The following is a 61,999-nucleotide window of genomic DNA, read 5'->3' as shown; positions in this document are numbered from 1 at the left end:
AGCCTCGGTGCTGTCGAGGGGACCCGCTCTCCTCGGGAGGTCTGGTCCGCCAGCGTAGAAAATACTCGCGGTATTTTGAAACAGACGTCTCAAAACAAGTATTCATCGTACCGGCATGTAAAAAGGGCTAGTATATTAAAATATAAATATGCATGTGTACTCGGCGATGCTGTTGCGTGTTTCCTGTTTACCATGTTAATTAGAAGTTGTAAGGCAAAACTTCACCACGAGTAATCCAGGGCAGTATTTGACCCAGTAATGCTCGTTGGATGATGCAGTGGCTTTTATAGTTCTGGGTTTTCTAGCCCAAAACACAACCAAGTATTTATTGAACTTCATTAATGAGAAATATATGAATTGTAATACAGTTTATGCCTTTGAAACTATTCTTTGCTAGCACAAATGTCAAAACTGACTCAGCCGGTATGGAGAGGAAAGTTAAACTTCCTGCTCTTGTTTTTTTAAGGAAAATTTTGACCAAGCGGAATTGACCAAAAAGATACTGGTCTTGCAGACACCAGGATACTTTTCTGTATTATTTTGGGTGACTTTAAGTAATTGTGAAAAAGTTTGAGATTCGAGGCATATTAGTGCTGCTGTCATAAGGCAAGATGAGTTTATTTGTAAACAAACCCAGGCAAAAAGATGCAGAAAGATCTTGAAATTTTAATTGTTTTTCAAGCATTTTGTTTTTCTTGTTCTTTTTTTGAGAGCTGGTATTGTTCAGCAAGCTGTTTTGTTTCCACTACTGTGTCCTTTTAATTTATAGGTGGTGCTAATACAAACAAATATATTATAGAAACAGTTTTGACATTAACCAAATGTTTGTTTGTTTGTTTGTTTTTATAGTCCACCTCACACCTTCCAGATTCTTCCAGAGAAGAGAATAAAAAGAAACCAGTTTTGGAAAGACTTGGAAATTTGTTTGGTACAGGGAAAAGGAAAAACGTCAAAAGTTCATTAGAACACACTTCACATCATAGGGGGGAGAGGTCAGGTTCTCCTCACAGAGCGCAGCCAATATACTGTAGGCACCTAAAGGAAGGTCATGAAGCTCCTCAAGTACACAGCCAAGTGAGAAACGTAAGTGCTGTTTCTGAGGCACAGGAATATAATTTCAGTGGGGAAGTAAGACCGCTGTATCACGATACCATTTCAGAATGGAGTAGTAGGGGAGTCTCTTCTGACAGTGAGTGGTCAGCAGATTGGAGCGGTAGCAGTGAAACTATTAAAAACTCCTTCTGTGAAAGTAACCTGAACGTGGAAACCCTGGGATTGGAGAAAGAATCTGTCACAGATATAAATAATTCCACAACTCCAGATTTCATAAAGAGCTTGAGAAATTTGTCTAGTGAAGACTTGGAAAAGAGTATCTTAAGCCACAAGCAGCTTGTGAACACGTGGGTGTCTGAGGAGCCTGGGCATGCAAAACCAAAGGATTTGCCATACGAGTTGGAATCTGCAGCCAGTGAACACCCATATTCTGCTAGAGTGTTAACAGTTGATATCTATCTAAGAAAAACAGACGAGCTCCTTAATGAACCTGTGACTCTTCAATCAGAAGAAAATTGTAGTGATTTGGACACAATGGATAAAAAATCTGCTAGTAAAAGATCTGGAAAAAGGAGAAAGTCTCAGTCATCTAATGACATTCCAAATGGAGAGAGAAACCAGACTGAGACTACTGCAAAAGAAGAATCTGGTTTTGAGGATGATATCTCTTCTGAGGTGTTTTCAGACAAGATAATAAACTCTGAAAGAAAAGTGAGGTCTCCTCAACAGACTCCTGAAAGGAGTTCCTCTTCATCAGGTAATAATCAGGACCTGAAAGTTGGATCTGCTCACAAAGGGGCATCTAAAGGTGAAGCTGACAAAGGCAAGCAGCAGGTCTCAAACACAACCTCTGCAAGGAGAAGATCATATAAAAAGAATCAGTCAGATGCTGTACCCATTTCCCCTACTGGTTTGAAGGGTCAGGTAAAAGATTACTCTTCAAAAAGGCAACCTTTAGCATTGCCAGAGAATAACTCAGTGACAAAAAGAACTTCGGTGGAAAAAGGAGCTGTTCCTGTGGCTTTTGGGGAAGACAGCTTGGAGTGTCCCAAAGTTACTCTGGCTGCTAAGACAGAAGACAATGCCTTGGTGTTCGCTGAAGGCAGAAATGAGACCAAGGCTGTAAAGCATGGTAATGGTTCGGATGGAAGAACTTTCTTGCATACTGATGGGATTAAAAATGGAGACCTGTGTCTGTCAGCTGAGAGACAGACAAATTTGGATTTAGACAACTCGAAGCTGAAGAGTTTGGATGCTGCCAGAACAGTCATGACAAAGATTAGCCTGTAAGTAGCAAACTAGCTTACCTTGTCCCTGTTGCTGTAATTTTGGTTGCATCTGTGCTTAGAATTCTATAGAAACACTAGCTATATATCTGTTGCCTATCTGGATTCTTTTCAGTTAAGAACTGCCTTTAAAAAACACCCTTAATTAGAGCTACCACTTAACAAGCACTGTAATTTACATGAATTAGAAAAATAATTAGTTTTTCCATTTTTTAGATGGCTAGGGAATGTCTCTGTCAATTCCATTATATGGAATAATTTAATGTACATAAAAGCTACTTCCTCATCATTGTTGCTCAGATTAGCTTGTCTGTCATTGACCTTAATGTCATTTTGCTGTCTATAACCAGCTCAGTATGTGATTTGAAGATTTCGTATGTGAAAATCTTTGAATAAGGAATGCGTTCAAATTGTTCTTCAAAACAGCCTAAATTCTGCTATTATCTTATGAAGAAATGTAGGATGCAATGTAGAATTTAATTGTTCAAATGATATCATAAATCATACTCCAGAAATTTGAATACATATGGTTGCTTTCTGGAGTATGTGCAGGATGAATCATATAAATCTTTATGCATGTGAATAACATCAGGTATTTGCAGAATTATGCATATATTAATTTGCAGGTTTTGGTTTTACACTTGAAGAAATTGTCATCTGTTGAACAGAGGTGATCAGTGTTTTCCTTAGGATTATAAAGAAGTGGATGTGTTTATAAATTTCACTGTAATCACTAGAATAAGCCCAGTGACTGGTTTTCTGGATTCTGTTACATTCTCATCCACAGGGATTGATTTTATTACATTATTCGTTTCCATTGTTTGGTTGTCATGACTATATACTGTGTGTGGTTGCACTCCTCATTCTGGTACATTCATTTATAGATGTCTGAGTACATTGAATCCTGTAGGCCCACCAGAGGCACCCTGAGTGTTCATAACTGTCAAAGGGATGTGAAGGTTCAACATAATGGTTAAAGACACACATCTGTTTCCAATTATGCTTCCCACATCTGAGAAGCATTAGGAGCTTCACAGTTTGTAATACTCCGTATCTGACTTGATAATTTGTAACTAAATGTAAAACTCCCTGTACTGAAAGTTGAGCTGTGCCATTTTTGTGCATGGTGATGCTTTGCTCTCTGGCAATATAGGTAACAAATCTTAAACTCTGAAGTTGTACCTTCACAGCTTCAGAGGAAAGGTAGCTTTCATGTTGTTCTCTTTGTGTCATTGTCATTAGTGATGACAGTGTGTGTGTGACACTGTGTCTTGGCCTTATCTGCAGCTATAGGAACTTTAGCCCTGGGTGGGGACTGCTGTGTTGCCTGTAAGGTTCCTGATGCGTCTCGTGGCCATCACTGCATGGTACCACACCGTTTCTTCAGCCAAGCAGAATTATGTGCTCATATTACCTGGTATAATTTGTAGTCACTCCTCAGAACATGTGAACTATAAACTTGGATGTGGATTAAGATGCTGTAAAATGGGAAAGGAAAAGATGGTGCCATTACTAGAAGAAGGTGTGGTTTTATTCTCTAGTTATTGCTTTGAATGAGAGAACGGAAAACTTGTCCATTTTCAAAAGTTAAAAATTTATTGTTAGGTAGTTCACATGAATCCCTTTCAGGTTGAAAAATACTCATTTACACACAGACTCATTTGGTTCCTATAAGATAGATTTATTTTTTTTAATAATCCAAGTAGTTTTCCCTTAAAAGTGCACAAAGTCTCTTACTAATGACATTGTGCCAATTCTAGGAATTAAGTTTCTTTAGAAACAATTTTAAAACAGGTCAGTTCCTTCAGTCACCTCCAGAAGTGCGCATTCCCTGTAATGACAGCATTTTCTGTCTTTTTTCCTTTTATGTATGCGTACTGGATAACTTGAAAGTCACAGGATACTTCGCTTCTAGCTGTTAAAAGGGAAACAAATCGGATTTGAAACTAAACTGAGGTTGATGGTACATCTTAATCAGCAAATAAAACCTTAGGCAGTAGTTACTTTGATATACTTAGTGGAAAATTTGGTTTCATTTGTCATATTTTATGTTCAAACATGGTTTTGCAGTTGCCTTTACATTTATGCCCACTTGTTGAATTATTCTGCTCTTTTCACATGCCATTTTTCTTTGCTCACTTCAGTCTGATGTTTTGGCTTCAGTGTTTTTTGGCACCGGTTACATGCTTGACGTGTGACTCACCTTCCATTTATGACTGTATTGGGAGAGGTCTAACTGCTTGCTTCCACAGTTTAGCTGCAAGGTCTAGCCAAAGAGAAGGACATTGGTATTTCTCTTGTGCCTGCTTGTTCCTGGCATTGCAGATCAGGAATGGGGAGTAGGAATCAGCCACAGGCCTGTTTCTAAGAAAGTATTTGCAGTGTTAAGTGAATCCGTCTTCCATCTTTCAGTGCTTTTACCCCATATTAGATGGGAGGCTTAAAGGGTACTCAAACATCATTTCCTTTTAAACAAGCTTAGAAACTCAGTTCTTGCAACAAGATGCATCTTTTGACTATACTTAAAATCAGTATTTCTTAGTGTGGAAAAAGGTTGAAAAGATTAGTAAGAGGAAGCCAGTTGTACTGGATGGAGCTCTAGGGTTGAGCTTTCTATTGCTTTTTGGTTGTACTAGTTTGGCTGCTGCTGTGCAAAAATACTGCAGAATATCAAAATGTTGAAGTGGTTGTTTCTGCATAAATTTGCAAAGCTTGAAACTATACCTTTGAGGGGTTAGCTGTTCATTTAAAATAGGTTTTAGGTGTGGCTGATAAGTATCACTGTTAACCATTAAACTTGCTTGTGTCAGGGCATACAGGGAGACACGGATTTTATGGAGAAGATATGTGTTGTTAAGTTGAAATAAATACATGTAGTAGTGCAAGTGACAGGCTGACAAAAGGGTGGTATGGGAATGAGTTTATTAAGGTAATTAGGCTGTTAGTGATTCCTCTTAAAAATACAGGTAGAAGAAGAAGACAGAGGAGGGATGGATCGCTTGAGGAAGAGAAAGGAGTGATCACAGTTTTTGGGTTGTTCATGTTAACTCACTTGAATCTCATTTTTCTTTCTTTGCTAAAAAACTACCTGAGAGCTCAGTGAACAGAGTTTGTGTAGGTAAAAAAAAAAAGGAAGAAAGCACTTCAGTACCAGAATCATCTATTGATTGGTAGACCATTTGAGGCCCTAGAGATCATTGCTGCAAGCTACTTTCTTTTATCTCCCACCTTTGTCAGTTTTCATGTAGGGCAGTTTCTGCCGTTTCTCCCACCGCTGTGTCCCCAGATTCTTTTTTGGAGAACAGGTCTCCCTTTGAGGTGATGAGGGGGTCCTTGACACTCCTTATATCTGACTGACAAATTTTGAAGATATCTGCCCTGCATCTTCACAGCTCTTCATACTGTTTCTGCAGTAGGAAATGATACGAACAAACGATTTTTCCTGGTTGTAGGTATTCAGAAGAAGGAGGCTTGAAACCCTCAGCTGTGTATCATCAGCCTTCTGCCATACTGTGTGCTGTGTACTTGTACGTGCTTCTTTAGCCACTCTGATGGAGAAGTTTTCTAAGGGTTTCAGAATTCAATTCTTGTAAAATAAAGTTGAAACTATTAGCTAACTTTACCTGAAGGAAGTGAAAGAGTTCCTCACATGTGGTGTTTCGTTAGCCACACCACGTGTGATGCAGTGACTGGGGACAGTTAACCTTTTCCCACAGCACTGATGAGGCCAGAAGATGTCTTTCACTCCATTTAAGGTTGCAGAGTAGGTGTAAAGGCTGCAAAGAATCTAGGCAGATGTCTTCAAAATTCATTGGAGAGGTATATGCAAATATTAACCAACTCATTATCACCTTAATGAATTGGGATTTGTTTTCTAAACTCTGTAGGGAATTGCATGCATATAATTTATTCTGCCTATTCACTGTTAAATTTTAATGTCTGTCAGTCATAAGTAGTTAAGTTCTCTGCCTCAATTGCAGATGCTGTAGGCTGCTGTATTTTCTGTTTTACTGAACATTAAAGAACTAAGTACATGTTTGAAACGTATTCTCCCTATTTAGTGTCTATTTGTTTTCATTTGTATAGTTACTCCTTTTTTAGTTGATTCCTTTTGAGATACCAAAATTTAAACTATAATTGTATTATAATGCTACATTTTATTGTTCTGAAAAATGGTACAAGTCTGTTCAAGATTAACTAAACATGTCACTCTGTATCACTTTTCTTCCTGTAGTCCAGCCAAACCGAAGAATATAGAACTGAATTTTAAAACACCTACAAATCAAGACAGTTTAGAAAATGAGCAGGATACTCTTGAAAAACCAGTTAATAAAACTAACAGCAACATTGCCAACAAAATTTCCCTATTTGAAAATAAATGTGCTAACCAGAGCCAGAGGCCTACTGACATCCCTGCTTCCAAAAATAGTACTGTACCAAGCACATTTGTTGGCAGAGCAAAGCTGAAATTTGGAAAACAAGCTAAAGAAAATGAACAACCTGATAAAATGTTAAATAAGCAAAGCAGTCGCCAGAAGTTATTTGAGAATGGCACACTAGAGAAAGAAAGCACTGCGGAGTTAAAAGGCAAAAACGAAGAAGGCTTGGCCTCTTATGAGGATATTGGGAAACCAGCAGAACTTAAAGTAAAAGCTGCAATATCCCTTTTTAACCAAGGCAGCAAAAGTGATGCTAGTAGTGTCTCTCTGAAGCAAACAGAATCAGAATTAACCACAGGAAAAAAAGAAAGCTCACCTTTTAAACTGTCCTTGCACTCACCCATTAAAAGTGAAAATGCTCAAGATACTTTCTACCAAAGAAATTACACAAGCTCAGAATTCCACAGAAATGAAGAAAAGATACTGCCAAAGACAGAGGTTTTATCACCTTGCAATAATGATAAATATCCTCTGCCATCTCATCAGGTTTCTAGATCAGAATTTAAGAAGATGGAAAATGGAGATAAAAAGGCAAAGCCAGCAGATTTGAATTTTGCAGCACTGCGGTATGATGACAGCAATCAAGAAAGTATATTGGTATCAGAGCACAATGTCAATGCAGAAAAGAGCCCAGACAAAGCCTGTAATGGGTCTGCTGAAGACGATAGCATTTTTGATTCTCCATCTGACATGAAGAAGTTTGCCGAAACAATAAAAAACTTGGAAAGCTCAGTTTGTTTACCCCAGAAAAAGAAGAGGTCAAAACTTCCAAAGTCCCCAGCACCCCACTTTGCAATGCCTCCTATTCATGAAGACAACTTAGAGAAAGTATTTGATCCTAGTGTATTTACTTTTGGTTTGGGATTGAGAAGAGAAAAAACACAGGATCTGTTACCGGCCCAGCAAATTAAAATGCAAAGCCTGGAAACAATAGCCAGAGTCAGGCCCAAGCGTGCATCAACAGAGCAAAGTATCATATTCAAAGCTCTGCAGTCATGTAGAGAGGAACCTGTCTTTACTCATGAAATAAATGGAAAAGAGAACATTGATGGCACAGATGGTGAAATTAAGAGATCACGGCTTGAGAAAAGCTCCCTCTTCTCAAGCTTGCTGTCTTCTACACCTAAAGACAAGTTTTTTAATCCCTCTGTCACCTCAGTAAATAACACTACAACAGCTTTTGCAACTGACTCATCAGGGATGCCTCCTTTACAAGTGGATGCTTCCGGGCCATTTGGCATGGCTCAAATATCTGAGGTAATAAAGAACATTCCAGAAATGAAACAGTGTTTGTCTACCTGCTGAATGACTGTTAATTTTGATTTTGCAATTCAGTCTCTTTCAGATATGAAGTTTCCAAATTTTGTGGAGAAATACATGCAAGCAGATAGTACAAAAAAAGAACTAAGCTTACCAATGCCCAGCTATGTCAACCCTGAGAAAAGTTTTTCCAGCTGGCTAGGGACAAGCAGATATGAATCAAATGTCCCCCCTGGTTTATTAGATGTGGATGTAAGTATTGTGCTGTTTAAAATCTGCCTGCAAAGTTATCCAGCTTTTATATTTTCTGTAGGCAATATGCATACGTTGTTTTGTTTCCCCTCTTAGGGATATACATAGATTACAAATACATGGAGGTGCACTTAGGTGTGGTACCAGTTTCATCTGATGGGCTAAGGCATGAAAATGAGATGGCATCTGTTAACATGATTAAGGTTCTTCATGGTGCCCTTACTTTGAGACTTTGCAAAAATGAATTGAAAGCGTATGTCTGAATGTCTTCATCCTTGATTTTGTATTACAGTGAAACAAATCTCGTGCTAGCTTTATTTTTTTATTGTAAATTAGTAGAATGCTTTCTGTGAACTTCGGGAAATGCCTGTTGACAGTAATCTCTCTCCTCTTCCAGCAAGACATTGAGCCGTTGAACTGTTAAATAAGCAACAGAGCAGAGTTTTTTATTTTTGCTCTCTGTTGTTTTTCCCAATATTCTCATGCATTTGATAGAAACATATATATTCTTTAAGAATACTTTAAGAACTGGATAGTAGTGATTATTGAAAGTGCTGCTATGGTGGAGGGCTGTCCCTTGGTCTCATTACAAGCATCTGATCCTCATGAGTGAAGACAGACCTACATTTTCCCTTGGAAGCAACTTTAATATGGAATATCTTTGTATTTTCTGTTTTAAAAATTATGAATTAATGTCCTGTAGTATCTTCTGTTCCTGTTAACCTGAGCCCTTATGGTCACCCAAGAGGAAAACTATAATCAAATCTAAGAACTGTGGGAAGAAATATGTTCTCTGAAGTTTAATAGCCACATGAATGTGACCTGTGGAATAGAAGCAGTGTGTAAAAGTTCAAGAGACACTTTGCAAAGCTAATGGTTATGTGCTGTAATGGTTCTACTAAAAGGAGTGAGGTAGTAGAAATAGCTCCCCTCTTCTTCTTCGCTTTGCAGGAGGAAATCATCCATGGTACCTTGCAGTTTTGAGAATGTAGATTTTTCTCTCATGGGAAGTTTTTTAATTAATGCGGGGATGAAAATTAGGGGGTGAAAATTGCAGTGGTGTAGATTTATGCTGGCAGTTAGACAAGCTTTCTTACTCTGATGCTCCTGCTTGGATTTAAAAACTTGAATTTAAAGCTAAATGACTAGTTTTGTTTTGGTTTTTTGCTGCTTAAAATGTTGTTCTTGGGTGAGTTTCAATTTTGCAGCGGAGTGTGGAGGCCTGGTATGGCAATGGAGTGTGTATGCACCTAAGACTGCACTTGAGAGAATCCCTTTAGGCTCTGAAGGGTTTCTGGAGTTCTGTGGCACTGTTGCTGACTCTGAATTGTCTTCGTCAAGTTATACAGGAACCAAAAGCGTTTATATGATGTGTACCTACTGTGCATCTTCCACTGACTAAGAAAATGATGATGCCAGTGGCTAGTGGGTAATGTGAAGGAAAGAGTAAGGGCAGCCCAAAACAATGGCTTTGGTGTTCCTTAAAACACAGGGCAAGTTTTAACTGGAATTGAAGCACGGGCTAAAAAACCAGTCATGCTTCAATGTGTCTTCAGTGTGTCTACAGAAATCTGGTGGTGGTTAAGAACTCTGTCCTGAGACCACTGCCTGCTCTGTGTGTTAACTAATATGATCTCATTAATTCCTTGCATGTGTTGCTGGTTATCTTAGGCTGCCACTGATTTAGGGGCATAATCTGTTTCTGTCCTTTTGTTTGTATGAATAGTTCCTAGAAGAGTGAGACTCTGTCCTGGAAAGAGCACTCCTGTCCTTGCTAGGAAGCCAAATGCGTCATTGCAGTGCTTGCTGTATTTGTTTTAAGATGACGTGATGCAACCACAGCTTTCCCATATATTTTATATCATATAACTTACTGCTGACTTCAGCATTATTTTAAATTTTGTATAACTCAATGTGTTTTATTTGTTCTGAATCTTTTTAAGTTTATCACTTGTTGTACAGCCTCATGCTTTTTGAGGAAACTTACCTTGGTACGAGCTGTTAGTCACAAAACTGATTATGCTAGTTAGCTCATACATATATATGCCATCATGCCCCCTCAGTCTTTTCATATATTCCTTCAAAATTATTTCATGCTTTATTGCTTGACTTTTTTAAACATTTAAGATTTCATTTATATCTTTATCATTGTAGAACATGTACTTTTATCAATGCCAGTTTTTAAAGTAGTTTCATGGTATGAAAGTTCTGGAATATATAGGAAGGTGATCCAGAAGGATTTGACGTTAGTTAACTTCAGTGAGATGATAATTCAAAGTTAAAAAAGTGTGTAAATTTATATATTTATATAGCAGAGATACTGCTATATAAATATTTATATTTATATATTTATATAGCAGAGAAGAGATGGAAGCAATATGTAGGTATATTTGAAATGTTAGTAGCTTTTTACTATTCAGACTAGTTTTTCTTTTGGTCTACTAGCCTTATTTTTTATAACTGAGCATCTTTATTGAATATCTTTCTGGTTTTGTTTGTTTTTTTGGTGATTTTTCTCTCCCCACTGCCTATTAGACACTTTCAAGAAATGGACAAAGTAAAATCAATCCCAGACCTGGCAAGGTAAGATCAATTTTAATATTTATACTGTTCCTTTCTATACTTAAAGCATAGGAAGATAGAACTATATGTTGTTGCTGTGTGTTTTTCTGTTTGTTTGTTTTTTTAAACACAGCTGGTGATATACTGTGACTCAGACTGTCAAAAAACTAGTATTGAAGTTTTCCATGATGTTCTGGATTGCAGTTCTTGGGTTCTGTCACCAACAATTTTTATTAAAGTCATCAGAGGATGGTAAGAGATGAATTTTTGCTCTTTATCATTGGTCTATCTAAAAAAGTTTTGATACAGAGGTGGCATGTAATTCACATTAAGTCTGCCTTGTAAATGGCAATGTAACATCAACACCTGTGAGCAAGAAATATGGCATTTTACCTCTGCAAGAGGAAGTTCTGGGCTGGGAAACCTATTTCGCTGACTAATTGAATGAGTGTTACCGTCTGGAGGGGTGCAAGATTTCACCAGGCATAGGTGTGGGATGAAATAACAGCTTCTGTCCGGCTGTGCTGGTCTTTGACTCCTCTGCCCATTAGGGGTTCTTGCATAGTATTTGGGTTGGGCTAAAAGGCTAGCAGATAAGTTTAACGCCAGGTCTAACGTGATTAATTTCATGTCCAAAGGAATAAGATGGTGCTGTAGAAATAACTGACCATTTTTCTGAGAAATCCAGAGGGATTTTGCTCTAAAAGTTACATTGCCTAAGAGTAATTCAAAACAAGTTCATCTTCGACTTTCTTCATAGCATCAGCAGAATGGCCTTTAGTAGTGTGGCTAGCATGGCAAGTTATGTTGTGGCCAGGCTATAATGCAGTCAAATAGCAGGTTCTCAAAAGTAATGATCTGATAGTAAGCTGCAGAAATGCTAGCTGCAGTAGGAGGTACTGGGAGGCATACTGATTGCTGTTTAACTTTAGAAGACTGGAATGAAAGTCTTTTGATCTGTGTAGACCAGGTTGTATTTTCCAGCATGGACTAGAGGGACTGGGCTTGTTCCCCCCCACTTCAGTTGAGAACATAAGGGAGGGGTTTGTATTTGCAGATGGATTAAGTTTTTGTCTAGTTATATCTTCCAACCTCGTGTTAAAAATGGAGTTTGTACTTTGGTGCACTTGTGTACTTGAAACTGTACTTGAGCAGTCTTTGGCACACCTACACCAGCCACTCTGGAACTCCAGGCTGTTGTTCACAGGATCCAAGTAGTTTGTCTGTTTATACATGATGCAGCATCTTGCAGTGTCAGTGTTTTCTGACTGACCTACAAATTGGTTCTGATTAGTATCTCATACAGAAGTCTGGTATTCATAGAGTGGTCTTTGGTGCCCAAAATCACCAGTTTAAAAAGGTGGAGGAGTTTTTGATGAAATTACAATTCAGCAGTAGACATCTTTGTTTTTATCATTGCTTTTAAAAGTATCAGAGACTGGGAATGACTTGCATCAGCAGTGTTGGACAAATAAGCTGTACTGGGGAAATGGTAAGGGACTGGAAATAGTACTTCTTATTAAAGGATTTGTTAAATAGGAGCATGATTTTTGCAAATCACACTTGATAAACCACCATTAAAAATCAGAATTTTTTATTTTAAGCTGGATACTCTACGAGAAACCAAATTTTGAAGGCCCTTCTATTCCATTGGAAGAAGGAGAGTTGGAACTCCCTGATATTTGGGGTGCAGGTACTTCTGAAGAACAAAATGACTGCAAATCTGTAAAACCTGCAGTGATTGGTTCAATAAGACATGTTGTTAAGGCAAGTAATATAGATAAAGAAAATTTTGTATGGATCTTAAGTGATGTCTTATACTGATACAAAGTGTGATTGGTGTCTTAGGTCACAAGTGTAATGTGAGTTACAAATGCATGAAACAATTTTCCATTTTGAATTTCTTGTTTAATCACAAAATGCATGTGGGGGCTTTTGCACAACGGGAATTATGGTAACATCCACTGGAAAGATAGGGCAGGAAACTGTATTTTATTGGAATAGCTACACACAGCATACACTTTGTACCCTGATCAGGCACAAGAAAAGCATCACAGAAAACCATCAATAATTCTGTACCTGTATGTGGCTTCCCCCCCCAATATAAACCAAGCTTATACTCAGTACAAACTTCAGGGTCAAACACCAAACCTTGCTTGATACTCAAGAAATAGCCCTGTATGTGCAGACTTACCAGTGAGTTTCACACGTGGTGGAACACCTTTCTGCATGCACTTTTAACCTACCATTAAGCAGTTACTTATGCAGGTTGCCAAAACAAGCATGAGCTATAAAGTTATTTAACTAGGAAAGGAAAAAGGAGGACTATATATTGCTCGTAACTACAATTCTTGTTTAAATTGAAGTTCTCTTCAAGGATGGCTTGCTTAGTGTTATCTTAGGATTTAATTTGCTGGGGGAGATGTTAACTGATGAAAGAAGATGCATTCCTGCCTAGATGGCAGAAAGTAAACAATGTAAATGGTGATTAGAGATTGACTGACTGTCTTGGTCCAAACAGAGACAGGCAAACTGGCTTAGCTATACTTTTATTATAGGCATCTAATAGCAGTAGTAATTGACGAGGGGGAAAACAATTTAAAATAAGCAGGTGTTTCAAAACTGATTAAGTTATCCACAATAATTACAGAACTCACAGCACAGATTAAGTGATTATGGCAATCTTCATTTTTCAGGATTACAGGGTTTGCCGAATTGATTTGTATACAGAGCCTGAAGGGTTAGGAATCGTGACTTCCTTTTTTGATGACACTGAAGAAACAGGGGTGTTTGGCACCACTCAGAAGACTTGTTCTATTAAAGTACATTGGGGCATGTAAGTACGTAGTTCTCTATGAATGTGTAATGCTACGAAAGGAATTTGTTTTAAACCATTGGTTGCACCTGTCAGACATACAAGCAGGCTATATTTATTCTAGTCCTATATTTTGGTAGTATTTTGTTGACAGTAGCATTAGTGCATCAGTGTAATGCTTCACTCTTGGAGAGGCTGACCTCTTAAAATGTTTTGTTAGTTTTTATTCTGTTTGCATGTAGTAAATACCAAATAACCCCTGTGTATTTGCAGCAAAGGAATGAGTTTGCCTCTCTTGCTCTTTCTCATTCAGGCACACTTACCATAACTGTTATGATAAGACCACATTTCCTACTTTCTTTCTTCTGAACTTGAAATCATCATACTAAAAGAAGAAAAATATTTAAGTCCTTCTGTTCAGAAATAAGGCTTAATGCTTTACAGAGTCGACATATGACATTCCTGTATTTCACAGGGCATTTTCATCCGTGTTTTTATGGTGATGTTTAGGACATGTATTATGTCACCTGAAAATATCTCACCATATGAGTTAGGAGGGTCATGAACCAAGAAAGCTTTTACAAGAAAGGAGACCTCTAAGGAACAATGCAGGTGCTGTACTAATGTTAGTTGTGATGACTTATTAAACAAACTTGTAAATCATTATGGAAGATATGCCTCAAAGTGGTACTGGTGGTACGCAGAAGAGAGAGGCTGTTTTCAGAAAAAGTGAGACTGGAACCACTTTCCATGATGCTGGGTCCTGCTGAACAGGGTCTGTAGACCTTGGTTGTTACCTGATAGCCATGTTCTGTTTGGGCACTGATAGCACTTGCTGCAGATGGTCTAACTATCAAAAACTGCCCAAAAACTGGTCTAACTATCAAAAACTAAAGACAGGTGTTACGTACCATTGCAAAGATGTATTCAAATATGCCACATGATATATAGGACATTTTAGTTGTTAACAAAGGGTATTTTATTTAATTAAATAGTTACGCCTTGATTTCTGGAAAAAAAAATGAAACATTTTGGTATATAGGCAAATTTTAAGATGTCCAAGTAGTTGGTTCTCTGACAGGAAGTTATTTGTGGTGAACTGTAAGCTTAATCCAAATTACGTGTCTCCCAAGAATAATGAAATCAGATGTGTTATTTGGAGGTTGATTATTAATTCACTTCATCAACCTCTCAACTTTATTCCTGTCTCTCACTTAAAAGCTATCTGTGAGTGGTAAAATTAAAAAAAATTTTGAAAGGACGCAGAGCCTATGCGCATCTCTGACTTGTCTGTCTTTTGCATCAGTGTGACAGCATTTTTTGTACTAAATCAGTGTAAACCTTTGTAGTCTTAATCTCTCTTTGTTGCATTTGGATCGCTCGAGGGAAAGCACCAGAAAGCAAAGTAGATTATTTTTCAACTATCTTTCTCAGATGTCTGTTCATTAGTCCAGTTTAGAAAGAAGTCACTTGCATGAGGAAGTCTGTAAATTGCTGCTGCTTTTTTGCATGTTGCAGGGTTTTGGTTTGGAGTTTTTTTGCCTTTAGTTTATAGGTATGGCAAGTTCACTGTATTGGCCGTGAGGGAGGCTCTGATTCTGAGTCACCTTGCCATGTGGGTGTGGTTGTATCTTTTTAAAGTTTCCCAGTGTTCATGCTTAATTGCTGTTTGTTAAAAGCTGCCAACAAAAATGAGTCAATGCACCTTTATCTTCTGACTGTACTCTTCCTTGGTCTTTCATGTGTTTCAGTTCTTGGAGTGAAGTTAGAATCATAGAATCATTTAGGCTGGAAAAGACCTTTTAAGATGATCCAGTCCAACCATTAACCCAGCATTGCCAAGTCCAGCATTAAACCATGTCCCTAAAGGCCATATCTACACATCTTTTAAATATCTCCAGGGATGTTGATTCCACCACTCCCCTGGGCAGCCCGTTCCAATGCTTGACAGCCCTTTCAGTGAATAATTTTTTCCTAATATCCAGTCTAAACCTCCCCTGGTGCAACTTGTGGTCATTTCCTCTTGTCCAATCCCTTGTTACTTGTGAGAAGAGGCCAACCCCCACCTGGTTACAATCTCCTTTCAGGTGGTTGTAGAGAGAGGTGAGATCTCCCCAGAGTCTCCTTTTCTCCACACTAGACAACCCCAGTTCCCTCAGCCACTCCTCAAAAGACTTGTGACCAGCCACAAGTTGAGGGCTCGCTGAGCAGTGTGAATACAGGGCACACAATATACCAAACATTCAGCTACAGACAGTAGTAAAACTGAAGCGCCTTGTTTGTTTCTTGGAACTGTGTATCTGCAACGAAACTATACCAACCTGTGCAAGTTTACATCAGGTTGGAATTTGTCTTTTAAGCATGATAAAGTGATGGGTTATTTTAATATCTTTTTGGTATCACCAGATTTATGCATTATGATCCTTACATGAATTAAAGGGTTGGCTGCATAAAGTGTTCCTGTTTATGTGTGTTTTACACTGTTCCATGCTGTACCTCTCAGAGATCAGTAAATTTAAATTGAAAAAATACTTTGACATCCTTATGCAGAGATCAGCACTATGATTCTTCGTTTCCAGCAAGTGATTACTGGCTAAGATTTTCTTGAAAAAGCTTTGAAACGCTACTCTTGCTGTCCCTGTCAGGAATTCTGGAAGTTATGTCATTCAAAGCAGATTTGTTAGCAGATACAAACTGTAAGGAAGTAGATTTCTAAGGAGTTGTCAGGTTTTTCTGTGTATTAGTAAATAACATAAGTTTAGAATTTTTTCCTGAATAGATTTGTTATCAAATCCAAAGTCTAGGTTAGTAAAGTTCTTTGAGTTCTTGCAAATTGCTTCTGTATTTTAAAAGTGTTCTAAAAATAATAGAATAACCCTAAATCTTGATATTTCAGCCTAAAACACAGGTTACCTTCAGATAAAACAGAGTCAAATTTTTAACTTTTCATTGTGCTGGTTTGTTTTGGGGTTTTTTGCCTGTTCAAACAAAACGTGTTGGTTCCTGCACAGGCAGAGAAGTTTGTCAGTATGCCAGCTTGTAATTGGCAATTTTGATGGTAAAGAAACAAAGTTTTGTTACGGATACAATGATGTCTTTCCTAAAGTAAGCATATTGTCTTGTTCTTTACTGTTCAGAAATGCTTTGGGGTTTTTACATTTTCCTTTTCTCCCTCTACCCCCTCTACTTTAGATGGCTTCTTTATGAAGAACCTGGTTTCCAGGGAGTCCCTCTAATGTTGGAGCCTGGTGAATATCCTAATTTAGCATTTTGGGAGAAGAAGGAAGCCTACATTAGGTCAATGAGGCCCTTGAAAATGGTAAAATACTGTTCTTACTTGCAAGTTAAATGACCTATGTTTACGTGTTAGAAATAATGTATTAATGTGGCTAAATTTTTCAAGATTTACATAAATGTAACTCTTTAAAAACCCCCAAAATTTTAGTCTATAAAATTCTTGAATGTTCAACATTTGATTGCATCCATTTCTGCCATTAATTTGCTTCTTATTTTTACTTCTGCTCTTCAAGGAAGATTTATCTTAATCCTGCCTTCTTGTAAAGAATCGACGACTCTTAGAGATACCTGTAAATTGTCTAAGTATAGACAGCTTATTTTTTTTCTTCTTTTCTTTTTTTCTTTTGCAGGGTGGTCGCAAAGTTGAATTCAGTGGAGAGCCAAAGGTAAAAGTCATTGTTTGAGTGTCCAAAGCTATTTTACAACACATGAACTGCAAAAACCATGTACGGGTAGATAAGTATGTCTTGATTGTGTACCAGCTACCGATGGCTTAGTGGCTAGTCCCTTTGTGTGTGACCACACCATGAAATTGCAATTTCTGTCAGGTTTATGCATCCATTGCATACATATACGACAGTATTAACAGCAGTCTGGATAATGCAGATTGGTAATGAATATTCAAGCCCCCAAGTTGCATCTCTAAAGGAAAGACCTCTTATGGAGAATAGAGAGATCCCACTAGGTGGTTTCATCATCTTGCTTTTTCCCTATGTGCCCATGCAAAAAATTGTCAGAATTTATCGTGCTCTCTGCAACTTTTCTTTTACTTTATTTCCACTACAGATAATTGTTTATGAGAAGCCTTTCTTTGAAGGGAGACATGTGGAAGTAGAATCTGAGATCTTTATGCTTGATGACAAGGAATCAGAAGAAAAGACGAGAATTCCACTTACATCAGTGGGATCCATGAAAGTACTGGGAGGAGTGTAAGTCTGGAAAAAACGGTATTTCCCCTTCAGCTGAAATAGTAACTCCGTAGGCTGGAAATTGCAGTGGATAAATTCAATACTTGTTTATTTTATCTGTTTTCCTAGTTTTTGGGTTGAGGTATATTCCTGGGTTAAATTTGAAAATACTCACAGTGAAAGAACAAATATCACACATCTGTATCTGCTTCATAAAAACATGGAGTGGCTCTTGTCCATTTTCACATGAGGACTCTGTTGTTGTTGTTTAGTTGGGTCGCTTATGAGAAGCCTGGATTTGAAGGCCATCAGTACTTGCTGGAAGAAGGAGCGTATCGGGATTGGACAGATTGGGGTGGCTATGATGAGGAGGTGCAGTCACTGCGACCAATTGTTGGTGTAAGTTCCAAGAACACGTTGTAGGCATCTCCTGAGTGCTCTGAGATGTTGTGGCATTTTCCTTATGGTACTTCTCTTTGTTTTAACAGGACTTCACAAGCTCCCATATGATAATGTACAGTGAAAAAGACTTTGGATCAAAGGGTTCCAATATTAATGTGTTAGGAATTATTTCCAATTTGAAAGACACTGGATATGGGCTGAGGACACAGTCTATAAATGTGTTAAGTGGCATGTAAGTGATATTTTTAATCACTGTTTAATTTTGGATGTGCTATTCTTTTTAGAATTTGATAGTATTTGCAGATATTTTTCAACACTCTGACTTCTAATGTCTATGTCTCCAGGTAAAATTTTCTGCCCTGGACTGCAGAATATGAAAAGTAAAGTTTTTGTGAATGTGTACAGTAAATCATCTTTCTTCTCACGATAAGATGGTCCCAGGAAACGCTGACTTATTGATACCCAAAGTATGAAAGTATGAGATGACATTTCATCAGAGAGGGAGAAATAGCTTGTTCTCGTGGCTGTATTTCATTTTAAGCATTTTAACAGCAAAATTGCTATGAAAATAATTGCTAGTTTTGGAACTAATTTCCAGGCTTCTTGCATTTAACCACAGGCAGATTCCTTGCTCTTTCTCTCACTTGTGTGTAAAATGGAGGTAACTCTTACCATGCTCACTTATACATTCTGATATTAAGGAGAGTAACTGCTCTGAAAATTAACATTGCTTTTGAATTGAATGCTCTAGGTTAGGGGTGGTTTAGTGCTGTGGTGTTGTTTTTGTTGTTTGTTTGGGTTTTTTTTAACACAGTTGTTCCCAAAATGTTGCATTGGCCATGGCCATTAACAAATCCAACTCTTCAACTCTTTGTGCCATGAGCGCTATCACATGCCGTTGATAAGCTGATAGACTTTGTTGTTTGATTTGTCTAGTACACCAGTTGCAAATTGAGTTGCACGGCCTTGCAGACTGTATCAAATTATTTCAGAAATACAGACAAGTATTAGCAATCATGGCTGCAAATACACAAAATTAAGTAAAGCAGTAGAACCAAAAGAGTGTGAGACGTGTAGTCTGTCTCCTTGCCTAGTGTGCATGCAGGTTACTTGCTGAAAGTTCTACTTACCGAGCCGCTCCCTAAATCTTTCTGTGTGTTATCTGTGCAATATCTCTGCAAGTTTTGTCTGGATAAAGGTTGCAGAATCAAGCTCAGTGCATTCCAGAGGAATGCTTTTAATTTGTATATGAATATGGTGCAACAGCAGGGTTTTTTTCTGCCTGGTGACCTTTGAAGCCGCTGTGGTCTTTTGTCTTCTGTAATATGCAAGGGAGATTAATGGGAAAGAGTCACCTCAGAAGGTTGGGAAACAAATTGTGGGTTACCTATCATGCCCTTTGTGTAGTTGTTCTAGTAAATGTGTCTGTTGCTGCTGAGGTAGAAATCATACTTGAGTTTGAGTATTGTAGTAATTAAGAGTGACTCTAATACTCTGATGGCAAAGGTGGATAGAAGTCATTATGAACAAAACTTGTCCCACAGACTCTGCCACTGCTCCTGTAGTCTTCACCTTGTAGTCTCTGAAAGATGTAATTTGTAGCAATAAGCTTTTTTAAAATTTAGATGTATTGTTCATAACAGGTGGTTATGAACCTTTTCTTTCTTTCCAGAGAGGTTATGAGTATTTGGGGGTTTTGTGGTGGTGTTCTTACTAAATGTTAATGTGTCAGAAAGCTTGAATGATTCGTGTTAAGTCATGTTTGGTAATACAGTGCTTTATTTTAAGTGTTAACCATCTGTTCAGGTAGAAGATTTTTTTATATCCTTCTTTCCAAGAAATCTGTCATAGAGCAGTGAATAATCCACTGAGCAATTTACTGAGCTGTTTAGACTGTAATGCAGACAATGACATAGTGAATTGTGACAGATTCAGTAAAAGCTTGTCATAATATTTCGAAGTAACCTTCCTGGTATCATATTGAAAATACTTCATTAAAATAAAAAGTCAAAAATATAAGAAGCCCTGAACCTTTCATTGCAGTTTTTTAACTACAGGTGTCTGGGGTAAGCAGTTAGAGCAGTAACAGATGTAATAGATGATCTGTATTTCCCACATAATTAAAATTAAACAAATGATTGCTCTGTAATTTAAAGGGTATATCAAAGAAAAGAAAGCCTGACACTGCAGTGCACAGATACTGCTGAACAAGTTCTGAGCTCAACTGCAGCTCTAAACAGTATGCTGAAGACAGCCCAGCTCTGCATCTGGGGAGTGAATATTCTGTTTTGGCGTAATTGAGCACTAGCTGTATTAAAATTTTCAGCTATTTTGTTTCTAAACTATGTTTCTAAGCAATATTTTAATGTCTTTGCTAAATCCATTGTAAAGGCAGCCTGAAAAATTTATCCTAAGGTTATGAGTATTGACTTCTTTAAAAATGAAAATGTTTTGCTTTTGAGCATTCTTCAGAGACTGGACAAACATAAAATCCAAAAATTATTTTTCTGCCATTAGGGTGAGAATAAGTAATCCAAACTGCCTGAAAAGAGGAGAGGCTTTTCTTCTTTTAAGTAGGGTTTGATCTTTACTTCTAAATTGGCAGAATGTGAAGTGGCGGAAAATGGAAGTATTTACTAGCAACAGGTAACACCCTTTACAAGTTCAAGCAAGTACTAAAACCAACTGTTGTACAATTTTGATTTCCTCTCTGCTTAAAAGCTCTTCAAACTTATACTTAATAGTGATCAAAATCACAGGAATTGTACACTTGCAACGTACCTTTTCTTTATCCATAAACACAACAAACTTTTTCCAGAACTCCTGAAGAAGCCTCTGTGTTTTAGTTAATTGTTTTAGAACTTGCTGGAAGAACTTTTCCGGATTTTTTTTTTTTTAATGTGGGCATTTGTTTACTGTAGTTGTGTAATCAGCCTGGTTTTCCCCTAGTTATCAAGTAATTAGTCCACAGTGTAAATTTGGCTGCTTCTAGTGTACCTATGGATAGTGATATTAAGGAAATAATTAGGTGTTGAGTAGTTCATACAGTAGAAGAAACCAGAAGGTAGTAAATTTAATTGAGATGCAGTCAGGGAGGTAACATGAGTGAAACTAAAGAGACACAAGGTACAAGAACAAACCTCCACTGGGTGTAGAAAAGGGCAAGAGCCCTTCAAACAAAGCATCCATTTCTCCCTATCTCTGGCCTGATGTTTGGCAAAAACCTTAAAAGGAGTCACAAAATGAAAGTTCGCAGGTCCCTTGGATACTAGGAGTCACAGTCACAAAGGGGTATGATGAACCTCTTTTCTCTCGTTCCTATAAACAAAATTTTATTCCCTCATCCTCTCTGTTAATCATGCTACAAATCTGCAAGTGCCAGTTAACTTTTTGGTGCCCCCTCCCTGCTTCCTCCCAAAGTTAGAGAAGGTGAATACTGGGGCTAACCATGGGCAAAGCTGATTTTTAGTGAGTTACCTATGTCTGGATTGTTTTATTGGCTGTTCTTCCTGACCCTGTTAGGAGCTGCGTTTCCTTGACATCATACATAGAGGGATTTGGAGAAAGATTCTCTGTGTGTAATAGTATTAACAGTTGGTTTCAGGGGCATGGATGGTGCAGAGGAGTCTCCAGCACCATCCTGCCAGCCACCTGGGATGAAGCTGTTGCTCAGCCTCGCCAAGGCAATTTGTACAGCTAGGGGTTACAAAATCTGTTGTGCTAGGAGAACTCGCTCCCTGTGGGGCAGGGTGGTTGTTGCCATGCTGCAGAGCAGTACTTCAGTTTTTGTCGTGCCTGGCAGCTGGAATGTTGCTCTCCTGCTCAGATATGGAAGCAGTGTCTTGCTCTCCAGGCCTTTCAGTTAAGTCAGAAGTTGGATTAAGGCAGTGCTCCATCCTAGGGTTAGTCTTGAAGTCTGACAGGTTTGGCTGGTACTGAATTCAGCTGCCTGTCCTTCATGTTGTTATTACTAATTTCAACAGCTTGTACGGACTTCTGAATGAAGTGGAGAAGCTCAGGTATTTCACCATTAAGGCCTGATTCTAGAAACTCCCTAAGTAACTTCATGGAAGGAGGGTACTTATTTAAATTCCATTTATCTTAAAGTAAACATGTGCAGCTCAGATTTGTTGATTACTTCTGCATTCAAGCTTCTTTTTAGATGGGGGAAACTAAACTGCTATCAAGAGATTTTTAGGAGGCGTCTGATGTGTTTTATAATTCACTTAATATCAGAAACACTTGCTTTCATAGATGTCAATCAAGTTAAACTGTCATGCACCGTAGTTGTACCCTGACATTTGTGCACTGGAAAATCTAATGAATGTCTGCTGAAGGAATTATTTAAGGAACCCTCATTTTCACTGCTTTTGGTATATGTGGTATACAGGTATAGACACACCTGAGACATTTGAACTGTCTGCTCAATTTATTGTACATACCAATGTCTCTTTGATGAATTACTCTGAGGTGATTTTGAAATGGGCCTTGAAATATGCTGTAAGTAATTAGTGCGTAACAAGTTAGAATAATTGATTATATCTGAGGCAAACCAAGAGATGTGAATAGTGATGTATGTGAATCATTATTTGAGTGTTTGCCATGGACAAGTAATACAAAGTTCATACTCTCAGCACATACATGTTGATGCAGCTTTATTTCAGTTTGAGGTTATCCCCCATCGTATATCTGCAGATACTCTGGCATTTGTACTTGGAATAAACTTGCAGCTTAGTAGAATCCAATTGCTTGACACACATAGATCATTTTATGGTGAATTTAGGTGGTGAGAGCTATCTTCCACTGCAAATTATGAGTTCCATACCATTTTACTGCTTTATGAGATGAAATTTTTTGTTAGTGTTGAAACTCAGTAAGTTTCTGAAACCACAGAAAGTGGGTTTTGGCATAACCTAGTGTATGCTCATTATGCACCGCATTGGCTAAAATTGAAAGTTGGTTGACTATTAGTGGAAGATTTTCTTGTAGAACCAGGAACCAGCAAGAGGTCCTGATCCCTGCATAAATATAATGAATGAAATTCAGCTGCTACTGTGGCCTGTTCTCATATGGGCACAAAAAACAACCAGTCAGAAAAAAGACTGTAAATGTAATTATGAGAAAGGGAAAGTCTAGCAGTGAAAGGTAAGAGAAGTTATGCAGGTTATCACAAAATCAAAGGTAGTACTGACCTAGGGAGTGCTCTTTCTGGGCTTTCAGTATGGAACCAGGGTTAGAAGAACACCAAAGCAGAAGGTTCATTGAATGATTGAATGTAGTAGACTATGCATAGCAAGGCTATAACTGATAGCAGATACTTCAGACTGGACGTAAAGCACTGCAGGGGTAATTGAACATCGGAGAGAGATATGTAGTGATTTGGTTGTTTTTTAAGTGTGTCATCTCAAAAGCTGAATGTCTTTCAAAAAGGCATATTCTGACTGATGCAGAACTCTTGAGTTTGTGGCCTCTGTCAGGCATGAGATCTGACTAAGTAGTTATAATAATGGCTTTGAATTTAAATACAGAAATCTGGTCAAATTTGTGATGGTTTTGATGCTTAACTTTCAAGGGTGTTCTTTCTGCTGATGTCTCTGATTCCTAGCAGGGAACAGCCTGCTCTCGTTGGTATTTATGCCTGTTGTTGCAGCTCAGCTTTCTATTTGGGTGTGTATTTGCTTACACACAACTGAACTGTTGCTACAGGCAACATTAAAAGCCACTATTCCCATCTTTACTGCCCAGATGACTCTGAAAGTTAGTTTTATCCAAAAACCTGTATTCTGTTATGTCTAGTTTTGTGTTTTAGAGAAGAACTTGTTCTAGGTGAAATTGTAAAACATCTCAGAATACTCTTACTGTAGACAGCTTTTAGGATATCTAGCAGATGTCTGAACTTATGGTCTGCTTTAGCTAATTCACTTTGATTTGTATTGACACAGTAGCACTAATGGAAGTTAAATTTACATGGAGTGTGCAGTATTAGATGCACTGGTTTGTTTAGGGTTTTAATAGCATCAGTTTGGCACTTAAGAAATTTTTTATTTGTTCTTACATTAAGACAATAATGAATATACACATTTGTGTTTTGGAAATGTAGTGTGACTTCTGATCACCCTCCTCTTCTTTCTCTTTTAGATGGGTGGCTTATGAGAATCCTGAGTTTACGGGGGAGCAGTATATACTGGCTAAAGGGCTATATCCCAGCATTGAGGCATGGGGGGGAAAGAATTGCAAAATATCTTCAGTTCAACCCATTGTCATGGTAAGGACCTAATTTTATACTTCTCTTGCAAGTTTCTCTTAAGTGTTTGAAACTATACTTTTTCTACCAAATTCAGTTTATTTACATTCTTTAAACAATACTTGATAGTAAACTGTGGTATGTTATTTTATCACTATTGAAAATGTTTTTCCCTTTTTTTCCCTCAAAACTTTTGCAGGATTTTGTTGGAAGTGAAAGGCACAAAGTCAAGGTAAGATGCTTGTCTAAGTGCATGAAACATACTGTATAGTGACATGTAGGTAAAGAAAGGGATTTTTGTCCAGTGTAACACCCAGGTATTTGCATAGATAGCTACTAGTCAGACAAAGAGTGAGAACTGCAGGTGAAGGAAGGCTGCTTTCTAAACCTCTTGAGTAAGGCATTAAGAGCCAAGGAAAGTGGGATTTAATAAACAATCGCCACCAGAACTTCCTTAGGGCACTGGCAATGTCTTGGTTCAGCAAGTGAGCTCTTTCAGGGCATCAGTGATTGTTTTGAAGAGCTGCAGCCCTCTATGCAGAGGTGCAGGTACCTGAAGTCTGTTGCTGAGGCGAGTGTCTACAAGATAGATGTTGTTTTTTGTGGTACAGTTGTGGCTTAATTACTTTTGGACCTCTTATTTAGTTAACAGTTCTGCTAATTCAAGGGAGTCTTGTTCACTCACAACTGCTGAGTTGGGCTTAAAAGTGCCATCTTTGCCAATAACTTAAGAGAAGGAAATGGCAGGCAAACTTGTCTCTTCAGCGACTTAACATATTTCTACATTGGACTGTCTCCTGTGGGAAAGTACTAATATGTAGTTTTGACTACATGAGGCTAGTGGTGTCTTTTTTTCATCCTCTCTTAATTCTGAACCTTTTCAGGTTTTTCCCTGTACAAAGTTATTTTTTATTTTCATTTCAGTCAAAATGGTGAGTGTATCATAGAACTAAAAAGTAGGGAGAAATACATTAGCTGACTTCTTTTGCACTCCTGATTAGTAGCATGCCTCACTGGAATCTCTCACGTAGGGATAATATATAAACTATGGGGAATAAAAATCTCAGCTATGTGCATGAAAAATTATTTGCATCTCTATATTAAGTGCCTACTAAGACCCTATCCTAGGGAAGACCTTTTCCTAAGGAAGCAAAGAAGTAATGCCTTTCAGTCAATATTTTGCATCCATCGTCAGTATGTTGTTCTTTGAAGAATGCTGTACATGCCCACACTCGTATCTCTATTAAGAGTGAATAAAGCTGGTAGGCATGTGATAATGTGAATGACTTCTGGGTGATCATGGTTAATTATCCTCTAACCAAATTAGCAAGTTTGCTGCTTAGAATTTTTTTTTTTTTTAAACAAGGACAAAAGACTCTGGGTGACATACCCTCTCTTATCCTCTGAGCAGAGAAAGAATCAACATGACTGTATCTATAGCAGCTAACAGGCACATAAAGCCCATCTACCCTGGGAATATATACCATGCCTGTTGGCATGCTGAGTACTTTGCCAAGATTGTGCACCATTTGAGTTCTGAGAGGCAGAGAGTTTTCATTTACTGGGAAGAGTATGTATTTTGGAGATTAAGTGGATTGATAATAGAAAACTTTTTATGGCCATTTACTAAATGTATGCCTACCCTGGCCATTCTGTGGGAATTAAAAAATTTTTCCAGCAGGTACAATGAGGAGCTATTTTCACTAGTGTTGTTTTAATTATTTTGTTTGTTACTGAGTGATGTACAGCCAGAAGTAATTTTTAGAATTGTTACCTTGCTGTCTAGAACAAGGATTGCAAGACTGAAGAGGTAACAAAAATTATATGTAACTGAGAAAATCTGTGTGTTTTAAGTATGTTTTAGTCTAATTATAGAAGTAGTGGTAGAAACGTTACTGAAGGTAGAAGAATGAATTGTTTTTAAATATGTTTATAACTTTTTAAAGGTCCAGTTATTTTCAGAGCCTGAATTCAAGGGTAACTGCCAAATATTTGAAAAAAACACGAGATGTATTGATTCATTTGCTGTGAAGTCTTCAAAAATTTTAGATGGCAGGTAAGTTATACTGAATGGATACTACAAAATTGCTAAGGTAGTATAAGTTTTAGAAAAGCAACCAGCTTTCTAACACTTGAAGTGGTTTCACATATGGGGACTTACAGAGGACAGTACTTTGCAGTTTGCACATCAGTCTTTCAGGACAAAACATTGTAAATAATGTTTCTGCATTTTACTTGCACAGATGTCTTAAGAGGCAATTTCTTCTCCTTCCTCCTGCAGCTGCATAGTGTACGACCAGGAAGAATTCTCTGGTAACCAGTATGTGTTAGAAGAAGGAACCTATCCTGATCTAGCAGCGATGGGTTGTTCACCCCAAGCAATTCTAAAATCTTTACGGATTATAAATATTGTAAGTAAAGCTATTAGAAATATTGTAAAGTAAAGGTTAATACAGTGATGATTCTGACCTCTGTATTTTTTGCAACAATAAAAATTCTAGGGTACACAGACAACAGAGTAGGCATGGGGGTTTTTTGGTGTTGGGTTTTTGTGTGTGTGTGTTTTTGGTTTTTTTTTCTTCTATGCAGTAGCAGTTACATGTCCTAGCTGCAGTCAGTCACATTGGTTTTGACCTCTGTGCAGTTTTTGCAAGGAAGACATCACAGAAGCAGCTGCCAGGGATCCCTCTTCTTAATAGCAGCTTATAAAAGAACTTGTAAAGAGTCAAGAATATGTCAGACTACTTCCCAGTAGGAGAGACCACTTAGAGTGGGTTGAGAAAGTGGTAGAACAGCATGCAGAAATATCTGTACTGTGGACCTTGTTTTTGATGCATATTAAAAAAGCAGACATAACTAAGCAACTTTGCATGAAATACATGTAATTACAAAACACTGTTGGTATCATCAGGGAAATGCACACTTCTAGATGAAGAAAAGCAACACCCAATGCCATTTGGCAAAATTAGGCAGTGTTGTGTGTGGTGGATACAAATTAAACTACATTTACATGTTTTGTAACTCACCAGTGGTGAGGAACACGTTTGCTCAAGCCTATAACCAATCATTATGATGGATCACTTATGGAATCTGCAAATATCTTTTAAGATCAAAGTAATTACTAGAAAAATGTTGTCAAGATTCCAGGAACTTAACAGCAATATGAAGAGGTGGTACTCATTTTTAAAAAGGAGGAGTTCACTACTGACTCTCTTTGAATTTGGCAACCTTATTGCACTCCACTGTAATTTTTGTAACCTGTCAGTGGCATAGCAGTTGACAGAGAACTAAAATGTGTCATCCTCTTTCATGTCTTGAGCATTTTGATGTACCCTGTAAACAAACACGTGCAGCAAGTATGTCTGCCTTCTGAACTCTTTGGCTGTCTAGTAGACAGATCCTATTAAAAACAATAGAATTGTTTCTAGCCAAGCTTGGTGGGTGATCACCATGAATTAAAATAGGCTCTTCTGTAAATGTCAGGAATTCTTGGGTTCAAAATGCTTACTTTGGAAAGATTTATTATTTGTGACAGAGACTGTTGTCTTAAAACAGCCAAATGCCAGTTCTGTGCCTCTTTTAAGTTCTTTTCACTTGTGAAACTTGTACTAGTCCTACAGTTTATCACACTTCAGACAGTAGCACAGAGCTGCGTCTGTCTGCAAATCATGTGCTGCTGCTTCCTTTTCCAGAGGCTTCCTAGTTGCAGAGAAAAGGAAAATAGCTTGCTTTGCTCAGTGGTTTATTAGCAAACCAAACCAGAAAGAATAAGCAGTTAGACAGAAATGATCATATTGTTCATCTTTGATGATTTTCCAAAAGCTCGAACCTTATTATTCTAGCTACCTGTCAGACTAATTTTGGAACTGTTTTTTTGGCAGTGCCAATCTTAATTCCTCCCCACCATCTGCCCTTTCTATAACTTTCCTCATGATTTTTCTGTGACATTTCTATACAAGAAGCACCTTTGGTGTTTTAATATGTCACATTACTGTACTTATCTAATTAAACTCCCTTTTGCTGGGATCCATTTATGGGGACCATAAAAAAAAGGAAATTAAAGGGATATTTGATAAACTTGTAAGTGAAAGTTAAAAGGGCTTTTGTTTATAAGCTTGAGGTTTTTGGGTTTTTTATGCCACTATATCTTTGCTTGGTTGTGCTTGCTTTGTGTGCTCCACATGGTTGTGCTGCAGATGGAAAACAGCATTTTTCCTTCTTGAATTTGATACATGTTCTTTTTCCTGAATGCATTATAAAAAAACCTGTGAATGTGGTTTATGCTTGAACAGTCATGCTGAAAACACCTCTTTTTAACAAGCAACTCTGTGGAATAACTAAATGTAGGAACACCAGCTTCATACAGAGCAGTACATGGGAAGTACTGAAAGAAAAATTCATGAGCTGATCTTGCACTTCTCTCTTCAGGGAATGCTTTATTTAACAGTGTTGCTGCTGAATCCAGAGAATGCCCAGAGTGTAAGGTGTGGCAGAAGATTGGAGGATTTCCTTTTCTGTCTCTTGTTTTCTTTGGAAGTAGATTATTTCTAAAGCACTGTATGTGGCTGAAGGGCTACTGCCTGAGCAGTTGCATGTCTCAGAGTACAGGTGCTGTTCTGTAAAAGGGCTGAGTGGTCAGAGGTACTGGGACATCAGTGTGGTGTGACTGTTCCTGTTAGGCTCTTTACCTGTGGTGATGTGTGACAGTCTAACTGGTGTTAGCCTTTCACACTCAGTGGTGGGGATGAGCATGCTCTAATTTTGGAGTAAGCTAAAAGGCCTCTCCTGGCATTTTCCACAGCTTAGCAGCATGTGTACCATCAGAAAGCAGAGCTCAGCTGCTGTGCAGTATCCTGGACTGCTGCGCAGATAATGGTGATGCTCATGCATCATCTGAGCCCTTAAACATCTAGAGGAAAACTAAAGAGGAATTTAAGCACTGTCTAGAAATTGGTAGATGTGAGGTCTTGCTTAACAAAGTCACATGGAAGCATGCATATATGAGCTGCCACGCATGTATGGAGCCAGGTCTGCCTTGGAGGGCCTGTTTCCATGCCTGAGGCCAGATGGGAGTCTGTCGAGACTTTGTGTCATGTCAGGCGTTCCCGATCCAGTTGATGTGTTTGAGTATGCTGAACACATGCCAGAAGGAAGGAACTCTTCTGGCTAAGGCATTGCTTTTATGCAGTCATTGCTGGAAGACTTGTGAGAAAGGGAGTGGCAGTGTCATTTCTGTCTATGAGTGTACACTGTAACACCAAGACACTCAGGCTTAAATGACTTTACCCTGGGGGATTTCAAACCCTACTTCCCAGCTTCCACAGGAAGGCCTAAATTGTGAGAGGTTATTTCCAGTCCACTACAGATACCTTTCCCCACAGAAAAGAGTCTGAGGTTTGTTATCCAGAAGACATTTAAATTGGATACAGTGATGCAGGGAGTTTCATGTAGGCAGAATTCCTTTGACAGCAGAAGCATTTTGACAGAGGGGGAGAAGAGTCATTTCCCCATTTTGGAGGATTCAGATTTTACAGTTTTCACTTGTCGTGAATTTCACCTCAGAAGTATGAATTTTGCAGCTTTTGTCTAGTCAGAGATTGATGTTGCCATAACCTACTGTAAAAGTTATAAATGAAAGCAGTAAGTGATAAGCAGTACTGACAGGGCTGTCATCATGTGAAGCTGTAGAAAATCAATATTATCTTACCATGTGTTTGGGTCTGAAGATGAAAATTCCTACAATGAATGGGGTTTGGCGCAATGGAAAAGGGATTTGGCATTGATTAAAATGTATTTTAAAACATACTTAAAGATATGATGCAAGAATCAACCACAGAGATGTTTGTGTGTGCCTTAAGATAAGGAAGTTTTATGTTCCATGGAATAAGATCTCTTGTGTGTTTTGAATAACAGGTTTTTATGACTTTTTAAATTTCTTTTAAATAACTGGTTGTAGAGCAAAAACATTGTCTTTGGTCTTAAACAATCAAGAAACCTCTGAAATAAAAGGGTTGTGTGGAGTAATGATGTTCACAGTCACCGTCTGGAGTTCTAACATCCTATAAAAAGTGCTCATCTTCCCTTTGCAGGAGCTGTCTGAACCCTGCATAGCTCTTTTTGAAAAGACGGGTTTCCAAGGAAAGAAAATTGAATTCAGTACAGAAATCTTAAATCTCCAGTTCCTGGGATACAGTCCTCGAATAGCTTCAGTTCAAGTCCTTGGTGGCATGTAAGTTTAAAATTACTTTTTGATTCTGTAGAATGATGTACTTATTCAGCAGAAACATTACAGGTGCTAAGAACCAAGGAATGTAAAATTAGAATATCATAATGTGCGTAGTGCATTTTCTTCTTGCAGAGCAGGTTCTTCTTATGGAGCATCTTCACTTCATTTCATTTTCCTGTTTCAACACTTGACTGGTGTCCTGTGCTAGAAGTTGAAATGAATTTGAATAAAGCTCACAAGGAAACTAGTGTCATCTCTCATGCCATACTATAAAAGTCAGCTCGTATACCATCCAACTTCTGTGCTCTTGGTTTAGATCTCAGTCATAAAAAAATCATTCACTTTGTGATCTATGTCATAAGTTCAAAATTTTCGTCCTTTAACCTTGTTATGGACACAGTGTTACAATCAGATCATTATCTGGCCTCCTCTGGCATTAGTAATCATCCCTTTTTTCTTCAGGAATTGGATGAGACCCTGGGTTGTAAATCTAGCAGTTAAATTTGTTAGCTGTTTTTAAGAAGTTTTGTTCTCTAAATGTACTCTTGAAAAGAATGTAAAAAAATAGTCTGTGATGAAGTTTAAAAGCTGTTCGGAAGAATTTTTAAAATTACTGTGCTATCTTCTAGGGTTCCAGTAGATCTGTTACATTTCTCTTTTTGTTTTTTTTCTCTGTTTTTAACCTCTAAGATATTTGTCTCAAGTATATATTCTTTTTTTTCTTTCTAAGTTAAAGAATGCGACTTTTTTAAAACAATAGATCCACGTTACTATTGCTTTGCATTTAAGTGTGTTCTTTTGAAGAGGTAAATTTCCAAGGAGTGTGTTAGAGAGATGCTGTTGGAAAGCTTAAGGCTGCCCTCAAGTGGATAGCTAATACCAGATCTGTAGAGCAAACCATTTCCTCCATCTGGATAAGCTGGTCAAAGGGTTTCCTTAGCTCATTGAACTGAACTTTTGAAACAAAGGTTATAAGAAAAGGTACATGTTCTGTATTCTGAAGCCTCCTGAGATTTCAGTATCTTTCATCCTAACCACAATATAGCTGATTTTTACTTTCCATAACATAAAGTCAAACATCAAGTTACTTCTTTGCCAATAACATGGTTACCATGATTCCAGGTAATAGAGTGTGTGTTTCCTGTCCAATGCATATATGTGGGTTTTTTTCTGGTGAATCGCTGGAAACATGTAGAATACGATTTGAAAATTCTGATTTCATTATAGCAGTGTCAGCTGCTGAAATGTGTCAAAATACAAGGTTTAGTTTCCTTGCCCCTACTGCCTCCGTTATTGAAGGGGGGTTTCATCTTCTCATCCTTTGCTAAGAGACCTCCATTTATAATTCTCCTAATTTCATACCCAGGATAGATATGTATTAGGCTGTGAAAAACACCAAAATTAAGATGAGTGTGCTTCTAGTTATAGATGTTTGCTGACAAACCAGTCAGAGGAAGGAGGTAACAGGAAAATGTGCATATTGAGTGTTCATGTACTCAAAAACCCATGGCTGTTTGACAGTTCCAGCAAATCAGTGTGAGAAAACTCTACAAATTGCACCATATTGTAGCCTACTTTGAAGCCTCGTTGTAATTCACTGTCTGTGCCAATAGTAGAGAATCAGAAGTTGGGTTCTGACAGATGACACTCAGTGTGTGATTGTAAATGTAGTTGGATGTGTGCTAGGGAACGCTAAACAAAATTTTTTTGTATGCACTCTTGCTCTCTCTTTGTCTCTTCCCTGCCCCCCTTTCAGGTATTTGGAAAGAAGAAAGGTGTTCTGAAACAAACATCTATCAAAACACCCAAGAGCTTCACCCTGTTGCAGTTTTCAGTATTTCCCTGTTGCAGTCTGAATCCAGAGCAATTCTTTCCCACATGCCTCAGGCCAAATTTAGATACACGAAACTTTAGGTTCTGCACCTGCAGCCATCTAGCATATATGGCATATGCAGCATATAGATCTGTGCTCCCTGAGGAGTCAGTGCCTCCTGAAAATAGATGATATTTACAAGTTTGGTTCTCCCAAGAAAATGCTTTGTTTTCTTCAGCTTCTAATTTTTAAATAACAGGACTTTAAAATTTGAACTCCAGTGTATTCATCTTAATGAGCCGGTCTAAATCAGGACACGATTTTATTATTTTTCAAAGCCTCTTACAAAGAAGGTCATTGACTTTGCAAAGCTAAACACTACTACTTTGTGGGACAGATTCTGTTAAACCCATTTTTTGATTCCAAAGAAGAATTTGGCAGTAAAAATATTCTTTTTTTTTTTTTTTCACTTGTAGATGGATAATTTATGAACATAGTAATTACAGGGGCCGTCAGATGTTGTTAACACCGAATGAAATTCCAGACTGGTATAAAGCAAGTGGCTATTGTCAGATAGGTTCTCTGAGACCTTTACTGCAGGTGAGTAGGCTTTGACGTGAGCTTATGTCAAAGTACTAATTTATATTTTGTAGTGAGGTTGGGAAGATACACAGTTGAAAGCAGCATTACAGCCTTGATGCATGTCACAAGCTTCAGTAATGGCAATTGTATAAAGAAATCACTCTAGAGTTTCACTTGTAATAAAATCTGTTTGATTATGCTACATGGCTTTGCAGTTATAATGCTTAAACTGTTCATTAATCAAACTTTAAACCAAAGTATAGAAGACAGCATATAAGGATTAACTAAGGATTAACAAATAATGACTATAACTACTATATATGAATTATTTGAAATTGTTTCATAATTAGCACCCAAACTGGTTACTGGCATATTGTCTGTACTATCTGCATTATTTTTCTAACAACAAGAAAATTGGTCAAAAAAAAAAAAAGATACTTCAATTAGTAGTGATTTTTGTGTTGATTTAGGAGGGAAGGTCCCTCCCTGCTTATTACTTGGCAGAATAATTTGCAGATCTAATGCAAAATTTATTCTTGTGGTGCCCTTTCCATTTTGTTCTCTAAGTAAGGACCAGGTGACTTTGTCCAATGGTGTGGCAGTCCTGGGAGCTTTAACATTTGAGATTCTTCTTGAGCTATCTTTTATTGAAGAAACAGCTTTTTCTAATTCACAGTTTACTTGTACCTGCAACCAAATATATTTGCTTGCTGTCATAGTGTTGTCTTTGTATAGTCTTAAGCAGAGTTAGGAATAATACATTTTGACTGCCCTGCTGAGAGCTTGTCTAAACAGAAATGTAAATTAACAGGCCGCAGCATGAATGTGCAGTGAAATACTTGCTGCCAGTGAAATAAGCAGCACTGCAGAAGTGCACCCTTAATGGAAGCTAAGAGGATCTGTACAAGGAGGTAGCAGAGAGAAGTTAGTGTTGCTCTGAACTAAAAATTCTTAGCTTTCCTCTGTGTGCTAATTTCAGTGCATAGGTGAGCCTAAAACTCTCCATGCAGAATAGCGACTTCTCAAAGCTTGTCCAAAATGTTCATGGGCTTTCAAATTTAAATTCTCAAATAAAAAAGCGAAGCTTTCTGAAAGAAAGAGGGAGGCATGGGGTTCAGCACTGACAGTAATTGTTCTGAAGTTAACCAAGAGCAAGATGTGTTCTCTGTGGTTAAAGAATTCTTTTGTTTTCTGCAGAAACGTGTGTACTTCAGGCTTCGAAACAAGGAAACAGGAAAATTCATGTCAGCTGATGGAAACTTAGATAATCTGAATCTTCTCAGAATACAGGTTGCAGAAGATACAGACTCAGATGATCAAATCTGGGTTTATCAGGATGGATTCATAAGGTGCCGGGTAAGGTTCAAGTTCAATGTGCATCTTCTCTTTTCCTCTCTAGTAGTAGGGCTTTCTGAATTTAATTCCTACTACATCATCTTAATTTATTTTATAGGCATATTCTGTTTCATCTGTAATATAATCTTGCTGTAGGGGGGTGTTTTTAGTGAGTTTTTATTTTAATTGAACTCTGGCTTTTTCTGGTGACCCTAACTAGTAGTGTGATTTTTTTTTTTTAAATATATATAATTGAAATTTTGAGAAATTATAGTTATGATTTATTGTCTTCTAAAGAATAGTAGCCTCAGAAGTACAATCAACACCAGAAGACCATTGTCTTCACTTCATGAGCTCTTTTCATGTACATGCCCTCTTTCTCCACAGTGAAAATATCACAAAAGTGTCAAAGCAGGAGAGACCTTTTAAAATAGACCTTTCCTGGTAATGTTTGAAATATGCATACCTTGTGGTAGGTCAGTTAGTGTAATGTAGGTTGTATACTCTTCTGCATTCAGGCAAGCTTAAAGATAAAATCCCATTCTTTTGTGGGGTGGGTTTTTTTGTTGGGTTTTGGTTTGTTTTGTGGTTTTTTGTTTGTTTTCTGTTCATCCCTGTATTTGTCAAATTCATCCTTTTCCTTTCCTCTGTACAAGTTTCCAAATCACACCCTACTTTTCTCACAGTCCATAAAACTAATCACGTGCAAATTGTCATTGAGGTGAGCAGAGGTATGTGCAGTTCATATAATGTTTAAGCTTGAAAAGTCTTAGCTAGGGATGCCAGCCAAAAGAAAATTAAGTTACTTTAATACTGTTAAATAGCTGGACTGCAAAGAATCATGTGAACTTTTTCTGTAGGATTGTATAACTTCAAAGGAGCCATTTAGAACTATGTCATCTATGCTGGAGGGAAGAATCTTACTGTTAATAAGCTAAGGTATTGTTCGGACATGTTTACAGGACACGTGCAGTTGTAAAAGGGATTTACACAGACAGCAAAATGATGCAAAGTAAGCTAAAAGCTTTAATATTGCATACAGAAGGCTTATCTTTTGATGGTGCCTCTCAAACGTCACTGAAAGTATTCATATTGAGACAGCGTGGTATTATGTGGCTTTAGATAAATGCTCCTGGTTTTTGTCCCTGTTTCTGTATCTCATAAAGCAATTTTCCTGTGCACAAAAAATACACAGCTCGTGCTGTTTAGCAGTCAGGTAGTTTATGTGGAGTGCAAGCTGGCAACACTGATCTTAAGTGACTGAAATCTTACAGAGCTCTGCCATCTTTCTGTTGAATGGTAGTAAATCTACTTCGCACAAAACAAAAATTGGTTTTTACCACATAGTAAGAAGAAAATTGAAAAATTGAGCTCCTGGGTGGGTAGGCATGTAGGCAGACATAGGTCATTGGAAGAACTTGTGCCTTTCTTCTCGTAAGCTTGGGTCATCTCACTGAGTCACAGTACCTTGAGGTATGCCTGAGGTTTTCAAGGAAGGCCTGTTTAAGTATGTGGGATAACCAGTAAGCAGGATATGAAAGTCATTCTGCTCATTTCGTCAGAAACAGATATGAATAGCAGATAAAAATTCAGGTCTCCTCACTCTTCATGTGTTTCTTGGAGATAGATGCAGTACTGGCTTAGTGGACGTAACGTGTAAGACTGGAGCCTTCGTAGTCCCACTCGAGAATGTTTTAGATACAGATTTCAGAACTGCAGAACTAAATCGACTTACCTGAATTCTGGGTTATGATAGTCAGAAGTACTAGTTTTTCAAAAAGTAGTGCTTTGAAAAATACTGGCAAAAAATAGTTTAAGGGCATATCAACAATGACAGATGGGCATTTAATCTGCCACAGAAGTGCATTCAGTAGTTAAAAGGTGCAGCTTATGGTGATCTATTGAAAATCACTGTTCATTTAGAATAATTAACTGCTATTTACTACAGCCTTAATAATGTTTTGAAGTAAGCTTGATTTTTGCCAGTTCTTTTTTTAACCAAGAAGACACTTGCAGAGTTTTAAAATCAAGTAATAAGAATTACTAGGAAAAGAGTAGAACAAAGAAGCAAATATTATTGTGATACATTGTGAAATTCTTACACTTGATACTGTGTAGCTACATCCTTTATCTCAAAAGGTTACTGCAGAACTAGAAACGACTGAACAAAAAAAATTGTGCAGAGGAGATGGAGGGCTTCTATATAAGGAAGAAACAAAAGAGCTAGGACTTTCTAGCCTGTAAAGGGGACACTTTGAGGGATGGTACATTTGAAGTGTCTGCAAACAGCTTGGACAAGACATCCCTTTAAAAAAGGGAGGGGTGAGGAAAGCATCAAATAAAACTAGTAGTTGCCTATCATTTTTTTTTTTTTTAAATACTAGGCAAGATTTAGAACTTCTTGCCACAGAAGGGTTATGATACAGAAGAGTGTTCATGTAAAAGGGTTACACTGATCTGAGTGGGTAGTGACAGAGAACAAGCATTAGAGGTATTGGGTCTGCATGGAAAAGCCCAGGCTGGCAATTGTTGTAGACTTGGTGAGATAACCAGGAACATACTGCATACAAGAGTAGGGTGCATGTAGTCTTCCTCAGCATCTGTTATTAGCTACTGCTAGAGAGAGGTGTTAACTGTACCTTTTGATCTGATACAGCATGGTTATTTTAATCTTCCTGTGTAGTGGAGAGTCTCAGCAGAAACAGGTACAAAAGAAAAATAAGTAGTCTTGTGTTCAGGTCAAAAATATGTTCCTTGAGGGAAAGTAATTCCTGAATTCACTTCTTATCTGATGACATTTCTCCTATCCAATAAAAAAAACCAGTGGATACTAGAAGTAAGGCCATTTTGAATAATTGCTGTTGCCTTTCTGATGATACAGATGGCAGAGGATTGCTGCTTGACAATTGTTGGAAATCTTATAACTCCTGGCTCTAAACTTGGTCTGTCATTTGAGCGGAACGAAGACAAACAATATTGGCATATTAGTCCCGATGGCAGGATTTATAGCAAGATGAAACCCAAGCTGGTTTTAGATGTCAAAGGTAAGCAAATGTTATCTTATTACATCGGGTCTTAATTACACAGTATTTACAGTGGGATATGCAGTAAATGTGCCTATAAATTAAGGATGGTGCTTTAGTTACTTTAGTCTAGAAGCAAAAAAGACCCGATCAGCTTGTTTGACCTCCTGAATTATACAGGCCCTAGGACTTAATTTCATTTTTCCTATATACAATTTAGTAACTCACAGTACTTGCTTATCTTGTATTCTCAGTGTCCACTCACTGTAGATATCCTCAGTTAATTTTTGGGTGATGTGAATATGATTATTTAAAATGCTGAAGCAAGAACAACCTAACTTCTCATTAACTTTAATTTGAATAGAGCAAATTTTCTTATATAGTAGCTGTAGATGCAATAGCCAAAGGATATTAGGAAAGCAAAGGCAGGCTTTACACTGATATGATTAGATGCAAAAAGTTTTTTCATTGGTTTATTAATGGCTATACCTTTATTGCAAGCATAAGAATCTGCCATAGTAGCTGAAGGTCTCTGCACAATTGATGTGTGTTTTGGAGTCAATTTTGTCATAGTAATTTGATTTGTGTAGATACTGTTTCTTAACTTTGTTTTTATAGCTTCATAGAAGGTCTGAAAAACCAGCAAATGGAATTATTAGCAGAATTAGCATAATCATATGTTCTTACATAACTGCCTTTTTGGGTGAGGGGAACAATCATTTTCTATAGCTGTTAATTCTTTTTAGCTGTTTTAAAATTAATTTTGTATGATGCCGTGGCATTACGTACATCACTTACAAATACCACCACCACACCACCCAAAAACCCCAACCAAAAAAAAATAAAACACCAAGGAAAACCTCAAAACCAAAAAAACCCAAAACCACCCAACCAGAAAGATATCAGAGTCAACACTTTAGAACTAAAAAGGACAAGACTCATAGAATCATAGAATATCCTGAGTTGGAAGGAACCCACAAGGATCATCCAAGTCCAACTCCTTGCCCTGCACAGACACCCGAAGAATCCCACCATGTGCCTAAGAGCATTGTCCAAACACTTCCTGAACTCAGACAGGCTTGGTGCTGTGACAGCTTTCTTGGGGAGCCTCTTCCAGTGCACAGCCACCCTCTGGGTGAAGAACCTTTTCCTACTATCCCACTTAAACCTCCCCTGGCACAGCTTCATGCCATTCCCTTGGGTCCTGTCACTGGTCACCAGAGAGGAGAGATCAGTGCCTTCTTCTGCACCTACCCTCATGAGGAAGTTGTGAACTGCAGTGAGGTCTCCTCTCAGTCTCCTCTTCTCCAGGATGAACAGACCGAGTGACCTCAGCCACTTCTCATATGGCTTCCCCTCAAGGTCCTTCACCATCCTCGTGGCCCTCCTTTGGACATTCTCTAATAGTTTTATATTCTTCTTATATTGTGGCCCCCAAAACTGCACACAGGACTCAAGCTGAGGCTGTACCAGAGCAGAGCAGGACAATCACCTGCCTCAGCTGGGTAGGACTATCAGAACCGTGAGAAGAGGGTTACCTGATGTCTGACCAGAACACAACAGTAGCACAAATAGTCAAAAATTCTCTTTACTGCCATAAAAAGCTAGTGATGATTAATTATAAACTTACCAAGAAGACTCCAGTTCAAGGAACCTTTAGTCACAATGACTGCCATGCCTTTTCCTAAAGTCAGTTCTTAGTTGCATCAAACAAGCAGAAATACTATTGCATGGCCTTTTCTTCAGTTCATCGTGTTAAAAACAATCATGTATTCTGCATTTATAATTGAAGAACTTTACAATCGATAGGTCTGGTGGTGAAAGTATAGATGCACTCTTAGCTTTAAAAAAAAAAAGTAGATCTGTACAGTAAATTCGAAAGAGTAGGTACTTTTAGCTTTTACTGGAGAAAACCTAGTAGGAAAAATACCTATTTCTGCCAATTCTCCTGATCCATTCTGGACCACAAATTGAGTGTTAAAAGAATTCTTCAGCAAATGAATGCAGTTGTTCAACTGTGCAGTTACCAATGCCACCTTGTGGACATACAAAGCCTTGTCCAGACCACTACCCTACCAAATTAAAGAGTCTCTTTATCCACTGTAAAAAATATCCCATCTTCTTCCATTTTAACATGTTTAGATTCTATCAGATACTGCTGAAAATTATTTTTGCACTCACTGTGATAACTGAGCTATGTAGCCAATGTTATTGACTTTTTTCCCCCTTTCTGAAGAATTTTGCAAGTTGTGTATCTCTACTGCTTTTTAGTAATTGCCTGGCACTGGCAAGGAGAGAAATCATGTTTGTTAGCCTTCTGATTTGGGACAGTGGCACCAGAAAGCATCCCCCAAATTCCTGCAGTGGAGAACAGCTGAGTTTGAGTCAGTATTTCCCTAGTACAGAAGAGCAGTTCTTAAATGTGCCTGCCCATGCAGGACTCGAGGTGCATAGTATATTTCTTTATGAGGTCTGCTAGAATCCATATTTGTTACTGATCATAAGCTTTCAGCTGTCAGGCTTGTCTTTTGCTCATTCAGGGAGGGTGAGGCAGTTGGTGTGCAGAACAAAAAGACAGTGTCTGTGGGAATATACTGGCACGCTTGTATAAATGGTTGGCTCACATGGGTGCTTCCGATGGGAATACTGCCTCCTGTTGCAGGTGTGTTGTACTACAGGAGATGCATGTGTCCTACACTTCTACAGTACATAGCAGATCTGAGAAAAAAATAGTCAATTCTGACTTTCAGCTCTAGTCAAAGTTTTCTTTGCTTCTGAGTTTCTTAAGTCAGAATATTAATGGTACTCTTATGGGAACATGTTTGGCATTGCATCACATAATTAAATTAAGCTCCTCTAAGAAAGGGTTCTGTTTTGCATTCAGATATGTTTAGCTGCCAGTGGAAACAGCTGAACGTTGGGTGATATTCTGTGTATGCAGCTGGTCAAATAAAGGATTATAATGGCAAAGACTAAATGAGTGGTAGACCTTGTTGCTGACGTGATCACACGTGTATTGTCTGTTAGCAGCAGGACTTACCTTCATCATGTAAACATCATTTTTAGAGAGGAGTTACAACTGAGGACTGTTGTGGGGAAACTAAATAGCCAAGTGTGACTTCTGGGAAGTGACAGCCTTAAAGGAGCTACACCTGGCTGCATTGCAGTGTTTCTTTCCCACCTAGGCTGAAAAAGCCAAGGAACTGAATTACTGAAGGGGTGGAGAGGATCAGGCAGGCTGATCCTGATTAATTCAAAAATTGTTTCAAAATTAATTCCAAAAGCAGGCAGTGATGAAAACATGTCTATCATTTCAGTGCCTTGAGGTGAAGAGAAACTGTTTACACCAGCTCTTGCTAAATTTTCTCTGAAACAGAGAGTATTTGTCTCTAATTCTAAAGACAAATTTGAAATTTCTCTTTACAGGAGGCACACAGTATGATTGCGACCATGTTGTTGTCAACACAGTCAACGAGGAAAAGTTAACACAGTGTTGGGAACCACTAGTTGTATAAACCCAAGAAGCAAAGATGATGTTTCAACTGGCCACTACTCTGGACACTGGAATTGGCACTGCTATCTCTGAAGGATACAGGATCAACAATGAAAATTTTGTCTTTTATTCACAATTTTAAAAAGGAAGAGCAACAGAATTGTTTCACCTCCCTATCCAAGATTATTATCTCTACAAAAGCTTGAGTATATCTAAATTTTTTTTTTTAAATCAGCACAACTCAGTGTTGGCTAGAGAGTGATAGTATGCCTTGGGCTAGAATGGAACAACTAAAGGTGGGAGAGATCCCGTGGAGTTAGAGTTTTGTCAGTGAGTAGTTAACCCAGAATAGTCAATAAGTGTAACTTTAAATTATTTTTAAAAGATTTTTTTTAACTGAGAGAGAGGCTAAAAATATTAAAGCTTATTTTATAAAGGAGAGAAGTGAAAGTGTGTATGTAGCAATTTGGACCTGTGGGCTGTAGTTATAGAGAAATATTCACTACGGAAAATTAATATATTTCACTGGAATAAACTTATGTTTACTGAAAGTTGAAAGACTGCTAGCACAGCACATCCAAAGAATTTTTAACATGTGGCTTCAGGTGTATAGTTAGTATGCTAATATAGTAACTCCTAAATTAAGAAAAAATTCTAGATTTTCTCATGTGTAGACAATGTAAAGGATCAGACATTTGTTAGAAAACAGGTTGGCAAAAGAATGCATTGGAATGTGAAGAATTTTTGCCTGTTTTGTAGGCTGCCTAACTTTTCTGAGTTATGGGTATTTTTCTTCTTTGCCAAGTCAAATTTGTACCTTTTAAAATAGTTTCAGTAAGTATAGTCTTCCTGAACTCCAAAATCCTATAGACAACTAGAATTCTTAGGGAAAGTATCACTAAAGATGACTGCAACAGCACGTAAGTGCTGTGGTTACTGAGTTTTTCAGCCTGTTGGGCTTACAGTGGAGAATGCCAGAGTTCCCACTATTTCTGGTGGTGTTGGAGAGCAATGTCTGTGGTGGATTGCTGGCTTCTGGTTGGACAGAAGTGTCTGACTGCTCTAGGAAGGTGCATAGCCAAGCCTGGATATGTGCCCAGCCACAAGGGCTGTGCCCATTCAGTGTAAGTATTACTGGTTTAGCAAAGAGCTTGTCACAGGTAGGATGTCCTGATGACTGCAGGAGGTCCCTCTGTTGCCCTGCTTTGAACCTGGTTATGTTAGTTTTCCTTAATAATATTGACAAAAAGGTAAAATACAAACTAAGTCTTAAACTATGCTGCTGTGTTTTGTTCTGGCTTAGACCAGTGTTATTACAAGCTGCTCCTAGGAGCATCCAGGCCTTTGTCTTGCATAGTAAGTCTGTTTAACATTTTTGTTATTATCGTATTGCCCCAAAGGATACTGGTGCTTTTACCATTACCACCCTAGAGGAAGTGCCTTACTAATTTTCCTCCTTTTGTAAAGAAGCACTGAAGTTTTGTTGCTCTGAAATGTGCTGCTTATAGTTCTTTGTAGAAAATATGTTGTTAGTGGTTCCAAACAGTGGTACTTTGTTATATTGATGTGGTCTTGCTATATATAATATAGCATTTTACAAATAAATTTAAGTTAGGTAACTTTTTATTGAAATTATTTTTAAAGTAGAAAGCTGGCATTTTATGGTTAGTTTTGTTCCATCTTGTGCCTGTTTCTGTCCATAATTCCTCTGTGACAGCTAGCTAATGAGGAGGGAATACATGGTGTGGAATAGCTGCAGGTTCTTGAGGAATGGCCAATTCTTCTATACCAGCATGTGTTCAGTGCCATTTGTGCACAGGGCCACAGTTCGCACCACAGCCGCTTCTTTCCTCTGGTGTAAGTGTGACATGGTGTGTCTGCCACCATAGCTGCACAACAGTTAATGTGCAGCTCTCAATTAAGAGGTTGCCACTTTCCTTCAATCTACCTGCATAATTGCAGGGGAAGTTACTCCACTGCCCATCACTGGCAAAAGAGCAAGTTTATAAACAGACCACCAGACACACACCCCCAGAAGCACTTCACCCCCACCAGGAATAACAGGGCATGACAGGAACAGAGGCTCCCAACTACTGACAAAATCATCTCTAGCCTACCTGCATAAACACTGCAGTCAGATGAATCTGAGCCAGGAGTTGGGCTATTAGGATAATTATCAGTTACAGATTGATTTTGTTGCATGCTTCTGTTTGGATTAGTTATGCCATGAGAGAGTTGCCATATCAAGATTAAACTGTCAGTCTTGAGAGAGTGATGTGACCACTTAGTTCTGAGAATCAACTAGATGAGGAATAATATATACTAACAGAGGTGAACAGAACTAGGAAAGGCCGAGGAAAACCACCACATGTTTCACATGGACAATTAGATAAGAGTGTGCCTCACCATTTCCAGACTTAGCTAAAACATCTGAAAAATAAAAGCTCCAAGAGCTACAATCCAAAAATGCTGCAGGCTGTTCCTCTTATCCCAGGAGTGAAGGGTGTTCTGCAAAAGTCACAACTACATACTTAAAATAGTTTTCATGTAGAAACGCCTAAGGGACATTAGTATGTCTTGTCTGCCTATTAACAGGCAGCATATAAAGGAATCAGAGCTTTTCTAAAACAAGACTTTTTTATAAGTTATGCATCCTGTATGAGCTTTTAAAGAAGAAACAGTTGCTATATACCAGTTTATGTTCAAGGACTGACTGCAGGCAGAATAATGTTTAGAGATACTTTATTGTCTACTAATTACATTGATCACCGTTTTTCCACGTGCATGTCCTCCTTCCAATTTCAGAAAGGCCTTTGGAACTTCAGAAAAAGAGAAGACTTCATCAATAACTGGTTGAATCTACAGAATAAAGAAAAAGTGTCACTATATTAGGAATAAACTAATGTATCAGCCTTACACTTCAACATTGTATGAAGAAAAGGGAGGAAGTTTGTTTCAAGTATTCAGTGCAGAAATTACCAAATATTGTAGTCACTAGCTTTTAACATTTCTCAGGGCTACCTCTGCATGCAGAAGGTGGTGTTCTGCTGCTCTTCGCCCAAGTTTTGAAACACCTCTACTAGCAGAGTTCAGAGCTCTGAACTCTACCACTAAAGTTACCGTGCACGGCTCTTTTAAGTCCTTTCAAAAGCTGCCTCTGTGGTTTACCTTTTTGTTGTCCACAATGATATACTGACAAAAAAGAACATTTTTTTTCTCATATTTCTCTATGCTTTTCTTGTTAGACACAAGGATTCTCACAACATCAGGTATTTCAAAGATACCTATAAATCTGGTGGCTATCTGCATCATTACATACCCAAGTACCCTTAAAAGACCACAGATAAAGTACAAAAAAAATCCACAAACATTTGTTGCTGAGTCATTTAGCTACACTTGAAAATTCAGCCACTGTGTATTCCAGTAGGCATACATCATTAAGCCCAGCTTGCATCAACTGCTGTTTTGGTGTTAATTATGTGGAGTGGCCTTCTGGATTGTTTTAGACTCATTTCTAACAACAGTGAAGCTACTTATTCATTGTCCCCATTATTAACTAAGGAGCCTGAAAACCCTATAAGCATTTTCTTTAGACATCATAAGTGTACTGACAGAGGTACAGAAGAAATCCCAGCTCTTATGAAAAATACTCATCACTGCTGGTCCAAGGGAAGAGGTTTTTTCCTACTGTCAGTTTCTGAGTCAGCCTTCCAAAGGGCAAAATGAGATCTGTGTACCAAAGTACCTCCCACACCTCCTACCAAAGATCCTGCCTCACGCAGGAGGATTGTTCCTTTACCTTGGATCCCTTACACCAGCCCAATGCATATTCTTGCACTGATGAACTAATCCTAATTCTCTCATTAGAGGCAAACATGAACAGCAGATGAGTCTGCAGCTAGCTCTTGCAGTGATGAAGATTTGAAGTACCAAAGATCCAAACACACTATTTACGGTGCTAGAAAAAGATCCTTGTTATGTGTGTCAGAGAAAAAATATCTTCAGGCATTTTCCACACAGCTACAAACATGCATGCTATCTTGTTGAACACTCCAGAACTGATAACTTCCCTGTCCTGGCAGGACATGCATCTTGCTAGATGGAAAAGGAATACAACATCAATAAGGACCCAAACAATTTGCCAGCATTGGAACAGTGCTGTCTTTCAAAAGGTTTGCTTGCTTTTTACCACAAGACAAGGGCTGTACATTCAGATGTGCTGCTTAGGAGGTGAGCCTGCAGCACTACCAAGGAAAGGTTTTCATATACACACATTTTCCAAGCAGAAGCACTGACCACGCAGCAGCACAACAAATGCAATCTGGTAGTGGTCTGTGCTCATGGAGGGTCTTTTCTCAGCTCATAATTTTCTCTTTATTCAGACTGTGCCTTACCTTGACATTCATTCCTTGCACTGAAATTATTACTGGTTTTGCTTATAAGAGATCAGTAATCCAAGACATCAGTAATGTAACTATTACACACTGCAGTATCTCCTAATCTTATCACTAGATTTTTCCTTTTTATTTTGTCAAGGCAAGCTTACTGTAAGCGTGACACTTTACATGGCAGAAAAGCAGGAATGAGTGACCCCCCCCTGACAAATTCTACTTTAGAATTAGCAGCCAAATCACTGTGAGAGCAACCGTGCAAATAAATATATTCACCAAGTGCCTCAAGTTTGCCATGCAGTGGGGTATTTCTTCCCCTTGTTCTGTCAGGACAGTCCCTGTAAACCAACCTCTAGCAAAAAGAGAACTAACACACAGTAGAGGAGCCACAGAGATACCTCAACTGAGGAAGAAATGTGGGGTTTAAAGGAGCATATTCCAAGACAAACCCATGTCTGCTCAGCATCCAGCACAGAATGGAAGTGTTGTCTCTGACATAGCAAAGTCAGGGACGTGGACCCAGGGCAGCAAAAACACTGGATTAGACAACGGCTTTGGGTAAACTGAGCATCTGGGTGCAGCTGCAGCTGCTGTGACTATCAGCAGGAGGAACGTGCTGCTGGTCAGTAGTGACTGTTTTGAGGAAGACCAGTCCTTGCTTTCATAGCAGAAGCTTGGGGAAAGACAATTCAGGAACCTTGTTGAGCCAAGCACAAGTGCAGCCCTTGTACAGTACTTATTGTTAATGGCAGTTGCATACAAAGCTGTGCTTCAATTAATGAAAAAAAAAATAAAAATACAGAAATCCAGCCTGCTGGAGCATGGACACAGATGACCCCAACAAGACAAGAGGCAAGGAGGAGGGGAAGGGTATTTGGGGACAAAAGCAGCGCAGCAGCACAAGCGATGTGAAGTGCAAGGGATTTTAGGGAAAGGCAGAAGTTAATTTCAGACACCTGCAGCAACTGAGGAGACATGAACAAGATATTGCATTGTTGTACTACCTGCAGTCACTTATTGTAGGTTGCAACTTATAACCCTGACAGAAAGAGGTATGTTGCATCCTCAGCCTGTTGGGTAAAGTTTATTGCATTTGAAAAGTGGTGACACAGTGATTCAGAGGAACCCCGAATTCGGCCTCACAGTTCAAAACACCGTGTGTATTGCAGCCACCACATGCTCAAAGCCCAGCTGCTACATTGATGTAACCTCTAGCTCCATTTAAATGCTGGCTTTAGGCAGTGCTATAGAGAGACATGAATACTAAATTGATGATTCTGACAATCTAGAGCATTAAACATTTTATCTGGCTGGCTGGTCAGTCCCATTGTTTGAATAACCCTGAAAGGGCTGACCGTGTTGCTGCACAGTGATTCACTCAGCCTTTACCATAATCCACTGACTAAGATAAAATTTCTTCCTGTGAACAGACAAACAAGTAGGGGAGTCTGCTGTTTGTTGAATGTGTGATAATAAATGGAGATTAACTGGATAATAAAAACACTGCCTATTTACAGCCACGCATCAGTTCCTTGCCAGAGGACACCTATTTGTTCAGGGAAAAGGGATTAAACTAAAGTCTGGGAGAGAAAGGATTACACATACCCTCATTGAAATGTTTATCTGAAAACATTTTTGAAAGGTATTTTCTTCCTCTTCATTCTCTCCAACACAGGACATACTATAGAAATGAATCTCAGGTCTCTTGAAATGAACTCATGTGTTTGGAAAAATAAAAAGAGTAATTGCTGATGCTGATTAAGGCTATCCTACATACAGCACAGAGGTGATATCCCAGCCATTCTAGCCCTGAAAGCAGCAGGCAGTGAACAGGCACTGGCAGGAGTTGACTGGTCAGCAGGACTACACTTCCAATAATGGCAAATTCAGGCCCACCCTTGGAGGTCCCAGTTTCTGTGGTAGCAAGGACACAGTCTGAATTTATCAGGAGGGGACAAGTGAGAAAACGTGACAGGAATGAAGATGGCTTTGAACCTCACAGCAGCAGCAAGTCGCTCCAGTGAGTGTGGAGCTGCTTCCTGCCGCTGGAGGGAGAGCAAGAGCCTCAAAAATCTCAGGAGAGAGACAAACTGAGAGCAAGCCTAGTTCAAAGCACAAAAGAAAAAAAGTGCCCTCGCTCAAAGGACAGTGACAGTGCACTGGCTCTCCCCCAGGTCTGCAAAGGATGGCCGTGTCAGAGCTGCCAGGCAGCCTTGCTTGGGAAGTGCCTCCCTCCCAACTGCTGCCTCCTGCGGCACACAGCCTACCTATGCCTTGATGAGGCTGCTCTTTGGGAAAGATACTCTTTGGGAAAAATACTTGCACGTGCACAGTACAAAAGCTGTCATGTGCTCCGTCAGACATCAGGCTTGCTGTAATGGAAAAGACCTGCTTGCTGTTCTGAGTTATAAAGGCTGTCTTCCTCCAGAAATCACCACGGTGCCAAATGTGGTGTATGAGCACAAATGCAGAGCTTGATGGTCTCCTTGGGCCTTCAGGGAGTCTCCCGTCGATGTTAACAAGAATCTTGAACAGAAATTATTAAGAAGAACAGTTCTTTTCCTAGAACTAAACAATTAGTTATCCATTTGTCTCCCATCAGTGTTAACAAGAATCTTGAACAGAAATTATTAAGAAGAACAGTTCTTTTCCTAGAACTAAACAATTAGTTATCCATTTGTTACTTTATTGTCATCCCATGGAAGAAAAAATGCTGCTTTGGGACACTGCTGTTTCTGTCATTTCTTCCCTTTAGTGAGCATCTTCTCTGCTGTACTGCAGTTCCATGCTCACTGGGTCTTAATCCCACCCCTTTCTTCATCCTTCCTTCCCCTTAAAATGTCATGCAACAATGTATGCTGAGCTTCATATTGCTTGCTGACAGTAGGTTCTAGGATCAGCCCTCACTGAAGACAAAGTTCTTCCCATCTGGAACAGGTGGCTCTGGTCACAAGTTGTATGGGTAGCTTTGCAACTACATAGAATCATGTAATGGTTTGGTTTGGAAAGGACCTTTAAAGGCCATTCAGTCCAACTCCCCCCTCCCATGGGCAGGGATGCCTTCCACTAGACCAGGTTGCTCAGAGCCCCATCTTTGAATGTTTTGTAAAAAACTTTTTCCTTGCTATGTTTTTTATTAACTTGTATTTCAGACAATATGCACTTTCATACAAGAGCACACTAAAGGACATCACGTATGTGATATTTCTGTCTGAACTGCCTAACAGAAGGAAAAATGATCCAATGATACACCCGTAAGAAAAATGGTTAAGACATGCAGTGGTTAAGACGTGGGAATGAAAGGCAAGTGTCCTGCGGTTTACTCCCAGAGCCATCTTACCAACAACTGTATTATCAGCTTTTATTTGTTTGCTTATTAAGCCAAGGTACCTTCTTTCATATCCAACTTCTAGCAGCAGCCCACAGGAACTCATGTGTATCATCTAGAATTTGTAAAATACTAGAAAATTAATCCCACTTAAGCAGGCTATCAGGGTATGGTTCAGAGTGTGGAAAAGGCTTCAAAAATCTCTAGCTCGTTAATTAGCCCTGGGAGAACAGCTTCTAAACAACACAATGCAGAGCAGTAAGAAACTGGAACAAGTCCAGAACTGTAGTGTGTGCCAGCCTAGCCCAAGCTTAAATCAGTAGAAATGAGGAAGATCCTGGGGGTTAAGTTACCTACTGGACCATGCTGAAAAACTGTTAACTAAAGGAAAGAGCAGCTCTCTTTTCTGGAATCCCCTGTCAGTCACATTCATGGAAGTTGTCCTGATATTTATGCTGGTAATGAAAGCAATCTGGGGCAATGTCACCATATACTTTGAACAAACTTTAGTACAGTTACATATAAATAAAAATACATATTTGCATATGAAAGCATATCATATATATAGATTATAACAACAGTCCTGCATGATCTGCATCTCCCTGGATCTCAGCAAATTAAACTCACAACAGACAAGAGCTGTCTTGTTGACCCCACACTTCACTGCTGTGCTAGACACAATTCCCTCCTACACTAGGGGACTAGAGCTCAGAACACCAGGACTGACTTTATACAGAATATACAACTACATCAGGTTGAGGGAACATTTGATTAAGTTCCTGGTAGGTGATGAAATTTTTCAAGACCTCATCATGGTGTATGCCAATTCACATATTCAAGTCCTATCCCCCCATGCAAAATTTCCATTGGTGCTCTTCACAGACACTTTAAGATGTAACCAGACAGCATCTTCATACAGAACATAAGCTACCATGTCCTGGAGGAACAGGAGCAGACTGTTTTAATAAAAATGACAGTCGCTTTTCTTTGGTGGCTGTGACAAAATGCAGATAGAGGTTCTTTTTGGAAGAGAAAGGGCTGGGGCTGAACAGAGCTTTTGGCAACCTCTCCTTGATCAACATCTCTGGCTTTAGCCAATCAACCTGGCAAGCAAATGCAGTGCAACAAGAAAACACAAAATTTGAAAAAAAAAAAAGGTGCAAGCTTTGCAATTTAGGATGGAGAAATACAGTCCTCAAAACAAGTGTGAGTGACTAAAAAGAGTGGAGAAGAATGACTGATCTCTAGCTAATTTAGACATTTAGATTCTACATTTAAATGTAGAATCCCTGTATTTAGGCATCCTAGAGCCTTTTCTAAGAGAGAGTAAAGCAAGCACCACCCAAGAGCGAGTCATCTCAGGTACCTTAAGATATTGTAGCACAGCCATAAAGACTGGTGAGAATGCAGAGAAGGCCATATCTATAGATGCCAGGTTTGGAGAACATTCAAGGACTCAATGTTAAATTCACTGTTTAATATTCATACAGATGAGAGAAATTGCAACAATTGTGCAACAAGGGCCAGGGAAAAAGTTACTTGCAGAACTGTAACAAGATGAACTGGAAGCAAATTAATACACACAGTTTAGGATACAGAGTCCAGAAGCTGCAATAAGGTGTGGTAGCGGGAGGAACGTAAGCCATCTTAAATCATAGACATCCAAACAACTTCAAAACCCACGTAATGGCAAAGTGGATGACCATATCCATTTGTGTTATTTACTTCCTGAATAGCAAGGACCAGCAATAGAAAACAACTGAATTCCACATTTTAACAGGGTATCTCAGAGCAAATCATAACAGGTGGACTAGCCCTCATTAGTAGGTTGAGAAATAATAGTAGCAAAAGGTTATGTGATTTGTTCAGCACTGCACAAGCAGACAGCAGCAGGGCCAAAGAACAGTCAGTATCTGTCCTCCAAACCACAACAACAGGTGCTAAGTCCAAAGCATCTAGTGTCTTTAGCAAAATGTATAATCAACACTACTCACAAATTAAATTAATATAGGCATGCAATTGTTTTTCCTATTGGTGCCTGTGTTGTAACATTTATCTAGAAAGCAAACATCACAGAGAATGGTCTGTTAATTTCATGATTGGAGACTCCACTTGCCCTTTAGCCTTCCTTCTGCAAAAACAACTTTCATCCATCAGCCCATCTGATGCAACTATGCCCTGAAGGAAAGAGTATTAAGTCACCAGAAACACTGCACACACACTTGTACTGCATTTAAATAGCACTGAATTAAAATGAAAATGTCACATTTCTGTAGGTCTGCATGTTAACCCACATCCTATCATGGTCCTGCAGGAACATACAACATACTTAGTACTCCCCCTTACTAAGGAGTCTTCTGAGACTGCCTTCCTCCATCAGGCTTTATAAAAGGCAAAGTAAGTGCTCAGTTGTAAGTTAGAGGCTTTCTCCAACTTGAGTAGTTATGCAAATTTGGTCTAATTTCACCAAGGACATGTCCTTAGGAGGAAACTGTTAGGCAAGCAGCAAAAACCAAGACTGTCAATGTAAAATGCACAACACTGGCCACAAATATATCAAATTAATTCCTAACAAGCTTTTCAGTGACAATGCTTCAGCAAACAGTGTGCCAGCAGACCTGTGTCCTGAATTAAAGGCTCTGTTGATTTCAGTTGTGTTTAGATGAGAACCTTGTAATTCATGAGGAACATCTGCCATGGAAAGAGATACAGTAGCTTCTGACATGCCCTGGTGGAGCCCACATTAAGCCAGTCCTTACTGGGTCATAATTGCTGCAGTTTCAAACCATAACAGGGATTTCCCAGCAATTTATTAAGTAGCCAGTATCTCTAAATTTGTCAAGGAAATAAAACTTGATTTTTTCCGTGCCCATTACTGTTGCAGGAGCCTCCCAGCCCCTCAGTCTCTTTGCAAGATGTCCAGCTGCAAGGCAGAGAAAACGGCTTGTAAACTGAAAATGATTTTGCGGTTTCCAGAACTGAGCTGATGTGCGGGTAAATTACACAAGGAAAATTATTCTCCTTCTTTGCACTACCAGCTCATCACACTTCATACAATCTCAAAATTAAGACGTCTGTAACATAAAAGACTGAAATTTCAAAATAACTAAAAATCTGCGTTACTCAAATCTGTTCACTCAAAACTAAGAGGTTCAACTACAGAACTCAATTTGCTGGCTTCCCCAAACCTTCTCAATATGCTTCATTGCTTTGTGTCTTTTTAATTTTCATTTACTCTCTCCTATTCAAACATAAACATTTATTTTCACTTACTTATAGGAAATTGTAGTACAATTCCTCCAGTAATTCTCTCCTGTCTTTTTTCCAAACACCTACTCTTCTGAATGGATGGTCTGTCCATTTAAGAGAACTCTTCTGTCTAGACAATAAAGGTCATAGTCTTATTAATATCTGTCTAAATGGAACACGTGGGTCTTACAAAATACTGATGACAGCACAGATGTTTACAACATTGTATGAAATAGAGTAAAATGCTGCTAGAATAATGACTCTGCAGACAGTGTGACATTAGGACAGAAAATAAAAGACCAAGCAAACATCTTTGTCCTCATGATCATCTTACAACGAAAAGTACATCAGGACATTCATATATGTATGACGTACATTTTAAGTGGCATTGCAATTCACCTGTCCAGGTTATTAGACAGAGAACACCGATTAAGCCCTATCTCTATTGCATAAACAGGTGTTTCCCAAGAAGCTTTCACGGGCATATTCTGCATTTGTTTTGCATACAAGGTAAAAACAGAACACAAAACAAATTGTGACTGAGGTGAGAATCAGGACAAGTGGTAAGAGCAAAGACAAGGGCATTTCTTTTTCTTAGACACTTAAAATTTAGTAGTGTGACTGAGTGCAATCACAGCATGAGAAACATCTCCTATGGTTTCTTTCTTGACCATAGGATAATGCCTACAGCACTGGACATAATGCAAAGCAGAGAGCTGCAAAGCTGTAGCCAGGAACATACTTCCCCACAGCTTATTTGTTGCTGCAACCTCTGTTTATGAGTAGGTAAGTTTTTAGGAAATAGTGACTTTCCACTGGTTGTTTCAACAGCACACTGTTCATGAGAGAGGAATAGAAGTGGCTGAATTCAGGAAGGTTTTTATTCTTAGCAGCAACAGCACTGAGGTGGCAAATAGAAGCAATCAGGTCTAAAGTACAACAGCAGTTTCTTTACTCTTCTCCAAACTCTAGAACACATTGCATACCGAAAAAAAAGGGATCAACATTCAAAACTTTGAGAGATCTAAGTTTTACTAATATTGACAAATTTTGAGCACAAGATGGCTTGGCAGTTCACAGACTGGAATTACCAGCAGTCATGGCAGACTCTGCTTACTCTTCTTCAGTACCACATAGAAAGCTTAACAGCAGTTGTCCATATTGTCTACTCCTGGATAATTTCACGTTGCCAAAATTCCCAAAGAGAACACTGCCAGAATCTACAGCACCACACAATCCAAGAGACAGGAAATCAACTGTTCACTCCCACATACATTTTGTAACAAGCTCAAAAACCTGAAAAGACCACAAAAGCAGACCACAATCTATCTGGCACTTTGTGCTTTTCCCCCAAGTGCACTGGGATTCCCTGCAAGCTTATGAATGCTGACAATATTCCGAGTCACTGTGCTGAATTAGCACAATCATACTCTGAAGGACTGAAATAATGAAACACAAGATTCTTGTCACCACTCTACCAATGCAGATCATCTATGACTTGCAATAACCAGAATATTCTAGTTCTGGGCACATAATGGGTAGGATGCCCGACCATCCAGGCTAAGCAATTCTGCATCTGCAGGTACACACTCATATTTATTCTGACCAAATGAACCAAATGAGACCTCTTAAAACTTAATTTTCAATACCAGACAGAGTTCATGCTAAATAATTCCCACTGGCAAAAATAAACATTCACTGGGCATTACTTCCTTATACCTTTGTAAGCTTTGTGTTTTTGAAAACACACGCTCGAGAGGAGAAGGCAGAACAGTCTTAAGGATTATGAACTCCTAAATTTGATGCAAAAGACAGAAGTTAGAAACTGGAGCAAGTCGATTCTTAACTAGTTTTCCTCACTGTGAATCTCATAAAATTTTATTCCCCAATAGTGAACCTACATCATTTCTGAGTCAAAGCAGCATCTCTTTCAGCATAAACACCCAAATAACCATTACTGACATACCTTTCCAGAATCAACTAGTTCTGCTATTTCATCCAAACTTGGGCCACTTGGCATGAAAAAAGCCCACCGATAATGGACTCCTTTAAGAAGATGCTGCAAGAAAGATCACAAATATAGTAACAAATCATGAGAGCAAACTGAAATGGGAACTAAAATTAATGACAGAATACCTAGAAAAGTAACTTAAGGAAAAGACATGGAAATATGTTAATGTCCGAAAAAAAGGTCACCTAAGCAGGTGGATGAAATGTACAGACTGGGATGTTTTGTTACCACAACAGGAGCAGGACGAATTTTGTGTCCAATTGCACAAGTCAGCTAGTAAAGAAAAACAACTACCTAGTCTCTGCAACTAGAAACAGTATTTTGTGTTACCTAAGAAAGAAGTGGTGCTATATGTTTATGCACACTCACAAAGGGGGTGAAATAATCCCAGCAATGTGGCATTTAGAACCTTCCACTTCAGTGTTAGTGATTATATTTTTCCATTATCATATCTGCCAAAATCATCACTGCCCAATGACAGATGGCAGCTCACATGAAAAACATTTTGGGAAGATCTCACAAGCCCAAGTCAAGAGCACCTCTTCTGAGTAAGTCACTAATAAAAAAGAGCCATCCTCTGCTAAAGAGAGATGATTTTTAATACATGGCATAGAATCCTCCTCATCACTGAAATATGCACACTTAGAAATATATTACATTATTTCTTCAATGCCTTTTCATTTTGTTTTTGGGCTTTACTGTGAAAGTATTTGTACAGGACTTAGAATCTCATTAGGTCAAGTCACCCCAGGAATACCATAGCAACTGCTTGAAAAGCATTCATCTGGAGAGCAAGTACACAAGTGGAGAGAAGAGAAAGTTCTAAAAAGCCCCACTGATCAGAATGCCCCACTGGCAGAATGCTTTAAGATCCACATATGAAAACTAGAAAAATCAGTATCACCATCCAGACACATGAACATGAAAGAGATGAAAGACTTCCTAGCCACCCTCAATCACTTTTATTACTCTCTGGTGCTGGAACAGGATGAAGAGAATTAGTCAGGGAACAACGTTTTGAGAGAAAGCCTGACCGGCCCAAAGCAAGTAGCAAAACTGCTCTCACTTCAATGAGGCAGGGATTTGCTCTGTTTACTATGAAACGCTGCCTGTCAGCAGGACTCACTAGGGAGGCCATATGGAAAAGGCCACAGTGGAAAGCACAATAAGGAATCAAAACTTCAAAGCTCCCCAGACTACCACATACACCCAACAGCACCAGCCCACCACATTTCTTTTCAGTGCAAGAAAGAAGGAAAGAATAATAGTGCATCTCAAGTATACTTAATGACATATAAGGACAATGCACCAGCTGCCTCTACATGAGCCACATGACTAGTATCCAAGCTACAAAAGCAGTCACTAGAGTAATACAAAATATGAAAGTATATAGGATTTTGTCAAATACCTTTAGGGTTTTGGAACCAACAGTGACTCCTGTTTGTAACATGCCGTCAGCCACTCCAAGTTTGTCCATATTGATCAGGAAAGGTGTCACTAAGGTAACATATGTTGCTCCTGACCATTTCTTCAAGAGATCTAATGCCCACTTCTCAGTGGATCCACCAACATTATCTAGGATAAAATCGAATCTGCAGACATAAAGAACAGGTTTAAAGTTATGATATGGAAAAAATAATTTCACCATAATTAAGCTAATTAATAGAAGAAATTTACTACACTTCACATTTTTATGTGTCGCTGCAACGCAAAAAAATAATCAGCCTGCAAGATAGTAGCAAGAAAGTTCCAAGACTTCAGCTAAATCCCAGCTTTACTGTACAACGGGATTTAAACTTACAGGTTATTGCCCATTCACTGTGCAGCAGACACAGACTATTTAAATAACTTAAATGGCACTTAAACTCCAAAAAGCAGACATAGATGCACAACTACATTCTCTATTTGCTTAAAGCTTTCTAGAGCCCTGTCTCCTCAGCCCTCCCACAGAGACCACTGGAACAGTCTTGAGGTCTGGTCCTAGCACTGAACAATATGGTACGTGCATGTAAAAACTAGTCTGGACTCATGCCCTCACTAGGAACATCTCTTGTACATCACATGTACTCACGTGAAAGTCAGTTCCAGTGGCTAAAATTACATAAACAAATTATTCTACTAATCCTTATCTCCTCACCCACTTCTCAGCTGTGACCCAATTCTCAGCTTCACTTCTAAAAGTCTTTTTTTTAACCTCCTTATTTGTTTGGGGGCCATTTTACCTCTCCTGGCAGCTCTTTCGTTCACATCTACCTATTTAACGTTGAACCTAACAATGCAATGGGTCTAAAACTTTCCCCCCATGGAACGGGTATATGCAGCCTCTGGCAACAAGCCAGGTTCAGCGTTCCTTCTCATTATCCCAGCATGTGAGCCTGTAAAGGCTGAATAGAGCAACAGGGAGCTATGCACCTGTTCTGTTAGATGCATAACTCATTCTCATTTTCATCTGTAAACTTCCAGCAATCTCCATATTTCCATATATATGTATATATGAATACCTCTAATCCAAATAACCTACAAATAAGAGGGAAAATACTTTATGCAAATTAAATAGAAAAGTTCCTATGTCTGGAATGGCAGTTTTCCTGCCTCATCTTCCAAGGATGTGATTTCATGTTTAGAGTTCAGTCAATTTAACAGCTGCCAACATGAACAGATCATGAAAACTAATGCTCCTGTAAAAAGTAGTTCACTGTGGGTTCTGAAGAGTCAGTACAACTGAAAAGGGGAGGGAAGTAGGAACACCCCTCTCAGTACAGCTGACTGATCAGCCTAGTTGTATCATAAAACTGCACCCTAGGACACTGCTGTTGATATGTCTTAACAAGGGTCACTTGCTAGAATGAGTGTTTAGCATTAAAGTGTTGAATTGCAAAAAGGCAAATTTAGCACCGATTGCAAACTGCAAAATCAGTTGCTGCATGTCCTGCCCATACAATGTCAGTACCCTCGCAGCTGCCCTCAGGCCTGCTGACAATCACACTGCAGTTAAAGGGCACGTGGCTTCTTAGCAGTGTTATCAGTAAAATTCTTTCAGAGACTGAGCAGCTTCTATTTCCCCTCCCAGAAAGTTAGCTCAATCTACCTAAAAAGAGCAGTGTAAATACCATATTCAAATACAAGTCACAGTAGACTAAGTTTAAACAGATGGAAAGATTACAAAAGCAAAAAATACTTCTGTTCTAGAGAAAATTCCCAAGTTAGTTTAAACATAACTGCTGTGACAAGATAAGTGTAATTGTTTATCAGAGGCAGCTGTACTCAATGTTACAGAAGAGAAATTTACTCCCAATTGAGTTGCACAGTGGCAAGTCAATTCACTGCTTCACGACATAGTTCTCTACACGATCAATTTTACTATTTACCAACCTCACACAGGATTTTGGAAACCTATTTTAATTTATTCATGCATTGCATATGCTCCAAGATCCTTGGATGGAAGCTGACAAAACTGTTCAAATCACAGTCATTGAAGAGAAGCACGTGGAAATGAGCTTGCCACCACAAGCCCAATTAACTGGCTTAGTCTTACAATGAAATCTGTGCTGGGGATACTCACTTGGCAAACTGCATTCACAAAGGGTTGTGGTGAATTTGCTTTACAAAATAATGCTTTAAAAATGGGAAAAGAAAAATAAAAATGAGCGAGTTCTGATAGACTGGAGTCAAGCAATCAAAAGACAGACAGTCTGACCACTAACTCCTTCATCTCAGTATTAAGCAACACAAACACGTACAAGGGTAATGTTTTAAGTTGCTCTTCCAGATTTCCAGATTTGTAATCAATCACATCATCCGCTCCAAGCTTTTTCACCAGTGTGCTGGCATCATGAGAACAAACTGCTGTCACGTGAGCACCCCAGGCCTTCACTAGCTAAAAACAAGTATAAAAAAAAGGAGAAGTCCAAAGATTAAAATTTAGTGAAACACTGAGAACAACTTAAAAAGCCAAAGTCTCGTTATATTTATATAACAAATGAGGACCTTTAATAGGGAGTGAGAGACTGTGTTCCAGTACAGAATAATCTCTCACACATCCCACAGACAAAATAATGACTGGAATTTATCAATATTTAAGGTGGTTTTGGGGATAGAGGAGTTGGTATGAAGATAAAAGGGTGGGTTTTTTATGCCACTTAAAGATACCAGGTCTCACAACAAATAAGGCTCCAAATGAAATACTCAGTTTGCCATCTGAATCTGCCAGCTAAATGGTAGGTACTGCCCAAGTTGCCAATCTACAAAACTGTCACCAGATCAACCACTGAATATTTTTATATATGCCCTTTAAGTATTTCATATATCTATCTTACTGTAAATAGGTTAAATACTAGTAACAAGAAAAAGAAGTAAGTCATCTCTGATTTACCACAGGGACAATATCAGGTTATCTTATACTCCAAAAGCTATAGCAAAATAAAGGATTTTTGCTAGTCATTTCTCTCTATTTGCATTTCATTTTTTCATTCACACTAATATTTTTTACCTTTACTCCAGATTAATTAATGTAGTTTAACCAGGGTTAATCAGTTACAAATTGTAACTAGTCAGTGGTTGGTCAGCCTTTTGTACTGAAGGTAGTCACCTGCTTTATCATGGATCAGGCAAACAGCATACCACAAAAACTTCTCCTGTAAGCCTCTTTAAAACCACTGTGTTTATGGCCTAGTAGCATGGAACGCAGTGATGTAATCACCCAACTGCTGTATTTTTTTGATGTTCTTGAGAGAAAGATGTTTCAGGATGAAACAACAGTGATTAGAATCAAAATACCCAAATTAACTGAGAGCATGAAAAGAGGATGTTCCACAACTAATGGATCAACAAAAGAGCATGTTGACTCTCCAAAGTTTAGAGCTACTGGAATAGACAGACAAAAGGGCAGCAGGGCAAAGACAGTGAGGGAAAGTTAATCTAAGCCACGACACTTAAAATACAGTGCACATAAAAGCCTGGTGGCCTCCCACATCATTTGACCAGCTATAACAGTTACAGTAGATGATACTCCATCAGTTTTTCTACTCATATACCAAGTTCTGTTTGTATTTATAGAGCAGAGCTGAGTGAAAGGTGATGAGAACAGGCTACATATTTCAAGTTACAACAATCAGAAACTTCCTGCACCCAAATTTTGAAATGCAGTCTTAGATACAATTCCTTTCTTTGAAAGTCCCTGCTTCCTACTTTAAACTAATACAATGTAACAGATGGAAAGCAATAAATCTGAAAATATTTCACTTTTGGAAATATTAATCAGCTTGATCAGATAGATTAATCAGTAGCTTGATATTTCTCTATTCCTTCTCTCAACTCCCTTCTGTTACTTTTTTTTTTCCATACTGAATCATTTGAAGATGCATCCTGGGTATGCTGGTTTATATTACCTGTACAGCAAATGTACCAACTCCTCCTGAAGCTCCTAATATTAATACTCTGTAAGAGAAAATTAAAATGTATTAAACAGTCTTTTAAACAAACTCTACAGTAACTATGTATTCTAATGCTCCTTATACATCTCTGACACCAAACTACTTTAAGCAAAAGATTGTATTTGTCACTAAATGTTATTCAAGAGTGGTTAACTCTTCAGAGAGCTGATAATGTGCCTTAACATTGCTGATCTTATGTCCTGTGCCAAAAGCATTATCTCAGCATAGCCAAAGAGACTTACTCAGATGTGCTTTCCACTAATTGCAAGCAGTGGAGCAGTCAGGCTATAACATTTATCACCCAAAACCCCTGTACTTGTCCTCACTTTCCCAAACATCATTGTTTAGTTTGGGACAAAGTCAGTTAAGAATGCTTTCTGTCTCCCAGACTCCGCTGTCCTATCTCCTAAAGAAAAAAATCTGATTCACCAACATTTTACACAAATTGGTCTCATCTAAGAGAAAAAATAGTTTAATATCACATTATTTAAGGAGACTGTGAACTTCAGAATATATGGAACATAATTTTCCCATACTGCATAATATTTCTCTAAAAGACAAAAATATAATGAAGTAACCTCACCATGAACAAGCTTGATTTCTATTAAATTATTTGTCTTTCTCTTTAGAAAAAAGGCAGCAGAATTTTTCTAGTTCATCTCAAAAAAAATTGTAAATGCCAGGTTGTGGAAACTGCCACACAAGCAAGAAAATGAAAAATTACCAAATGATTAGCAATTGAGAGTTCATTTTAACTGAATTTATCAGTCTAAAATTAAAAAAAAATTAATGCAAGTTTACTCATGTGAAGATCTTACTGCTAGCAGCCGAATCACTGTTCAAAAATTTCATCCAGATATTTTATTAAGTAACTAAACATTAGAAAATTGATTAGTAGAAAACCTTGCAGCTCAAGTTACAGACACTGCGTGGACTTTGGGCCTCTTTGCTAATTCTAGGACAAAAGGAATATTCAAGATGAAGTCCTGGCATAGGATTTGCAATCAAGTTTCTCACAACTTCTGTCTGCCAGGAAAATTTCAGAATCTTCAGAAGTTGGTTTAAAACATTCCTGTTTTAAATGTCAGTGTGCTGGATGTTGAATGAAATTGCTTTTTACAGTACAAAACTGTGCTATACAACTTACAGTCTCAGTTTACAAAAATTCTTTGAAGTAACCTAAGAGACTTGGCTTTGGTCACAGTATCCATTTTAAAATGCTTCCTCTTTTGTAACTGATCAGATTCTGTTCCCTCCTGTTTCACTGATCCAAGCTGCAAAATTCAGATTAAGAATATGAAACCATAATGCCTGAAGCTTTTAAATCTGCCACAATGTACTTATCCACAGAACTAGGCTTCTAACAACAGATGCCTGAAGCAACATGCATATTTTTACTTTATTATACTTGAAAAGGCTCAAGGATGCTACACTCAAGATACTGGGTTAAGCCCATCTTTATCCTTAAAAAGGACAGTCACAATTAAATCCTTTCAAAATAACGTTTATAAGTCACCCTTACAATTTTACTCCTTGCTTAAAAGGCATTTCTTCCACTACACATTTTGGGGAATGTTGTCATCTTAAAATGTACATTTTGCTCAAAAGATTTAGGTAACATTTTCAGTTTGGGGAGCTGCTTGGCTGGGACTTTTTTTTTCTTTTCCTCTTCAATAAAAGCCCTTAGGATTCTTCAGGTAGAAATACTTTCCAGATTCAGTTTGTTCCTATGTTACGGGGCTGTTTTCTACCAAACCTCTAATTATTAAAACACATTGTGATTTCAAGGAAGCTCTTCATTTCAGAGGCAAGCTATGCCTGCATAGAAGATCCATGTGCCGCAGCTCAACTAATCAGCATTTTTACAGCACTGATGACAGCAAGGCACATTGTTTGGCAAAACAAAAGCAAGGAAATGTTTGAAGGTGCAGGACCTGTTAGGACGCCACCGAAGGACCACAGATGTTGGCAAGTGCCAAAGCAGGAACGGTTTTGTTTGCACTGCCTCAGGAAAACACAGAAAGGAGAAAAAATATCGTAGAAACTACCTGTTTTCACTGCAAAGGGAAGCTAGTAGTAAACTAATATAGTATGTGTACAAGGGGACAAACTAACAAATCATTTAACCCTACAGAGATCAAAAGAACAAAATGAACATTCGCACCCCAGGGTTTCCTCCCTTCTGACAGAGACACAACATTCACCAAGTCCCATATGAGGGACTCTAGGAGTTCAAATGATCAGGAAGTCAGCAGATCTCTCCAGATAAGCATACAATGAGATGAGTTTTGCCCCTCTCCCTAGGCCCTGCTTGAAACTATGGTGTGATCAGAAACTAGCATCAGAGAGCCAGGACCTGTTTCAGCTGTGTGTGCCCCCCACCAAAACACACATAGGGTGGGGAGTGGGTGTACAGATCAAGGACTAACATTTTCTCTGGATTATAAACAACTAACAATTTTCAGTGACTCAGGTACATGCAAAATAAAAATATATGTATTGAATAAATACATAAATTTTATATTGGCATAAAATTAATGTATTCATTGAATAAGCATATCAACTTTATTTAGATATAAAATTAAATTTCATTTAACA

At 38.5% G+C, this 61,999-nt stretch overlaps 2 protein-coding genes across 4 annotated transcripts in view; one reads left to right on the top strand and one right to left on the bottom strand.

Moving 5' to 3' along the window:
- The first annotated feature begins 1,437 nt into the window (after positions 1 to 1,437).
- CRYBG1 (crystallin beta-gamma domain containing 1) lies at positions 1,438 to 41,130 on the top strand. Its single transcript, XM_018077850.1, has 21 exons — positions 1,438 to 2,339; positions 6,574 to 8,035; positions 8,114 to 8,290; positions 10,826 to 10,873; positions 10,986 to 11,104; positions 12,457 to 12,619; positions 13,549 to 13,688; positions 16,860 to 16,986; positions 17,315 to 17,350; positions 17,751 to 17,893; positions 18,145 to 18,271; positions 18,361 to 18,506; positions 24,413 to 24,539; positions 24,718 to 24,750; positions 26,465 to 26,574; positions 26,800 to 26,929; positions 30,608 to 30,747; positions 33,034 to 33,157; positions 34,337 to 34,495; positions 37,356 to 37,518; positions 40,924 to 41,130. The coding sequence occupies exons 1-21, from the start codon at positions 1,588 to 1,590 to the stop codon at positions 41,010 to 41,012; spliced, it is 4,515 nt and encodes a 1,504-aa protein (XP_017933339.1). The 5' UTR covers positions 1,438 to 1,587; the 3' UTR covers positions 41,013 to 41,130.
- A 2,585-nt stretch (positions 41,131 to 43,715) lies between these two features.
- The window catches only part of RTN4IP1 (reticulon 4 interacting protein 1), a 24,135-nt gene continuing 5,851 nt past the window's right edge, over positions 43,716 to 61,999 (bottom strand). Inside the window, exons 5-10 of one of the 3 annotated variants that reach the window (XR_001921372.2) lie at positions 59,357 to 59,405; positions 57,710 to 57,846; positions 55,378 to 55,561; positions 53,925 to 54,017; positions 51,983 to 52,088; positions 43,753 to 43,849 (exon numbers count right to left, since the gene is read on the bottom strand). Coding sequence is in view for 2 of the 3 variants with exons in the window: in XM_008920507.3 (XP_008918755.2) it covers positions 43,733 to 43,849; positions 53,925 to 54,017; positions 55,378 to 55,561; positions 57,710 to 57,846; positions 59,357 to 59,405 (580 nt within the window). In the remaining variant the exon portion in view is untranslated. Of the gene's footprint in view, positions 43,850 to 51,982; positions 52,089 to 53,924; positions 54,018 to 55,377; positions 55,562 to 57,709; positions 57,847 to 59,356; positions 59,406 to 61,999 lie in introns of all 3 variants that reach the window. The other 2 variants (XM_018078040.2, XM_008920507.3) reach the window with 2 other exon arrangements.

The sequence above is a fragment of the Manacus vitellinus genome, unplaced genomic scaffold (assembly GCF_001715985.3).
Source record: "Manacus vitellinus isolate BGI_N305 unplaced genomic scaffold, ASM171598v3 scaffold_4_pilon, whole genome shotgun sequence".
Lineage (NCBI taxonomy): Eukaryota > Metazoa > Chordata > Aves > Passeriformes > Pipridae > Manacus > Manacus vitellinus.
This window is presented reverse-complemented; position numbering and strand designations above follow the sequence as displayed.

Coding starts and splice junctions, on each gene's coding strand:
- CRYBG1 (XM_018077850.1), top strand. CDS start 1,588: ATGGATAAAAAATCTGCTAGTAAAAGATCTGGAAAAAGGAGAAAGTCT. Junction 30,748..33,033: donor GTTCAAGTCCTTGGTGGCAT/GTAAGTTTAAAA, acceptor TTTCACTTGTAG/ATGGATAATTTATGAACATA. Junction 37,519..40,923: donor GCTGGTTTTAGATGTCAAAG/GTAAGCAAATGT, acceptor TTCTCTTTACAG/GAGGCACACAGTATGATTGC.